We start from the raw sequence: 72,089 nt of genomic DNA, 5'->3' as shown, positions 1-72,089 counted from the left end.
GTAAGGACATGTGTGAGCGGCGAACATATTTACTGCACAAGGCCACGAATCCCAGCACCGCAGTGTGACTTTATGAAAAGCCACTGTGGGTCTGGGATTTATGGCCATCGTTAACCGCAGCGGCCAACATGAAATGAGGTCATGAGACGGCCTGCACTAACAGGGTATTGCCAAGGGATAACACAAGAGCGCAGTTTCCTGTACTGCAAATAACAACGGTAAGGAATCTGCGCACAGCACCTAGGTGTAAATTTGTACACCTGTGCTGCGTCACCTTAAAAAGACTAGTAGTCACGCCTCCACTACTGTTTGACAGTATAATGGGCTAAATAGTGTACGTGTTTAATTCAGCGTGTGCAAGGAGCAAAATTAAATAGAGCAACCTTTGACTTGTGCATCATTAATGCTGTTCAAGGTGTGGCTCTTGTACCTTGCAACACCTGAGGGGGGGGGTTAAAGGTAACCTTTGAAATTGGTTCAACTAGGCTTCGGCCTACACTCTGCTCCTCTACTCCTCCTGCTGACCCTGGGCTCAAACACCGCTAGTTTTTGCCCGGAAATGCTAGCTGCACAGAGAAAAACACCAGCCAATGTGTTAGTGGGGTTCAGCACCGCCAGCTGTTCCCCCGCTGTGTAGCCGGCATCGTGTCCAGCACAAGCCACGCTGGCACAACCGACCAAAAGCTGCCACCAGTGCAGGCTTCGGCCTACACTTTGCTCCTCTCCTCCTCCTCCTGCTGACCCTGGGCTCTAACACCGCTAGTTTTTGCCCGGACATGCAATCTGCACAGAGAAAAACACCAGTCAATGTGTCAGTGGGGTTCAGCAACGCCAGCTGTTCCCCTGCTGTGTAGCTTGCAACGTGACCTGCAAACGCCACGCAGGCACATGAACTGAAATTGAAGGGAGCCTGCCCCCCACCCACAGGTGTTTCTATGTATAACAGCCACCTTGTACAGCAGTACTGCTGCATTTGTACAAGGTGGCTGACTTTTTCTCCTTGCCCACGTGGAACTCAACACGTAGAAAATGTTTCTCATTAGAGACCATTACAATGTCCCTGAGGTGTGACTTTCCTTTGTAATGACACGCAGCACCACCCTTGTTAGCGCTGCCCGTCTTTTGACATCATTGGTTAGCTGGCTGCGCCTGTGCATCTCCCCTGCTCGAAACAACGCCCCTCGGTGTCTTATTTTTTTGGACAGCGAGGGTGTGATTGATGGGCATGTGCAGTGCATATGTTTGCCTGTGTTCACTCATCTCCTTCCGCCTTCTTCAGACTGGGTGTCCTCATGGCCTCGGCAGGCGATAAGGGATCAGATGAGGCCGTCCAGTCTGAAGCAGGTGTAAGGACATGTGTGAGCGGCAAACATATTTACTGCACCAGGGCACGAATCCCAGCACCGCAGTGTGATTTTTTAAAAACACACTGTGGGTCTGGGATTCATGTCCATCGCTAACCGCAACGGCCAACATGAAATGAGGTCATAAGACAGGAAGCGCTCACAGCGCATGGCCAAAGGATCACAAGAGCGCAGACTCCTGTACAGCAACTAACAACGCTCAGGAAGCTGCGCCCATGCAAAAAGGTGTTGTTTTCGACACCTGTGCTGCTTTTCTTTAAAAAGACAAGTCACGCCTCCACTACTGTTAAACAGTATAATGGGCTAAATAGTCTACGTGTTGCATTCAGCTTGTGCAAGTAGACAAATTAATAGAGCAACCTTTTACTTGTGCAGCATTAATGCTGCAGAAGGAGTGGCTCTTGTTCTTTGTAACACCTGAGGGGGGGTTAAAGGTAACCTTTGAAATTGGTTCAACTAGGCTTCGGCCTACACTCTGCTCCTCTCCTCCTCCTGCTGACCCTGGGCTCTAACAACGCTAGTTTTTGCCCGGAAATGCTAGCTGCACAGAGAAAAACACCAGCCAATGTGTTAGTGGGGTTCAGCACCGCCAGCTGTTCCCCTGCTGTGCAGCTTGCAACGTGACCTGCAAACGCCACGCAGGCACATGAACTGAAATTGAAGGGAGCCTGGCCCCCACCCCCAGGTGTTTCTATGTATAACAGCCACCTTGTACAGCAGTACTGCTGCATTTGTACAAGGTGGCTGATGTTTTCTCCTTGCCCACGTGGAACTCAACACGTACAAAATGTGTCTCTTTGAGACCATTCCACTGTCCCTGAGGTGTGACTTTCCTTTCTAATGATACGCAGCACCCCCCTTGGTAGCGCTTCCCGTCTTCTGACATCATTGGTTGGCTACTTGCGCCTGTTCGTCCGCCCTGCCTGAATAAAATGCTCCTCGTTGTCTTAATTATTTTGACTGCGAGGGTGTGATTGATGGGCACGAGCAGTGCATATCTTCGCCTGTCTTAACTCATCTCCTTCAGCCTTCTTCAGACTGTGCAGCCTCATGGCCGCGGCATGCGAGAAGGGATCAGCAGAGGCCGCCCAGTCTGAAGCAGGTGTAAGGACGTGTGTGAGCGGCCAAAATATTTACTGCTCAAGGCCACGAATCCCAGCACCGCAGTGTGGCTTTATGAAAAGACACTGTGGGTCTGGGATTTATGGCCATCGTTAACCGCACCGGCCAACATGAAATGATGTCATAAGATGGGCAGCGCTAACAGGGCATTGCCAAGGGATAACACAAGAGCGCAGACTCCTGTACAGCAAATAACAACGCTCAGGAAGCTGCTCCAAGCACCAAGGCGTTATTTTGGACACCTGTGCTGCGTCTCATCAAAAAACCAAGTCACGCATCCACTACAGTTTGACTGTAGAATGGGGTAAATTGTGTATGTCTTTCATTCAGCGTGTGCAAGTAGACAAATTAATAGAGCAACCTTTCACTTGTGCAGCATTAATACTGCACAAGGTGTGTCTCTTGTACTTTGTAACACCTGAGGGGGGGGTTAAAGGTTTCCTTTGAAATTGGTTCAACTAAGCTTCGGCCTACACTCTGCTCCTCTCCTCCTCCTCCTGCTTCAACACGGGCTCTAACATCGCTAGTTTTTGCCCGCAAGTGCTAGCTGCACAGAGAAAAACACACGCCATTGTGTTAGTGGGGTTCAGCAACGCCAGCTGTTCCCCCAGTGTGTAGCCGGCAAAGTGTCCTGCAAACGCAACGCAGACACAAAGCTGCCTCCAGTGCAGGCTTCGGCCTACACTCATCTCCCCCTGCTTACCCTTTGCTCCAACACCGCTAGTTGGGGCTCTAGGAAGACAATCTTTAATAGGCAAGGCAACGCATCCGTGTTCCAGCACCGCCAGCTGGTTCTCGGCAGTGTTCTTGTCACAGGTACTCCCTCGTGCCAAGCCTGGTTTCAGCACCGTCAGCTGTTTCCGGGTTGTGTCAACTTCACTGAGACGCCTATGCTTGCCCCGTCGTGGTGCGGTCGAGTTAGCCAACTCCAGGGTGCCTCCAGTTTAGGAGCTTCCTATGTGGGCTGCGTGAACTGGTAGTCAAGGCTGGTTCTGTAGTGCCAGTAGGCCCAGCTCCCCCTGTAGGACTGTTGGGGTTCGGTAACTGCGGCTGCCTCGCGGCCTAGCTGTTCTCTCCTCTCCTGTGGGCCTTGGGGTCCACCACCTGGTTCCAGCACCGTCAGCTGGTTCCGGGCCGAGCCTTTGGCTTAGGTGCCTCCTCCTGGGTATCCGAGTTCCGCCAACGCCAGGCGGTCCTTGGTAGTGCTTTTAAGCGCGGGCACCTACAGCTTAGTAACCGGGTTCCAGCACCGTCAGCTGGTCCTCGGTCGTGCCATTGGCTCTTGCACACTGGGGCAACGCATCCGGGTTCCAGCACCGCCAGCTGGTTCTCGGCAGTGTTTTTGTCACAGGTACTCCCTCGTGCCAAGCCTGGTTTCAGCACCGTCAGCTGTTTCCGGGTTGTGTCAAGCTCACTGAGACACCTATGCTTGCCTCGTCGTGGTGCGGTCGGGTTAGCCAACTCCAGGGTGCCTCCAGTTTAGGAGCTTCCTATGTGGGCTGCGTGAACTGGTAGTCAAGGCTGGTTCTGTAGTGCCAGTAGGCCCAGCTCCCCCTGTAGGACTGTTGGGGTTCGGTAACTGCGGCTGCCTCGCGGCCTAGCTGTTCTCTCCTCTCCTGTGGACCTTCGGGTCCACCACCTGGTTCCAGCACCGTCAGCTGGTTCCGGGCCGAGCCTTTGGCTTAGGTGCCTCCTCCTGGGTATCCGAGTTCCGCCAACGCCAGGCGGTCCTTGGTAGTGCTTTTAAGCGCGGGCACCTACAGCTTAGTAACCGGGTTCCAGCACCGTCAGCTGGTCCTCGGTCGTGCCATTGGCTCTTGCACACTGGGGCAACGCATCCGGGTTCCAGCACCGCCAGCTGGTTCTCGGCAGTGTTTTTGTCACAGGTACTCCCTCGTGCCAAGCCTGGTTTCAGCACCGTCAGCTGTTTCCGGGTTGTGTCAAGCTCACTGAGACACCTATGCTTGCCTCGTCGTGGTGCGGTCGGGTTAGCCAACTCCAGGGTGCCTCCAGTTTAGGAGCTTCCTATGTGGGCTGCGTGAACTGGTAGTCAAGGCTGGTTCTGTAGTGCCAGTAGGCCCAGCTCCCCCTGTAGGACTGTTGGGGTTCGGTAACTGCGGCTGCCTCGCGGCCTAGCTGTTCTCTCCTCTCCTGTGGACCTTCGGGTCCACCACCTGGTTCCAGCACCGTCAGCTGGTTCCGGGCCGAGCCTTTGGCTTAGGTGCCTCCTCCTGGGTATCCGAGTTCCGCCAACGCCAGGCGGTCCTTGGTAGTGCTTTTAAGCGCGGGCACCTACAGCTTAGTAACCGGGTTCCAGCACCGTCAGCTGGTCCTCGGTCGTGCCATTGGCTCTTGCACACTGGGGCAACGCATCCGGGTTCCAGCACCGCCAGCTGGTTCTCGGCAGTGTTTTTGTCACAGGTACTCCCTCGTGCCAAGCCTGGTTTCAGCACCGTCAGCTGTTTCCGGGTTGTGTCAAGCTCACTGAGACACCTATGCTTGCCTCGTCGTGGTGCGGTCGGGTTAGCCAACTCCAGGGTGCCTCCAGTTTAGGAGCTTCCTATGTGGGCTGCGTGAACTGGTAGTCAAGGCTGGTTCTGTAGTGCCAGTAGGCCCAGCTCCCCCTGTAGGACTGTTGGGGTTCGGTAACTGCGGCTGCCTCGCGGCCTAGCTGTTCTCTCCTCTCCTGTGGACCTTCGGGTCCACCACCTGGTTCCAGCACCGTCAGCTGGTTCCGGGCCGAGCCTTTGGCTTAGGTGCCTCCTCCTGGGTATCCGAGTTCCGCCAACGCCAGGCGGTCCTTGGTAGTGCTTTTAAGCGCGGGCACCTACAGCTTAGTAACCGGGTTCCAGCACCGTCAGCTGGTCCTCGGTCGTGCCATTGGCTCTTGCACACTGGGGCAACGCATCCGGGTTCCAGCACCGCCAGCTGGTTCTCGGCAGTGTTTTTGTCACAGGTACTCCCTCGTGCCAAGCCTGGTTTCAGCACCGTCAGCTGTTTCCGGGTTGTGTCAAGCTCACTGAGACACCTATGCTTGCCTCGTCGTGGTGCGGTCGGGTTAGCCAACTCCAGGGTGCCTCCAGTTTAGGAGCTTCCTATGTGGGCTGCGTGAACTGGTAGTCAAGGCTGGTTCTGTAGTGCCAGTAGGCCCAGCTCCCCCTGTAGGACTGTTGGGGTTCGGTAACTGCGGCTGCCTCGCGGCCTAGCTGTTCTCTCCTCTCCTGTGGACCTTCGGGTCCACCACCTGGTTCCAGCACCGTCAGCTGGTTCCGGGCCGAGCCTTTGGCTTAGGTGCCTCCTCCTGGGTATCCGAGTTCCGCCAACGCCAGGCGGTCCTTGGTAGTGCTTTTAAGCGCGGGCACCTACAGCTTAGTAACCGGGTTCCAGCACCGTCAGCTGGTCCTCGGTCGTGCCATTGGCTCTTGCACACTGGGGCAACGCATCCGGGTTCCAGCACCGCCAGCTGGTTCTCGGCAGTGTTTTTGTCACAGGTACTCCCTCGTGCCAAGCCTGGTTTCAGCACCGTCAGCTGTTTCCGGGTTGTGTCAAGCTCACTGAGACACCTATGCTTGCCTCGTCGTGGTGCGGTCGGGTTAGCCAACTCCAGGGTGCCTCCAGTTTAGGAGCTTCCTATGTGGGCTGCGTGAACTGGTAGTCAAGGCTGGTTCTGTAGTGCCAGTAGGCCCAGCTCCCCCTGTAGGACTGTTGGGGTTCGGTAACTGCGGCTGCCTCGCGGCCTAGCTGTTCTCTCCTCTCCTGTGGACCTTCGGGTCCACCACCTGGTTCCAGCACCGTCAGCTGGTTCCGGGCCGAGCCTTTGGCTTAGGTGCCTCCTCCTGGGTATCCGAGTTCCGCCAACGCCAGGCGGTCCTTGGTAGTGCTTTTAAGCGCGGGCACCTACAGCTTAGTAACCGGGTTCCAGCACCGTCAGCTGGTCCTCGGTCGTGCCATTGGCTCTTGCACACTGGGGCAACGCATCCGGGTTCCAGCACCGCCAGCTGGTTCTCGGCAGTGTTTTTGTCACAGGTACTCCCTCGTGCCAAGCCTGGTTTCAGCACCGTCAGCTGTTTCCGGGTTGTGTCAAGCTCACTGAGACACCTATGCTTGCCTCGTCGTGGTGCGGTCGGGTTAGCCAACTCCAGGGTGCCTCCAGTTTAGGAGCTTCCTATGTGGGCTGCGTGAACTGGTAGTCAAGGCTGGTTCTGTAGTGCCAGTAGGCCCAGCTCCCCCTGTAGGACTGTTGGGGTTCGGTAACTGCGGCTGCCTCGCGGCCTAGCTGTTCTCTCCTCTCCTGTGGACCTTCGGGTCCACCACCTGGTTCCAGCACCGTCAGCTGGTTCCGGGCCGAGCCTTTGGCTTAGGTGCCTCCTCCTGGGTATCCGAGTTCCGCCAACGCCAGGCGGTCCTTGGTAGTGCTTTTAAGCGCGGGCACCTACAGCTTAGTAACCGGGTTCCAGCACCGTCAGCTGGTCCTCGGTCGTGCCATTGGCTCTTGCACACTGGGGCAACGCATCCGGGTTCCAGCACCGCCAGCTGGTTCTCGGCAGTGTTTTTGTCACAGGTACTCCCTCGTGCCAAGCCTGGTTTCAGCACCGTCAGCTGTTTCCGGGTTGTGTCAAGCTCACTGAGACACCTATGCTTGCCTCGTCGTGGTGCGGTCGGGTTAGCCAACTCCAGGGTGCCTCCAGTTTAGGAGCTTCCTATGTGGGCTGCGTGAACTGGTAGTCAAGGCTGGTTCTGTAGTGCCAGTAGGCCCAGCTCCCCCTGTAGGACTGTTGGGGTTCGGTAACTGCGGCTGCCTCGCGGCCTAGCTGTTCTCTCCTCTCCTGTGGGCCTTGGGGTCCACCACCTGGTTCCAGCACCGTCAGCTGGTTCCGGGCCGAGCCTTTGGCTTAGGTGCCTCCTCCTGGGTATCCGAGTTCCGCCAACGCCGGGCGGTCCTTGGTAGTGCTTTTAAGCGCGGGCACCTACAGCTTAGTAACCGGGTTCCAGCACCGTCAGCTGGTCCTCGGTCGTGCCATTGGCTCTTGCACACTGGGGCAACGCATCCGGGTTCCAGCACCGCCAGCTGGTTCTCGGCAGTGTTTTTGTCACAGGTACTCCCTCGTGCCAAGCCTGGTTTCAGCACCGTCAGCTGTTTCCGGGTTGTGTCAAGCTCACTGAGACACCTATGCTTGCCTCGTCGTGGTGCGGTCGGGTTAGCCAACTCCAGGGTGCCTCCAGTTTAGGAGCTTCCTATGTGGGCTGCGTGAACTGGTAGTCAAGGCTGGTTCTGTAGTGCCAGTAGGCCCAGCTCCCCCTGTAGGACTGTTGGGGTTCGGTAACTGCGGCTGCCTCGCGGCCTAGCTGTTCTCTCCTCTCCTGTGGACCTTCGGGTCCACCACCTGGTTCCAGCACCGTCAGCTGGTTCCGGGCCGAGCCTTTGGCTTAGGTGCCTCCTCCTGGGTATCCGAGTTCCGCCAACGCCAGGCGGTCCTTGGTAGTGCTTTTAAGCGCGGGCACCTACAGCTTAGTAACCGGGTTCCAGCACCGTCAGCTGGTCCTCGGTCGTGCCATTGGCTCTTGCACACTGGGGCAACGCATCCGGGTTCCAGCACCGCCAGCTGGTTCTCGGCAGTGTTTTTGTCACAGGTACTCCCTCGTGCCAAGCCTGGTTTCAGCACCGTCAGCTGTTTCCGGGTTGTGTCAAGCTCACTGAGACACCTATGCTTGCCTCGTCGTGGTGCGGTCGGGTTAGCCAACTCCAGGGTGCCTCCAGTTTAGGAGCTTCCTATGTGGGCTGCGTGAACTGGTAGTCAAGGCTGGTTCTGTAGTGCCAGTAGGCCCAGCTCCCCCTGTAGGACTGTTGGGGTTCGGTAACTGCGGCTGCCTCGCGGCCTAGCTGTTCTCTCCTCTCCTGTGGGCCTTGGGGTCCACCACCTGGTTCCAGCACCGTCAGCTGGTTCCGGGCCGAGCCTTTGGCTTAGGTGCCTCCTCCTGGGTATCCGAGTTCCGCCAACGCCAGGCGGTCCTTGGTAGTGCTTTTAAGCGCGGGCACCTACAGCTTAGTAACCGGGTTCCAGCACCGTCAGCTGGTCCTCGGTCGTGCCATTGGCTCTTGCACACTGGGGCAACGCATCCGGGTTCCAGCACCGCCAGCTGGTTCTCGGCAGTGTTCTTGTCACAGGTACTCCCTCGTGCCAAGCCTGGTTTCAGCACCGTCAGCTGTTTCCGGGTTTTGTCAACTTCACTGAGACGCCTATGCTTGCCCCGTCGTGGTGCGGTCGAGTTAGCCAACTCCAGGGTGCCTCCAGTTTAGGAGCTTCCTATGTGGGCTGCGTGAACTGGTAGTCAAGGCTGGTTATGTAGTGCCAGTAGGCCCAGCTCCCCCTGTAGGACTGTTGGGGTTCGGTAACTGCGGCTGCCTCGCGGCCTAGCTGTTCTCTCCTCTCCTGTGGGCCTTCGGGTCCACCACCTGGTTCCAGCACCGTCAGCTGGTTCTCGGCAGTGTCTTTTGCTCTTGTACCTTCTGCTCCCCATCCTGGTTCCAGTACCGTCAGCTGGTTCCGGGCAGAGCCTTTGGCTTAGGTGCCTCCTTCTGGGTATCCAAGTTCCACCAACGTCAGGTGGTCCTTGGTAGTGCTTTCAGGCACGGGTACCTCCTGCTTAGTAACCGGGTTCCAGTAACGTCAGCTGGTCCTCGGTAGTTCCATTGGCTCTTGGACCTTCGGCTACCCATCCGGGTTCCAGTACCGTCAGCTGGTTCTCGGCAGTGTCTTTTGCTCTTGTACCTTCTGCTCCCCATCCTGGTTCCAGTAACGTCAGCTGGTTCCGGGCAGAGCCTTTGGCTTAGGTGCCTCCTTCTGGGTATCCGAGTTCCGTCAACGTCAGGCGGTCCTTGGTAGTGCTTTTTAGCACGGGTACCTCCTGCTTAGTAACCGGGTTCCAGTAACGTCAGCTGGTCCTCGGTAGTTCCATAGGCTCTTGAACCTTCGGGTAGCCATCCGAGTTCCAGTTCCATCAGCTGGTTCTTGGCATTTTCTCAGCCTTCTTGTACCTTCTGCTACATTTCCAAGTTGAAGACCCTAACGTCGACGACCCGGAAGACCACCACGATGACGACGACACGGAAGACCACCCCGATGACGACGACGACGACGGCGGAGACGACGACGGCGGAGATGACGACACTGGAGACGACGACCCTGGAGACGACAACATGGAAGACCGAGAAGCAGAAGAACAAGAGGCTGCAGAACAAAGAGCAGAAGAACATTAAGCATAAGACTTAATATCAGAGCAAAAGATATTATCTAAATTATATGCAGAAGAAGACTAAGCAGTGTATGGGGGTGAGTCCGTTCCTCCTCGTGGTGCCCCTGGATAAAGCCTGATGCTGCAGGCCAAACTGAACGCGGACAAATGTAACTTTTGTGACTGGCAGAACGGAAGGTGTAATCTTCAAACTTTTATAGATAACAACTACGGGAATGCCTGTCACAAATGAGAATATGATGAAGAAGTAGAATAGGAAGAATAATAACAGTGGAATAAAAAGAATATGTAGAATAAGAAGAATAATAATAGTTGAATAAAATGAATATGAAGAATGTAATAAAAAAAAAAAAATAGGTAGAAGATGAAGAAGAAGATGAATAAGGTGAAGAAGTTGATGTCAAAGATGCTGATGATGATGAAGATGAAAGTGTGGGAAAAGAAAAAAAAAAAGAAAAAAAAGAAGGGGAAGGGCGTGGAATAGTGAAACATCAATATCTGACAAAATAAAAAAAAAATTTACATAGTCAATATCTTTGTCACTCCGAACGTCTTAAAAAAAAACAAAAAACATGCTATTCTATTTGATTGGGATAAACCTCTATGACTTTAATGTCTCCGCCACCTCCCCAAATACATCCGGCATTATTCTTAGTTGTTTTCCTTCATGTAGAATGAACCTACAAGGAAAGAAAGGGTTTATTTTAATTCCGATATTTTGGTCCCATTGACTTGCATTGGGATCGGGTATCGGTATCGGCGATATCCGATATTTTTTGAATATCGGCCGATCCAAACCGATACCGATACTTTCCGATATCGGAAGGTATCGCTCAACACTAGTCTTCAGGTTTCTTGGTGGTGTGTGAACATGATCATACAGACTTGTTCACTGTGCAAGTAGCCCATGTGTTCCTGTTTCCATAATTATGCATGACAGGGGCGACCGAGTTGATGGCTGATGCAAGAGTGGCACTGTAGAAACTAGTGGCAGTGTCTGTGTCATGGAGTGAAGATATGGAGGACAGCGGTAGAATAGAGTCAGAGAGTGTGCGAATGTCTAGATGTATGAGGTGTCTGTGGGGGTGCGCAAGTTGGTGGACATGGGTGACAGGTGAGGAGGAGAGTCATGAGAGCGTGAGTAGATGTTGGTCAGATAGAGGGAGAGGGGAGGTTGTGAAGTTAGGTGGGGAGCAGAGATGGGTGAAGACTAAGTCTAATGTATGTCCATCTGTGTGGGTGGCTGAGGAGGACAACTGAGTAAGTCCAAAAGATGAAGTGAGAGACAGGAGTTTGGAGGCTGCCGACTGGTGGCTTTCAATGGGGATGTTGAAGTCAACCATGATAATGGTGGGAATGTCAGCAGAGAGAAAGTGAAGAAGCCAGGTAGAGAACTGGTCAATAAAGGAAGTGGTCAGGCCTGGAGATCGGTATACGACAGCCACTTGGAGGTTGCAGGTAGATTAGATGTGGACAGAGTGGACTTCAAAAAGGGGAGGAAAAGGGAGGGAAGAGGTGGGATTGGGTTAAAGGTACAGTTGGAAGAAAGGAGAAGGCCCACTCCTCCACCATGTCTGTTGCAAGGTCTAGGAGTGTGGGCAAAGTGGAGGCCACCGTAGCAACGCAGCAGGGGAGGCTGTGTCGGAGGGTGTCAGCCATGTTTCAGTGAGGCCCAGGAAGGAAATATTACAAGAGGTAAAGATGTTGTGATTCACATGGAGTTTATTGCAGACGGAGTGGGCATTCCTGAGTGATCCAGAGAGAGGGAGCAGGGTGGTGGGCGTCAGGGGCACACATTTGAAGTGGGCAAGATTTTGAGTGTTTATATTGGGTTGGGAGCGATAGGAGGGGGAAATAATGGGAGGTATGAGCTGTGGGGGTCCTGGATTGGGTGATATGTCGCCAGCAGTGAGGCGAAGCAGAGAGAGGGAGAGCAGGTGGGAGAAGGATAGTGGGCAGCTTACGGTATTTTATGTTTCAGTAGGAGAGATGTGATGTTGAGGAGGAGGTCTGCGGAGGAGGTCAGGTGGGGAGGCAAGAGGGAAGGAGAGATTATTATTTGATTAGAGGCTGTTGGGGTATTTGGATAGCGAAGGAGAGTGAGGAGTAATGGAACCAAAACTGCTATGGTGTATATCAGCATGGTGAGAGTTAGAGTTGAGCGACCTTGACCTTTTTAGAGTCGAGCCGGGTTTCGCGAAACCCGACTATCTCAAAAGTCGGGTCGAGTGAAATCGGCCGATTATGACGTAAAGTCGGGATCGACCGAAACACGAAACCCAATGCAAAACAATGGGGCAGCATAGTCGGCAGTGAGTGGGGGCCAGGAAAACACCTAGAGTGCCCATTTTAATGTCAAAACCATCCATTCTTCTTAATGAAGCTTGTCAAGCGTAATTTACCTTATAATAATTGGAAGGCATTTGAAATTGGGGGTCATTTGGCTAAAGTTGTGGTGGGTGGGGCTGGTTCAAGTAATTAGTGGGCCCAGGAAATCTGGACCACGTCACGGCAGTGGAGCAGGGAGAGGTAAGTATTTCAACTTTGCAAGTGCTGTGAACCTGAGCAAGCAGGGGGGGCCCACTCGTTGGCATTGGCACTGGCACAGGGCCCCTCAAAGTACAGCGGTGTGTTTGCACGGCGGGGGCGCCTCCCACCGGCAGCAACACTTTTGCGTACTATGAGAGGCCTTGTGCCAGTGACGTCGCCAACTAGTATTCCTCCCCCCACCTGATGAAGGAACCTGCACTTTCATCTGCACCTTCCTCTTTGTCCCCGTGTAAGGTGGTATGGTATGCGGGAAGAGCAACCTGACTTTCAGCAGGGTCACAATGTTGTTGTGTAGCGTGCACGGGGAATGTTGCGTTATGGGTCAATGTACCAGCAGACTCATCTATCACTGGCTGGGCAATGGGCAGGATGAGGAGGAAACACAGATATAGGCCCAAAGAATAAAGTTGGCTAAATGCAGTTCAAAATTGGTAACACAGGAATAACCAGGGGGCATTGTAGTGGAGGACAACTGGAATGAGAGGCTGACACAGAGAGTAGGCCCAAATCAGTAAGTAGTCGAAATGCAGTTCAAAATTGGCAACCGTAGTAAACAGGCGGCACAGCTTTGTTCAGTGGAGGAGAACAGCAAGGAGTGGCAGACACCGATAGTAGGCCCCAACCCAACTAGTAGGCCAAATGCAGTCTAACATTAACAACTACTTAACGAGCGCCTGAAAACGGAATTTCAGGACAGGAAACCAGGAGAACAGCAAGGAGTGGCAGACACCGATAGTAGGCCCCAAACCAACTAGTACGCCAAATGCAGTTGTTCCGTTTAACCACAATTTAATGAGAGCCTGAAGATAGAAGTTCAGGAAAGGCAACCTGGAGAACACCTTGGAGTGGAACACACCATTTCTCTACACCCCATACCCAATTTGTAGGCCTAATGCAGTGTAGTTTCCAAGAACTACTAAACGAGAGCCGGAAGATCGAAGCTCAGGAAAGGCAACCTGGAGAACACCTTGGAGTGGAACACACCATCTCTCTACACCCCATACCCAATATGTAGGCCTAATGCAGTGTAGTTTCCAAGAACTACTAAACGAGAGCCGGAAGATCGAAGCTCAGGAAAGGCAACCTGGAGAACACCTTGGAGTGGAACACACCATCTCTCTACACCCCATACCCAATTTGTAGGCCTAATGCAGCGTAGTTTCCAACAACTACTAAACGAGAGCATGAAGATTGAAGCATTGGCGAGGAAACCTGGGGAACACCTTGGAGTGGAACACACCATCTCTCTACACCCCATACCCAATTTGTAGGCCTAATGCAGCGTAGTTTCCAACAATTACTAAACGAGAGCCGGAAGATCGAAGCTCAGGAAAGGCAACCTGGAGAACACCTTGGAGTGGAACACACCATCTCTCTACACCCCATACCCAATTTGTAGGCCTAATGCAGTGTAGTTTCCAAGAACTACTAAACGAGAGCCGGAAGATCGAAGCTCAGGAAAGGCAACCTGGAGAACACCTTGGAGTGGAACACACCATCTCTCTACACCCCATACCCAATTTGTAGGCCTAATGCAGTGTAGTTTCCAAGAACTACTAAACGAGAGCCGGAAGATCGAAGCTCAGGAAAGGCAACCTGGAGAACACCTTGGAGTGGAACACACCATCTCTCTACACCCCATACCCAATTTGTAGGCCTAATGCAGTGTAGTTTCCAACAACTACTAAACGAGAGCCGGAAGATCGAAGCTCAGGAAAGGCAACCTGGAGAACACCTTGGAGTGGAACACACCATCTCTCTACACCCCATACCCAATTTGTAGGCCTAATGCAGTGTAGTTTCCAAGAGCTACTAAACGAGAGCCGGAAGATCGAAGCTCAGGAAAGGCAACCTGGAGAACACCTTGGAGTGGAACACACCATCTCTCTACACCCCATACCCAATTTGTAGGCCTAATGCAGCATAGTTTCCAACAACTACTAAACGAGAGCATGAAGATCGAAGCATTGGCGAGGAAACCTGGGGAACACCTTGGAGTGGAACACACCATCTCTCTACACCCCATACCCAATTTGTAGGCCTAATGCAGCGTAGTTTCCAACAACTACTAAACGAGAGCCGGAAGATCGAAGCTCAGGAAAGGCAACCTGGAGAACACCTTGGAGTGGAACACACCATCTCTCTACACCCCATACCCAATTTGTAGGCCTAATGCAGCGTAGTTTCCAAGAACTACTAAACGAGAGCCGGAAGATCGAAGCTCAGGAAAGGCAACCTGGAGAACACCTTGGAGTGGAACACACCATCTCTCTACACCCCATACCCAATTTGTAGGCCTAATGCAGTGTAGTTTCCAACAACTACTAAATGAGAGCCGGAAAATCGAAGCTCAGGAAAGGCAACCTGGAGAACACCTTGGAGTGGAACACACCATCTCTCTACACCCCATACCCAATTTGTAGGCCTAATGCAGTGTAGTTTCCAACAACTACTAAACGAGAGCCGGAAGATCGAAGCTCAGGAAAGGCAACCTGGGGAACACCTTGGAGTGGAACACACCATCTCTCTCCACCCGATACCCATTTTGTAGGCCTAATGCAGTGTAGTTTTCTACAACTACTAAACGAGAGTCGGAAGACCGAAGCAATGGCAAGGAAACCTGGGGAACACCTTGGAGTGTAACACACCATCTCTCTCCACCCCATACCCAATTTGTAGGCCTAATGCAGCAAACTTTCCGACAACTACTAAACGAGAGCATGAAGATCGAAGCTCAGGAAAGGCAACCTGGGGAACACCTTGGAGTGTAACAAACCCTCTCTCTACACCACGGAAGGGCTGATTCTTAGGAAGGAAGGCTGTCGGAAAGAAGCAGGGCGCGTCCGAGGGTGATTATATTCTTATTAGGTATATACTCACCCTCGGACGCGCCCTGCTTCTTTATTTGTAATGAATGTTTATTTGCAATGTGGTTTTGACTTACTCTATTTTTTTGGTAAATAATGATTTTATTATTTTCATTGTTTTGCATCTTCTTGGCAATAATATAAAGAAGACGCGACAGGACAACACTCGGTGGATGCCATATCTGTGTTTTAAATTGAAAAAAACTTTCAGTTAACTACTTGCAGGAGAAAGTTATTGTAGCTGGTGGCCATTTTTAGTACTGTACCAGATTTTTGTTGTATGTGTTTGTTTTTAATGTTAAAATGTCTGCATTTGATATCTCTCCAGTATTTTCTTTTTTATAAGCAAAATACTTATTTTTATATTTTCTGATGTTGGTTCCAGGGGTACACGGGCAGCAGTGGTGTGGTCAGTGGAGGCCTAGTGGAAGGAGTGACCGCAGACAGGCATCGAAGGCCTAAAATAATAACACATGGCTGTAGGCAATTTTAAATTGGTTCCAGGGGTACACGGGCAGCAGTGGTGTGGTCAGTGGAGGCCTAGTGGAAGGAGTGACCGCAGACAGGCATCGAAGGCCTAAAGTAAAAAAATTGGGCTGGCTGTAGGCAATTTTAAATTGGTTCCAGGGGTACACGGGCAGCAGTGGTGTGGTCAGTGGAGGCCTAGTGGAAGGAGTGACCGCAGACAGGCATCGAAGGCCTAAATTAATAACACATGGCTGTAGGCAATTTTAAATTGGTTCCAGGGGTACACGGGCAGCAGTGGCCTGGTCAGTGTAGTAGTAGTAGAAAGAATGGACCGCAGACAGGCATCGAAGGCCTAAAATAAAAAAATTGGGCTGGCTGTAGGCAATTTTAAATTGGTTCCAGGGGTACATGGGCAGCAGTGGTGTGGTCAGTGGAGGCATATTGTAAGGAGTGACCGCAGACAGGCATCGAAGGCCTAAAATAATAACACATGGCTGTAGGCAATTTTAAATTGGTTCCAGGGGTACACGGGCAGCAGTGGCCTGGTCAGTGTAGTAGTAGTAGAAAGAATGGACCGCAGACAGGCATCGAAGGCCTAAAATAAAAAAATTGGGCTGGCTGTAGGCAATTTTAAATTGGTTCCAGGGGTACACGGGCAGCAGTGGTGTGGTCAGTGGAGGCATAGTGGAAGGAGTGACCGCAGACAGGCTTCGAAGGCCTAACATAACAAAAATGTCAGTGGCAGGCATTGAAGGATGTCAGCGCATAGACTAAACATTGGTGGAGCTGTGAGATAATTTTGCAAGTGGTAGAGCACTGTTTGAGCTGGGGGGGGGGGGAACTGTCTTGTGGCCGGCGGTACAGGCCCAGGGCCCCTCATATTACAACGGTGTGTCTGACGTTGGGTGCGCACCACCACCGCCAGAGACACTTTATTGTACTAGGAGGGACCCAGTGGCAGTGCCGTCGACCAAAAGCGGGCACACCCACCTCTTCAGACAAACAGCACTCTCACGGGTGCTGTCGCCAAGTGTCGATACCACGGCCCCGTGTGGGGAGTTTGGCCATTTAGTGAGGTGTAAACATGTCGTATGCTGGACAATCAGGTGCAGAAAATTACGAGATTGGAAAAGGCATTCAGAATAGTCCACAGGCAAGACCTTTTCATAGGAAAGCTAGGTGTCGGCCGGGCAAGGTGGGGCAAAAGATTTCGAAATCCAGTTGTGGTTCATTTTAATGAAGGTTAGATCATCTACATTTTGGGTAGCCAGACGAGTCCTTTTTTCTGTTAGTATTGAACCTGCAGCACTGAATACTCTTTCTGATAGGACACTAGCTGCCGGGCAAGCAAGCTCCTGCAATGCATATTCTGCCAATTCTGGCCAGGTGTCTAATTTTGATGCCCAGTAATCAAATGGGAATGACGGTTGAGGGAGAACATCGATAAGGGATGAAAAATAGTTTGTAACCATACTGGACAAATGTTGTCTCCTGTCACTTTGAATTGATGCTGCAGTACCTGTCCTGTCTGCGGTCATAGCAAAATCACTCCACAACCTGGTCAGAAAACCCCTCTGGCCAACGCCACTTCTGATTTCTGCCCCTCTAACTCCTCTGGTCTGCTGGCCCCTGCAGCTCGTGTGAGAACGATCACGGGCGCTGTGTGCAGGGATTGCCAGAAGCAAACGGTCAACAAGAGTTGATTGTTTGGTTGCTAATATTAGTTCCAAGTTCTCATGTGGCATTATATTTTGCAATTTGCCTGTATAGCGAGGATCAAGGAGGCAGGCCAACCAGTAATCGTCATCGTTCATCATTTTAGTTATGCGTGTGTCCCTTTTGAGGATACGTAAGGCATAATCCGCCATGTGGGCCAACGTTCCAGTTCTCAAATCTGCGGTTGTGCTTGGTTGAGGGGCTGTTTCAGGCAAATCCACGTCACTTGTGTCCCTCCAAAAACCAGAACTCGGCCTTGCCGCACCACCAATTTCCAGTGGCCCCGGAAAAGCTTCCTCATTAAAAATATAATCATCCCCATCATCCTCCTCGTCCTCCTCCTCCTCTTCGCCCGCTACCTCGTCCTGTACACTGCCCTGGCCAGACAATGGCTGACTGTCATCAAGGCTTTCCTCTTCCTCAGCTGCAGACGCCTGATCCTTTATGTGCGTCAAACTTTGCATCAGCAGACGCATTAGGGGGATGCTCATGCTTATTATGGCGTTGTCTGCACTAACCAACCGTGTGCATTCCTCAAAACACTGAAGGACTTGACACATGTCTTGAATCTTCGACCACTGCACACCTGACAACTCCATGTCTGCCATCCTACTGCCTGCCCGTGTATGTGTATCCTCCCACAAAAACATAACAGCCCGCCCGCCTCTGTTCGCACAGTCTCTGAAGCATGTGCAGTGTTGAGTTCCACCTTGTTGCAACGTCTATGATTAGGCGATGCTGGGGAAGGTTCAAAGAACGCAGATAGGTCTGCATACGGCTGGAGTGTACGGGCGAACGGCGGATATGTGAGCAAAGTCCACGCACTTTGAGGAGCAGGTCGGATAACCCCGGATAACTTTTCAGGAAGCACTGCACCACCAAGTTTAAGGTGTGAGCCAGGCAAGGAATGTGTTTCAGTTGGGAAAGGGAGATGGCAGCCATGAAATTCCTTCCGTTATCACTCACTACCTTGCCTGCCTCAAGATCTACAGTGCCCAGCCACGACTGCGTTTCTTTCTGCAAGAACTCGGACAGAACTTCCGCGGTGTGTCTGTTGTCGCCCAAACACTTCATAGCCAATACAGCCTGCTGACGTTTGCCAGTAGCTGCCCCATAATGGGAGACCTGGTGTGCAACAGTGGCAGCTGCGGATGGAGTGGTTGTGCGACTGCGGTCTGTGGACGAGCTCTCGCTTCTGCAGGAGGACGAAGAGGAGGAGGAGGGGGTGCGAACGGCTACAGCCAACTGTTTCCTAGACCGTGGGCTAGGCAGAACTGTCCCAAACTTGCTGTCCCCTGTGGACCCTGCATCCACAACATTCACCCAGTGTGCCGTGATGGACACGTAACGTCCCTGGCCATGCCTACTGGTCCATGCATCTGTTGTCAGGTGCACCTTTGTGCTCACAGATTGCCTGAGTGCATGGACGATGTGCTCTTTAACATGCTGGTGGAGGGCTGGGATGGCTTTTCTGGAAAAAAAGTGTCGACTGGGTAGCTCGTAGCGTGGTACAGCGTAGTCCATCAGGGCTTTGAAAGCTTCGCTTTCAACTAACCGGTAGGGCATCCTCTCTAACGAGATTAGTCTAGCTATGTGGGCGTTCAAACCCTGTGTACGCGGATGCGAGGCTAAGTACTTCCTTTTTCTAACCATAGTCTCATGTAGGGTGAGCTGGACTGGAGAGCTGGAGATCGTGGAACTAGCGGGGGTGCCGATGGACATGGCAGACTGAGAGACGGTGGGAGATGGTATTGTTGCCGCCGGTGCCCTAGATGCAGTGTTTCCTACTACGAAACTGGTGATACCCTGACTGCTTTGGCCTGGCAAAGAAACCTGCACAGATACTGCAGGTGGTGCGGAAAATGGTGGCCCTACACTGCCGGAAGGGATGTTGCGTTGCTGACTAGCTTCATTGGCCGAGGGTGCTACAACCTTAAGGGACGTTTGGTAGTTAGTCCAGGCTTGCAAATGCATGGTGGTTAAATGTCTATGCATGCAACTTGTATTGAGACTTTTCAGATTCTGTCCTCTGCTTAAGGTAGTTGAACATTTTTGACAGATGACTTTGCGCTGATCAATTGGATGTTGTTTAAAAAAATGCCAGACTGCACTCTTTCTAGCATCGGATACCTTTTCAGGCATTGCAGACTGAGCTTTAACCGGATGGCCACGCTGTCCTCCAACAGGTTTTGGCTTTGCCACGCGTTTTGGGCAAGATACGGGCCCGGCAGATGGAACCTGTTGCGATGTTGATGCCTGCTGCGGCCCCTCCTCCTCCGCTTCAGAACTGCTGCCGCCTGCACCCTGTTCCCCCAATGGCTGCCAATCGGGGTCAAGAACTGGGTCATCTATTACCTCTTCTTGTAGCTCGTGTGCAACTTCGTCTGTGTCACCGTGTCGGTCGGTGGTATAGCGTTCGTGATGGGGCAACATAGTCTCATCAGGGTCTGATTCTTGATCATTTTCCTGCGAGGGCAATGTTGTGGTCTGAGTCAAAGGACCAGCATAGTAGTCTGGCTGTGGCTGTGCATCAGTGCACTCCATGTCAGATTCAACTTGTAATGGGCATGGACTGTTAACTGCTTCACTTTCTAAGCCAGGGACGGTTTGTGTAAAGAGCTCCATGGAGTAACCCGTTGTGTCGCCTGCTGCATTCTTCTCTGTTGTTGTTTTTGCTGAAGAGGACAAGGAAGCGACTTGTCCCTGACCGTGAACATCCACTAACGACGCGCTGCTTTGACATTTACCAGTTTCACGAGAGGAGGCAAAAGAGCTAGAGGCTGAGTCAGCAAGATAAGCCAAAACTTGCTCTTGCTGCTCCGGCTTTAAAAGCGGTTTTCCTACTCCCAGAAAAGGGAGCGTTCGAGGCCTTGTGTAGCCAGACGACGAACCTGGCTCCACAGCTCCAGACTTAGGTGCAATATTTTTTTTCCCACGACCAGCTGATGCTCCACCACTACCACTACCCTCATTACCAGCTGACAATGAACGCCCCCGGCCACGACCTCTTCCACCAGACTTCCTCATTGTTTTAAAAACGTAAACAAACTAACGGTATTTGTTGCTGTCACACAAATTACACGGTGAGCTATAACTTCAGTATGATTTAGCTACCCCTTTACAGGTGAGTGAGACCACAACGAAAATCAGGCACAATGTTACACACTCTGTTGTTGGTGGCAACAAATGAGAGAGATGCCACACACGCAGGACTGTCACTGAAGCACAAATGTAAATATTAATCTCCCACTGATTTGATTTTTTTTTTTTTTCAGGGAGACTTTAGGAAAAAAAAATAATAGAATAAAATGATTTTTTCAGAAAGAATTTAGAAACCAAATAAAATAAAATGATTTCTTCAGGGAGAATTTAGAAAACAAATAAAACAAAAAAAGGCTTTCTATGGCCCACTGAGTGAGAGATGATGCACACAGGAGTCAGGAGTGGCACACAAGCCCAGAGGCCAATATTTATCTCCCACTGATTGATGTAGTGATTTTTTCAGGTAGATTTTGGAACCCAAATCAAGCTAAAAAAATAATAGGCTTTCTATGGCCCACAATTGGAGAGAGAGAGAGAGATGGCACACCCAGGAGTCAAGACTGGCACACAAGCAGAAAGGGCAATATTAACCCCTTCCCGACCTTTGACGCATACGCTGCGTCATGAAAGTCGGTGCCATTCCGACCCATGACGCAGCATATGCGTCATGGAAAGATCGCGTCCCTGCAGGCCGGGTGAAAGGGTTAACTCCCATTTCACCCGATCTGCAGGGACAGGGGGAGTGGTAGTTTAGCCCAGGGGGGGTGGCTTCACCCCCTCGTGGCTACGATCGCTCTGATTGGCTGTTGAAAGTGAAACTGCCAATCAGAGCGATTTGTAATATTTCACCTAAAAAACTGGTGAAATATTACAATCCAGCCATGGCCGATGCTGCAATATCATCGGCCATGGCTGGAAACACTTATGTGCACCCACCCCACTCCTCCGATCGCCCCCACAGCCCCCCGATCTGTGGTCCGCTCCCCTCCGTCCTGTGCTCCGCTCCCCCGTCCTCCTGTCCGCTTCCCCGTGCACCAATCACACCCCCCGCGCTCCAATCAAACCCCCCCGCACTCCGATCCCCCCCCCGCACACAGCGACCCCCCCGTGCTCCGATCCACCCCCCCCGCACAGCGATCCCTCACCCCGTGCTCCAATCCTTCCCCGTGCTCCAATCCTCCCTCCCGTGTTCCGATCCACCCCCCCCATGATCCGATCCACCCCCCGTGCTCCGACGCCCCCCCCCGTGCCCTGATCTCCCCCCCCTTATACTTACCTGGCCGCTCGAGGTCCGTCCGTCTTCTTTCCTGGGCGCCGCCATCTTCCAAAATGGCGGGCGCATGTGCAGTGCGCCCGCCGAATCTGCCGGCCGGCAGATTCGTTCCAGAGTGAATTTTGATCACTGAGATATAACCTATCTCAGTGATCAAAATAAAAAAAATAGTAAATGACCCCCCCCCCCCTTTGTCACCCCCATAGATAGGATCAATAAAAAAAATAAAGAATTTTTTTTTTTCACTAAGGTTGGGGTAAGAACTAGGGTTAGGGTTAGGGGTAGGGTTAGGGGTAGGGTTAGGGGTAGGGTTAGGGGTAGGGTTAGGGTTAGGGCTAGGGTTAGGGTTAGGGTTAGGGCTAGGGTTAGGGTTAGGGGTAGGGTTAGGGGTAGGGTTAGGGCTAGGGTTAGGGTTTCGGTATGTGCACACGTATTCTGGTCCTATGCGGATTTTTCCGCAGCGGATTTGAAAAATCCACAGTGCTAAACCGCTGCCGATTTATCGTGGATTTACCGCGGTTTTTCTGCGCATTTCACTGCGGTTTTACAACTGCGATTTTCTATTGGAGCAGTTGTAAAACCGCTGCGGAATCCGCAGAAAGAAGTGACATGCTGCGGAATGTAAACCGCTGCGTTTCCGTGCAGTTTTTCCGCAGCATGTGTACAGCGATTTTTGGTTCCCATAGGTTCACATTGAACTGTAAACTCATGGGAAACTGCTGCGGATCCGCAGCGTTTTCCGCAGCGTGTGCACATACCTTTAGAATTAGGCTATGTGCACACGGTGCGGATTGGCCGCTGCGGATCCGCAGCAGTGTTCCATCAGGTTTACAGTACCATGTAAACATATGGAAAACCAAATCCGCTGTGCCCATGGTGCAGAAAATACCGCGCGGGAACGCTGCGTTGTATTTTCCGCAGCATGCCAATTCTTTGTGCGGATTCCACAGCGTTTTACACCTGTTCCTCAATAGGAATCCACAGGTGAAATCCGCACAAAAAACACTGGAAATCCACAGTAAATCCACAGGTAAAACGCAGTGCCTTTTACCCGCGGATTTTTCAAAAATGATGCTGAAAAATCTCATACGAATCCGCAACGTTGGCACATAGCCTTAGAGTTGGGTTGGAATTAGGGTTGTGGTTAGGGTTAGGGGTGTGTTGGGGTTAGGGTTGTGGTTAGGGGTGTGTTGGGGTTAGGGTTGTGATTAGGGTTACGGCTACAGTTGGGATAAGGGTTAGGGGTGTGTTGGAGGTAGAATTGAGGGGTTTCCACTGTTTAGGCACTTCAGGGGGTCTCCAAACGCAACATGGCGCCACCATTGATTCCAGCCAATCTTGTATTCAAAAATTCAAATGGTGCTCCCTCACTTCCGAACCCCGACGTGTGCCCAAACAGTGGTTTACCCCCACATATGGGGTACCAGCATACTCAGGACAAACTGCGCAACAATTACTGGGGTCCAATTTCTCCTGTTACCCTTGAGAAAATAAAAAATTGCTTGCTAAAACATCATTTTTGAGGAAAGAAAAATGATTTTTTATTTTCACGGCTCTGCGTTGTAAACGTCTGTGAAGCACTTGGGGGTTCAAAGTGCTCACCACATATCTAGATAAGTTCCTTGGGGGGTCTAGTTTCCAAAATGGGGTCACTTGTGGGGGGTTTCTACTGTTTAGGCACACCAGGGGCTCTGCAAACGCAACGTGACGCCCGCAGACCATTCCATCAAAGTCTGCATTTCAAAAGTCACTACTTCCCTTCTGAGCCCCCACGTGTGCCCAAACAGTGGTTTACCCCCACACATGGGGCATCAGCGTACTCAGGAGAAACTGGACAACAACTTTTGTGGTCCAATTTCTCCTGTAACCCTTGGGAAAATAAAAAATTCTGGGCTAAAAAATTATTTTTGAGGAAAGAAAACGTATTTATTATTTTCACGGCTCTGCGTTATAAACTTCTGTAAAGCACTTGGGGGTTGAAAGTGCTCACCACACATCTATATAAGTTCCTTTGGGGGTCTAGTTTCCAAAATGGGGTCACTTGTGGGGGGTTTCTACTGTTTAGGCACACCAGGGGCTCTGCAAACGCAATGTGACGCCCGCAGACCATTCCATCAAAGTCTGCATTTCAAAAGTCACTACTTCCCTTCTGAGCCCCCACGTGTGCCCAAACAGTGGTTTACCCCCACACATGGGGTATCAGCGTACTCAGGAGAAACTGGACAACAACTTTTGTGGTCCAATTTCTCCTGTAACCCTTGGGAAAATAAAAAATTCTGGGCTAAAAAATTATTTTTGAGGAAAGAAAACGTATTTATTATTTTCACTGCTCTGTGTTATGAACTTCTGTGAAGCACTTGGGGGTTCAAAGTGCTCACCTCACATCTAGATAAGTTCCTTTCGGGGTCTAGTTTCCAAAATGGGGTCACTTGTGGGGGGTTTCTACTGTTTAGCCACATCAGGGGCTCTGCAAACGCAACGTGACGCCCACAGAGCATTCCATCAAAGTCTGCATTTCAAAACGTCACTACTTCACTTCCGAGCCCCAGCATGTGCCTAAACAGTGGTTTACCCCCACATATTGGGTATCAGCGTACTCAGGAGAAACTGGACAACAACTTTTGGGGTCAAATTTCTCCTGTTACCCTTGGGAAAATAAAAAATTGCGGGCTAAAATTCATTTTTGAGAAAATAATTTTTTTTTTTTATTTTCATGGCTCTGCGTTATAAACTTCTGTGAAGCACTTGAGGGTTCAAAGTGCTCACTACACATCTAGATTAGTTCCTTTGGGGGTCTAGTTTCCAAAATGGGGTAATTTGTGGGGGATCTCCAATGTTTAGGCACACAGGGGCTCTCCAAACGCGACATGGTGTCCGCTAATGATTGGAGATAATTTTCCATTTAAAAAGCCAAATGGCGTGCCTTCCCTTCTGAGCCCTGCCGTGCGCCCAAACAGTGGTTTGCCCCCACATATGGGGTATCTGCATACTCAGGACAAACTGGACAACAACATTTGTGGTCCAATTTCTCCTATTACCATTGGCAAAATAGGAAATTCCAGGCTAAAAAATCATTTTTGAGAAAATAAAAATTATTTTTTATTTTCATGGCTCTGCATTATAAACTTCTGTGAAGCACCTGGGGGTTTAAAGTGCTCAGTATGCATCTAGATAAGTTCCTTGGGGGGTCTAGTTTCCAAAATGGGGTCACTTGTGGGGGAGCTCCATTGCATAGGCACACAGGGGCTCTCCAAATGCGACATGGTGTCCGCTAACAATTGGAGCTAATTTTCCATTCAAAAAGTTAAAAGGCGCGCCTTCCCTTCCGAGCCCTGCCGTGTGCCCAAACAGTGGTTTACCCCCACATATGAGGTATCGGCGTACTCGGGAGAAATTGCTCAACAAATTTTAGGATCCATTTTATCCTATTGCCCATGTGAAAATGAAAAAATTGAGGCGAAAATAAATTTTTTGTGAAAAAAAAGTACTTTTTCATTTTTACGGATCAATTTGTGAAGCACCTGAGGGTTTAAAGTGCTCACTAGGCATCTAGATAAGTTCCTTGGGGGGTCCAGTTTCCAAAATGGGGTCACTTGTGGGGGAGCTCCAATGTTTAAGCACACAGGGTCTCTCCAAACGCGACATGGTGTCCGCTAACGATGGAGATAATTTTTCATTCAAAAAGTCAAATGGCGCTCCTTCCCTTCCGAGCCTTACCATGTGCCCAAACAGTGGTTTACCCCCACATGTGAAGTATCGGTGTACTCAGGAGAAATTGCCAAACAAATTATAGGATCCATTTTATCCTGTTGTCCATGTGAAAATGAAAAAATTGAGGCTAAAAGAATTTTTTTGTGAAAAAAAAGTACTTTTTCATTTTTACGGATCAATTTGTGAAGCACTTGGGGGTTTAAAGGGCTCACTATGCATCTAGATAAGTTCCTTGGGGCGTCCAGTTTCCAAAATGGGGTCACTTGTGGGGGAGCTCCAATTTTTAGGCACACGGGGGCTCTCCAAATGTGACATGGTGTCCGCTAAAGAGTGCAGCCAATTTTTAATTCAAAAAGTCAAATGGCGCTCCTTCCCTTCCAAGCCCTGCCGTGCGCCCAAACAGTGGTTTACCCCCACATATGAGGTATCAGCGTACTCAGGACAAATTGGACAACAACTTTCGTGGTTCAGTTTCTCCTTTTACCATTGGGAAAATAAAAAAATTGTTGCTGAAAAATCATTTTTGTGACTAAAAAGTTAAATGTTCATTTTTTCCTTCCATGTTGCTTCTGCTGCTGTGAAGCACCTGAAGGGTTAATAAACTTCTTGAATGTGGTTTTGTGCACCTTGAGGGGTGCAGTTTTTAGAATGGTGTCACTTTTGGGTATTTTCAGCCATATAGACCCCTCAAACTGACTTCAAATGTGAGGTGGTCCCTAAAAAAAATGGTTTTGTAAATTTCGTTGTAAAAATGAGAAATCGCTGGTCAAATTTTAACCCTTATAACTTCCTAGCAAAAAAAAATTTTGTTTCCAAGATTGTGCTGATGTAAAGTAGACGTGTGGGAAATGTTATTTATTAACTATTTTGTGTCACATAACTCTCTGGTTTAACAGAATAAAAATTCAAAATGTGAAAATTGCGAAATTTTCAAAATTTTTGCCAAATTTCCGTTTTTATCACAAATAAACACAGAATGTATTGACCTAAATTTACCACTAACATGAAGCCCAATATGTCACGAAAAAACAATCTCAGAACCGCTAGGATCCATTGAAGCGTTCCTGAGTTATTACCTCATGAAGGGACACTGGTCAGAATTGCAAAAAACGGCAAGGTCTTTAAGGTCAAAATAGGCTGGGTCATGAAGGGGTTAATCTCCCACTGATTTGTTTTTTGTTTTTGTTTCAGGGAGACTTTAGGAAAAAAAATAATAGAATAAAATGATTTTTTCAGGAAGAATTTAGAAACCAAATAAAATAAAATGATTTTTTCAGGGAGAATTTAGAAAACAAATAAAACAAAAAAAGGCTTTCTATGGCCCACTGAGTGAGAGATGACGCACACAGGAGTCAGGAGTGGCACACAAGTCCAGAGGCCAATATTTATCTCCCACTGATTGATGTAGTGATTTTTTCAGGTAGATTTTGGAACCCAAATCAAGCTAAAAAAATAATAGGCTTTCTATGGCCCACAATTGGAGAGAGAGAGAGAGATGGCACACCCAGGAGTCAAGACTGGCACACAAGCAGAAAGGGCAATATTAATCTCCCACTGTTTTTTTTTTTTTCAGGGAGACTTTAGGAAAAAAAAATAATAGAATAAAATGATTTTTTCAGGAAGAATTTAGAAACCAAATAAAATAAAATGATTTTTTCAGGGAGAATTTAGAAAACAAATAAAACAAAAAAAGGCTTTCTATGGCCCACTGAGTGAGAGATGACGCACACAGGAGTCAGGAGTGGCACACAAGCCCAGAGGCCAATATTTATCTCCCACTTTTTTTTTTTTGTTCCAGGGAAAATTTATAAACCCAATAAAAAAAATAATAAATAGGCTTTCTATGGCCCACTATCTGAGAGAGAGAGAGAGAGATGGCACGCTTAGGACTGGCACACAAGCCCAAAGGCCAATATTAATCTCCCTTTTTTTTTTCAGGGAGAATTTATAAAACCAAAAAAAAAAAAAAAAAATAGGCTTTCTATTGCCCACTATTTGTGAGAGAGATGGCACGCTCAGGACTGGCACACAAGCCCAGAGGCCAATATTAATCTCCCACTTTTTTTTTTTTTTCCAGGGAAAATTTATAAACCCAATAAAAAAAATAATAAATAGGCTTTCTATGGCCCACTATCTGAGAGAGAGAGATGGCACGCTTAGGACTGGCACACAAGCCCAAAGGCCAATATTAATCTCCCACTGATTGATTTATTGATTTTTTCAGGTAGAATTTAGAACCCAAATAAAGCAAAAAAAAAAAAAAATGGGCTTTCTATGGCCCACTGAGTGAGTGATGATGCACACAGGAGTCAGGAGTGGCACACAAGCCCTGAGGCCAATATTTTTCTCCCACTGATTGATGTAGTGAGTTTTTCAGGTACATTTTAGAACCCAAGTCAAGCAAAAAAATAAATAGGCTTTCTATGGCCCACTATTTGTGAGAGAGATGGCACGCTCAGGACTGGCACACAAGCCCAGAGACCAATATTAATCTCCCACTTTTTTTTTTTTGTTCCAGGGAAAATTTATAAACCCAATAAAAAAAATAATAAATAGGCTTTCTATGGCCCACTATCTGAGAGAGAGAGATGGCACGCTTAGGACTGGCACACAAGCCCAATGGCCAATATTAATCTCCCACTGATTGATTTATTGATTTTTTCAGGTAGAATTTAGAACCCAAATAAAGCAAAAAAAAAAAAAAAAAGGGCTTTCTATGGCCCACTGAGTGAGTGATGATGCACACAGGAGTCAGGAGTGGCACACAAGCCCTGAGGCCAATATTTTTCTCCCACTGATTGATGTAGTGATTTTTTCAGGTAGATTTTAGAACCAAAATCAAGCAAAAAAATAAATAGGCTTTCTATGGCCCACTGACTGAGAGATGGCACACACAGGAGTCAAGAGTGGCACACAAGCCCTGAGGCCAATATTTTTCTCCCACTGATTGATGTAGTGATTTTTTCAGGTAGATTTTATAACCCAAAGCAAGCAAAAAAATAAATAGGCTTTCTATGGCCCACTGAGTGAGAGATGGCACACACAGGGATGACACTCTAGCAGAAATGTCAATCTTAATCTCCCACAAAAAAAAAAAAAAAAAAAAAAAAACAGGGAGTGTCCTTCAATTACTATCTCCCTGCAGTAATCTCAGCCAGGTATGGCAGGCAGCAATAAGGAGTGGACTGATGCACAAATTAAATAGAAAGTGTGTACAAACCAAAAAGATAGCTGTGCAGAAAGGAAGGAACAAGAGGATTTGTGCTTTGAAAAAAGCAGTTGGTTTGCACAGCGGCGTACACACAGCAATGCAGCTATCAGGGAGCCTTCTAGGGCAGCCCAATGAGCTACAGCGCTGAGGGGAAAAAAAAAAAAATGTAGCTTCCACTGTCCCTGCACACCAAAGGTGGTGTTGGGCAGTGGAAATCGCTACAGCACAAGCGGTTTGGTGGTTAATAGCCCCTGCCTAACGCTATCCCTGCTTCTGACGAAGCGGCAGCAACCTCTCCCTAAGCTCAGATCAGCAGCAGTAACATGGCGGTCGGCGGGAACGCCCCTTTATAGCCCCTGTGACGCCGCAGACAGCAAGCCAATCACTGCCTGCCCTTCTCTAAGATGGTGGGGACCAGGACCTATGTCATCACGCTGCCCACACTCTGCGTTTACCTTCATTGGCTGAGAAATGGCGCTTTTCGCGTCATTGAAACGCGACTTTGGCGCGAAAGTCGCGTACCGCATGGCCGACCCCGCACAGGGGTCGGATCGGGTTTCATGAAACCCGACTTTGCCAAAAGTCGGCGACTTTTGAAAATGAACGACCCGTTTCGCTCAACCCTAGTGAGAGTAAGTGTGGAGGAAGAGAAATAAATTTAGTACATTTTAAAAAAAGTGGTTAGTCTTAACTTCTGTTCACTTCTGGTTCATTTCTGGGATATTTATGCATACTTAAAGAATGTAATGTAGTGTATATGAATTTATATACTCATCTACTACCACCTTCTCTTGGATCTAGCACCGTTCTGCCACTCTTCTAAGTGAAGCCACCGGTCTTCAGACTCTGAGTGGCAATGTGCTCTGCATGACCTGGAAATGGCTTTTACTATGTAAGCCTATGTAGTGTCAGAATGAAGCTTCATAGGCTTTCATTATAAAAGAGATTTCCAGATCATTCATAGAGTGAGCTGAATAGTATGAAGAGCGGTACCTTCAGAAGAAGAGGAGAATGATGCTAAATCCAGGAGAAGGTAACGGTAGGTGATTATATTATCATGTAGACAGATTTATTAAAAAAAAATCTTCATGGGAGTGCTTCTTTGAGTCAATATTCTGGCACACAGCTATAGGGCTTCAGTACACACCCAAACCTCAATAATTTGCCACATTAGCAAAAATCAAAATAATTAGGCGATGTATAAACAATTTTCAGTTTTCAAGGATAATTTTATGTTGGATAGATCAATATTCTGTTCTCATACTGAAGACCATTTCAGCATTATCCTGGAGTTACAAACAAGAAGTCTACATCCTAGGTCATTTTTATCAAAACATGTTTTCAGTTGAACACAGAAATGTACAAAGCACTGTGCATACAGTTGTAGCTAAAAGTATTGACACCCCTGCAATTCTGTCAGATAATATTCAGTTTCTTCCTGAAAATGATTGCAATTACAAATTCTTTGGTATTATTATCTTCATTTAATGAAGTAAAAAGCAAAACATTGATCATTTCACACAAAACTTCAAAAACGGGCCAGTCAAAAGTATTGGCACCCACAGCCTAATACTTGGTTGCACAACCTTTAGCCAAAATAACTGTGACCAACCGCTTCCGGTAACCTTCAATGAGTTTCTTACAATGCTCTGCTGGAATTTTAGACCATTGTTCTTTGGCAAACTGCTCCAGGTCCCTGATATTTGAAGGGTGCCTTCTCCAAACTGCCATTTTTAGATCTCTCCACAGGTGTTCTATGGGATTCAGGTCTGGACTCCTTGCTGGCCACCTTAGAAGTCTCCAGTGCTTTCTCTCAAACCATTTTCTAGTGCTTTTTAAAGTGTGTTTTTGGTCATTGTCCTGCTGGAAGACCCATGACCTCTGAGGGAGACCCAGCTTTCTCACACTGGGCCCTACATTATGCTGAAAAATTTGTTGGTAGTCTTCAGACTTCATAATGCCATGCACACGGTCAAGCAGTCCAGTGCCAGAGGCAGCAAAGCAACCCCAAAACATCAGGGATCCTCCGCCATGTTTGACTGTAGGGACTGTGTTCTTTTCTTTGAATGCCTCTTTTTTTCTCCTGTAAACTCTATGTTGATGCCTTTGCCCAAAAAGCTCTACTTTTGTCTCATCTGACCAGAGAACATTCTTCCAAAATGTATTAAGCTTTTTCAGGTAAGTTTTGGCAAACTCCAGCCTGGCTTTTTTATGTCTCGGGGTAAGAAGTGGGGACTTCCTGGGTCTCCCTCCATACAGTCCCTTTTCATTCAGATGCCGATGGATAGTACTTGTTGACACTGTTGTAACCTTGGAGTGCAGGGCAGCTTGAACTTGTTTGGATGTTAGTCGAGGTTCTTTATCCAAGATCTGCACATCTTGCGTTGAAATCTCATGTCAATTTTTCTTTTCCGTCCACATCTAGGGAGGTTAGCCACAGTGCCATGGGCTGTAAACTTCTTGATGACACTGCACACGGTAGACACAGGAACATTCAGGTCTTTGGAGATGGACTAGTAGCCTTGAGATTGCTCATGCTTCCTCACAATTTGGTTTCTCAAGTCCTCAGACAGTTCTTTGGTCTTCTTTCTTTCCTCCATGATCAATGTGGTACACACAAGGACACAGGACAGAGGTTGAGTCAACTTTAATCCATGTCAACTGGCTGCAAGTGTGATTTAGTTATTGCCAACACCTGTTAGGTGCCACAGGCAAGTTACAGGTGCTGTTAATTACACAAATTAGAGAAGCATCGCATGATTTTTCGAACAGTGCCAATACTGTCCACCCCCTTTTTTGTTTGGTGTGGAATTATATCCAATTTGGCTTTAGGACAATTCTTTTTGTGTTTTTTTTTATTTAAGACAAATTAAATGAAGATAATAATAACAAAGAATTTGTGTTTACAATAATTTTCAGGAAGAAACTGAGTATTATCTGACAGAATTGCAGGGGTGTCAATACTTTTGGCCACGACTGTATATACAGTAGCAACTAGGGTTGAGCGAAACGGGTCGTTCATTTTCAAAAGTCGCCGACTTTTGGCAAAGTCGGGTTTCATGAAACCCGATCCGACCCCTGTGCGGGGTCGGCCATGCGGTACGCGACTTTCGCGCCAAAGGCCCGTTTCAATGACGCGAAAAGCGCCATTTCTCAGCCAATGAAGGTAAACGCAGAGTGTGGGCAGCGTGATGACATAGGTCCTGGTCCCCACCATCTTAGAGAAGGGCATTGCAGTGATTGGCTTGCTGTCTGCGGCGTCACAGGGGCTATAAAGGGGAGTTCCCGCCGACCGCCATGTTACTGCTGCTGATCTGAGCTTAGGGAGAGGTTGCTGCCGCTTCGTCAGAAGCAGGGATAGCGTTAAGCAGGGTCCATTAACCACCAAACTGCTTGTGCTGTAGCGATTTCCACTGCCCAACACCACCTTCGGTGTGCAGGGACAGTGGAAGCTACATTTTTTTTTTTTCCCCCTCAGCGCTGTAGCTCATTGGGCTGCCCTAGAAGGCTCCCTGATAGCTGCATTGCTGTGTGTACGCCGCTGTGCAAACCAACTGCTTTTTTCAAAGCACAAATCCTCTTGTTCCTTCCTTTCTGCACAGCTATCTTTTTGGTTTGTACACTCTTTTTATTTAATTTGTGCATCAGTCCACTCCTTATTGCTGCCTGCCATACCTGGCTGAGATTACTGCAGGGAGATAGTAATTGAAGGACACTCCCTGTTTTTTTTTTTTTTTTTGTGGGAGATTAAGATTGACATTTCTGCTAGAGTGCCATCCCTGTCTGTGTCATCTCTCACTCAGTGGGCCATAGAAAGCCTATTTATTTTTTTGCTTGATTTGGGTTATAAAATCTACCTGAAAAAATCACTACATCAATCAGTGGGAGAAAAATATTGGCCTCAGGGCTTGTGTGCCACTCTTGACTCCTGTGTGCATCATCACTCACTCAGTGGGCCATAGAAAGCCTATTTATTTTTTTGCTTGATTTTGGTTCTAAAATCTACCTGAAAAAATCACTACATCAATCAGTGGGAGAAAAATATTGGCCTCAGGGCTTGTGTGCCACTCCTGACTCCTGTGTGCATCATCACTCACTCAGTGGGCCATAGAAAGGCCATTTTTTTTTTTTTTTGCTTTATTTGGGTTCTAAATTCTACCTGAAAAAATCAATAAATCAATCAGTGGGAGATTAATATTGGCCTTTGGGCTTGTGTGCCAGTCCTAAGCGTGCCATCTCTCTCTCTCAGATAGTGGGCCATAGAAAGCCTATTTATTTATTTTTTTTTTATTGGGTTTATAAATTTTCCCTGGAAAAAAAAAAAAAAGTGGGAGATTAATATTGGCCTCTGGGCTTGTGTGCCAGTCCTGAGCGTGCCATCTCTCTCACAAATAGTGGGCCATAGAAAGCCCACTATTTATTTTTTTTTGGTTTTATAAATTCTCCCTTAAAAAAAAAAGGCAGATTAATATTGGCCTTTGGGCTTGTGTGCCAGTCCTAAGCGTGCCATCTCTCTCTGTCTCTCAGATAGTGGGCCATAGAAAGCCTATTTATTATTTTTTTTATTGGGTTTATAAATTTTCCCTGGAACAAAAAAAAAAAAAGTGGGAGATAAATATTGGCCTCTGGGCTTGTGTGCGTCATCTCTCACTCAGTGGGCCATAGAAAGCCTTTTTTTTGTTTTATTTGTTTTCTAAATTCTCCCTGAAAAAATCATTTTATTTTATTTGGTTTCTAAATTCTTCCTGAAAAAATCATTTTATTCTATTTTTTTTTTCCTAAAGTCTCCCTGAAAAAAAAAAAAAACAAATCAGTTGGAGATTAATATTGCCCTTTCTGCTTGTGTGCCAGTCTTGACTCCTGGGTGTGCCATCTCTCTCTCTCTCTCCAATTGTGGGCCATAGAAAGCCTATTATTTTTTTAGCTTGATTTGGGTTCCAAAATCTACCTGAAAAAATCACTACATCAATCAGTGGGAGATAAATATTGGCCTCTGGGCTTGTGTGCCACTCCTGACTCCTGTGTGCGTCATCTCTCACTCAGTGGGCCATAGAAAGCCTTTTTTTGTTTTATTTGTTTTCTAAATTCTCCCTGAAAAAATCATTTTATTTTATTTGGTTTCTAAATTCTTCCTGAAAAAATCATTTTATTCTATTTTTTTTTTCCTAAAGTCTCCCTGAAAAAAACAAAAAAAACAAATCAGTGGGAGATTAATATTGCCCTTTCTGCTTGTGTGCCAGTCTTGACTCCTGGGTGTGCCATCTCTCTCTCTCTCTCCAATTGTGGGCCATAGAAAGCCTATTATTTTTTTTAGCTTGATTTGGGTTCCAAAATCTACCTGAAAAAATCACTACATCAATCAGTGGGAGATAAATATTGGCCTCTGGGCTTGTGTGCCACTCCTGACTCCTGTGTGCGTCATCTCTCACTCAGTGGGCCATAGAAAGCCTTTTTTTGTTTTATTTGTTTTCTAAATTCTCCCTGAAAAAATCATTTTATTTTATTTGGTTTCTAAATTCTTCCTGAAAAAATCATTTTATTCTATTTTTTTTTTTCCTAAAGTCTCCCTGAAAAAAAAAAAAAAAAACCAAATCAGTGGGAGATTAATATTGCCCTTTCTGCTTGTGTGCCAGTCTTGACTCCTGGGTGTGCCATCTCTCTCTCTCTCTCCAATTGTGGGCCATAGAAAGCCTATTATTTTTTTTAGCTTGATTTGGGTTCCAAAATCTACCTGAAAAAATCACTACATCAATCAGTGGGAGATAAATATTGGCCTCTGGGCTTGTGTGCCACTCCTGACTCCTGTGTGCGTCATCTCTCACTCAGTGGGCCATAGAAAGCCTTTTTTTGTTTTATTTGTTTTCTAAATTCTCCCTGAAAAAATCATTTTATTTTATTTGGTTTCTAAATTCTTCCTGAAAAAATCATTTTATTCTATTTTTTTTTTCCTAAAGTCTCCCTGAAAAAAAAAAAAAAAAACAAATCAGTGGGAGATTAATATTGCCCTTTCTGCTTGTGTGCCAGTCTTGACTCCTGGGTGTGCCATCTCTCTCTCGCTCTCTCTCCAATTGTGGGCCATAGAAAGCCTATTATTTTTTTTAGCTTGATTTGGGTTCCAAAATCTACCTGAAAAAATCACTACATCAATCAGTGGGAGATAAATATTGGCCTCTGGGCTTGTGTGCCACTCCTGACTCCTGTGTGCGTCATCTCTCACTCAGTGGGCCATAGAAAGCCTTTTTTTGTTTTATTTGTTTTCTAAATTCTCCCTGAAAAAATCATTTTATTTTATTTGGTTTCTAAATTCTTCCTGAAAAAATCATTTTATTCTATTTTTTTTTTTCCTAAAGTCTCCCTGAAAAAAAAAAAAAAAAAACAAATCAGTGGGAGATTAATATTGCCCTTTCTGCTTGTGTGCCAGTCTTGACTCCTGGGTGTGCCATCTCTCTCTCTCTCTCCAATTGTGGGCCATAGAAAGCCTATTATTTTTTTAGCTTCATTTGGGTTCCAAAATCTACCTGAAAAAATCACTACATCAATCAGTGGGAGATAAATATTGGCCTCTGGGCTTGTGTGCCACTCCTGACTCCTGTGTGCGTCATCTCTCACTCAGTGGGCCATAGAAAGCCTTTTTTTGTTTTATTTGTTTTCTAAATTCTCCCTGAAAAAATCATTTTATTTTATTTGGTTTCTAAATTCTTCCTGAAAAAATCATTTTATTCTATTTTTTTTTTCCTAAAGTCTCCCTGAAAAAAAAAAAAAAAAAACAAATCAGTGGGAGATTAATATTGCCCTTTCTGCTTGTGTGCCAGTCTTGACTCCTGGGTGTGCCATCTCTCTCTCTCTCTCCAATTGTGGGCCATAGAAAGCCTATTATTTTTTTTAGCTTGATTTGGGTTCCAAAATCTACCTGAAAAAATCACTACATCAATCAGTGGGAGATAAATATTGGCCTCTGGGCTTGTGTGCCACTCCTGACTCCTGTGTGCGTCATCTCTCACTCAGTGGGCCATAGAAAGCCTTTTTTTGTTTTATTTGTTTTCTAAATTCTCCCTGAAAAAATCATTTTATTTTATTTGGTTTCTAAATTCTTCCTGAAAAAATCATTTTATTCTATTTTTTTTTTCCTAAAGTCTCCCTGAAAAAAAAAAAAAAAAACCAAATCAGTGGGAGATTAATATTGCCCTTTCTGCTTGTGTGCCAGTCTTGACTCCTGGGTGTGCCATCTCTCTCTCTCTCTCCAATTGTGGGCCATAGAAAGCCTATTATTTTTTTAGCTTGATTTGGGTTCCAAAATCTACCTGAAAAAATCACTACATCAATCAGTGGGAGATAAATATTGGCCTCTGGGCTTGTGTGCCACTCCTGACTCCTGTGTGCGTCATCTCTCACTCAGTGGGCCATAGAAAGCCTTTTTTTTGTTTTATTTGTTTTCTAAATTCTCCCTGAAAAAATCATTTTATTTTATTTGGTTTCTAAATTCTTCCTGAAAAAATCATTTTATTCTATTTTTTTTTTCCTAAAGTCTCCCTGAAAAAAAACAAAAAAAAAACAAATCAGTGGGAGATTAATATTGCCCTTTCTGCTTGTGTGCCAGTCTTGACTCCTGGGTGTGCCATCTCTCTCTCTCTCTCTCTCCAATTGTGGGCCATAGAAAGCCTATTATTTTTTTTAGCTTGATTTGGGTTCCAAAATCTACCTGAAAAAATCACTACATCAATCAGTGGGAGATAAATATTGGCCTCTGGGCTTGTGTGCCACTCCTGACTCCTGTGTGCGTCATCTCTCACTCAGTGGGCCATAGAAAGCCTTTTTTTGTTTTATTTGTTTTCTAAATTCTCCCTGAAAAAATCATTTTATTTTCTTTGGTTTCTAAATTCTTCCTGAAAAAATCATTTTATTCTATTTTTTTTTTTCCTAAAGTCTCCCTGAAAAAAAAAAAAAAAATCAAATCAGTGGGAGATTAATATTTACATTTGTGCTTCAGTGACAGTCCTGCGTGTGTGGCATCTCTCTCATTTGTTGCCACCAACAACAGAGTGTGTAACATTGTGCCTGATTTTCGTTGTGGTCTCACTCACCTGTAAAGGGGTAGCTAAATCATACTGAAGTTATAGCTCACCGCGTAATTTGTGTGACAGCAACAAATACCGTTAGTTTGTTTACGTTTTTAAAACAATGAGGAAGTATGGTGGAAGAGGTCGTGGCCGGGGGCGTTCATTGTCAGCTGGTAATGAGGGTAGTGGTAGTGGTGGAGCATCAGCTGGTCGTGGGAAAAAAATACTGCACCTAAGTCTGGAGCTGTGGAGCCAGGTTCGTCGTCAGGCTACACAAGGCCTCGAACGCTCCCTTTTCTGGGAGTAGGAAAACCGCTTTTAAAGCCGGAGCAGCAAGAGCAAGTTTTGGCTTATCTTGCTGACTCAGCCTCTAGCTCTTTTGCCTCCTCTCGTGAAACTGGTAAATGTCAAAGCAGCGCGTCGTTAGTGGATGTTCACGGTCAGGGACAAGTCGCTTCCTTGTCCTCTTCAGCAAAAACAACAACAGAGAAGAATGCAGCAGGCGACACAACGGGTTACTCCATGGAGCTCTTTACACATACCGTCCCTGGCTTAGAAAGTGAAGCAGTTAACAGTCCATGCCCATTACAAGTTGAATCTGACATGGAGTGCACTGATGCACAGCCACAGCCAGACTACTATGCTGGTCCTTTGACTCAGACCACAACATTGCCCTCGCAGGGTGCTGATCAAGAATCAGACCCTGATGAGACTATGTTGCCCCATCACGAACGCTATACCACCGACCGACACGGTGACACAGACGAAGTTGCACACGAGCTACAAGAAGAGGTAATAGATGACCCAGTTCTTGACCCCGATTGGCAGCCATTGGGGGAACAGGGTGCAGGCGGCAGCAGTTCTGAAGTGGAGGAGGAGGGGCCGCAGCAGGCATCAACATCGCAACAGGTTCCATCTGCCGGGCCCGTATCTTGCCCAAAATGCGTGGCAAAGCTAAAACCTGTTGGAGGACAGCGTGGCCATCCGGTTAAAGCTCAGTCTGCAATGCCTGAAAAGGTATCCGATGCTAGAAAGAGTGCAGTCTGGCATTTTTTTAAACAACATCCAATTGATCAGCGCAAAGTCATCTGTCAAAAATGTTCAACTACCTTAAGCAGAGGACAGAATCTGAAAAGTCTCAATACAAGTTGCATGCATAGACATTTAACCACCATGCATTTGCAAGCCTGGACTAACTACCAAACGTCCCTTAAGGTTGTAGCACCCTCGGCCAATGAAGCTAGTCAGCAACGCAACATCCCTTCCGGCAGTGTAGGGCCACCATTTTCCGCACCACCTGCAGTATCTGTGCAGGTTTCTTTGCCAGGCCAAAGCCGTCAGGGTCAGGGAATCACCAGTTTCGTAGTAGGAAACACTGCATCTAGGGCACCGGTGGCAACAATACCATCTCCCACCGTCTCTCAGTCTGCCATGTCCACTGGCACCCCCGCTAGTTCCACGATCTCCAGCTCTCCAGTCCAGCTCACCCTACATGAGACTATGGTTAGAAAAAGGAAGTACTTAGCCTCGCATCCGCGTACACAGGGTTTGAACGCACACATAGCTAGACTAATCTCGTTAGAGATGATGCCCTACCGGTTAGTTGAAAGCGAAGCTTTCAAAGCCCTGATGGACTACGCTGTACCACGCTACGAGCTACCCAGTCGACACTTTTTTTCCAGAAAAGCCATCCCAGCCCTCCACCAGCATGTTAAAGAGCGCATCGTCCATGCACTCAGGCAATCTGTGAGCACAAAGGTGCACCTGACAACAGATGCATGGACCAGTAGGTATGGCCAGGGACGTTACGTGTCCATCCCGGCACACTGTGTAAATGTGGTGGATGCAGGGTCCACAGGGGACAGCAAGTTTGGGACAGTTCTGCCTAGCCCACGGTCTAGGAAACAATTGGCTGTAGCCGTTCGCACCCCCTCCTCCTCCTCTTCGTCCTCCTGCAGAAGCGAGAGCTCGTCCACAGACCGCAGTCGCACAACCACTCCATCCGCAGCTGCCACTGTTGCACACCAGGTCTCCCATTATGGGGCAGCTACTGGCAAACGTCAGCAGGCTGTATTGGCTATGAAGTGTTTGGGCGACAACAGACACACCGCGGAAGTTCTGTCCGAGTTCTTGCAGAAAGAAACGCAGTCGTGGCTGGGCACTGTAGATCTTGAGGCAGGCAAGGTAGTGAGTGATAACGGAAGGAATTTCATGGCTGCCATCTCCCTTTCCCAACTGAAACACATTCCTTGCCTGGCTCACACCTTAAACCTGGTGGTGCAGTGCTTCCTGAAAAGTTATCCGGGGTTATCCGACCTGCTCCTCAAAGTGCGTGGACTTTGCTCACATATCCGCCGTTCGTCCGTACACTCCAGCCGTATGCAGACCTATCAGCGTTCTTTGAACCTTCCCCAGCATCGCCTAATCATAGACGTTGCAACAAGGTGGAACTCAACACTGCACATGCTTCAGAGACTGTGTGAACAGAGGCGGGCTGTTATGTTTTTGTGGGAGGACACACATACACGGGCAGGCAGTAGGATGGCAGACATGGAGTTGTCAGGTGTGCAGTGGTCGAAGATTCAAGACATGTGTCAAGTCCTTCAGTATTTTGAGGAATGCACACGGCTGGTTAGAGCAGACAACGCCATAATAAGCATGAGCATCCCCCTAATGCGTCTGCTGATGCAAAGTTTGACGCACATAAAGGATCAGGCGTCTGCAGCTGAGGAAGAGGAAAGCCTTGATGACAGTCAGCCATTGTCTGGCCAGGGCAGTGTACAGGACGAGGTAGCGGGCGAAGAGGAGGAGGAGGACGAGGAGGATGATGGGGATGATTATATTTTTAATGAGGAAGCTTTTCCGGGGCCACTGGAAATTGGTGGCGCGGCAAGGCCGGGTTCTGGTTTTTTGAGGGACACAAGTGACGTGGATTTGCCTGAAACTGCCCCTCAACCAAGCACAACCGCAGATTTGAGAACTGGAACTTTGGCCCACATGGCGGATTATGCCTTACGTATCCTCAAAAGGGACACACGCATAACTAAAATGATGAATGATGACGATTACTGGTTGGCCTGCCTCCTTGATCCTCGCTATAAAGGCAAATTGCAAAATATAATGCCACATGAGAACTTGGAACTAATATTAGCAACCAAACAATCAACTCTTGTTGACCGTTTGCTTCTGGCATTCCCTGCACACAGCGCCCGTGATCGTTCTCACACGAGCTGCAGGGGCCAGCAGACCAGAGGAGTTAGAGGGGCAGAAATCAGAAGTGGCGTTGGCCAGAGGGGTTTTCTGACCAGGTTGTGGAGTGATTTTGCTATGACCGCAGACAGGACAGGTACTGCAGCATCAATTCAAAGTGACAGGAGACAACATTTGTCCAGTATGGTTACAAACTATTTTTCATCCCTTATCGATGTTCTCCCTCAACCGTCATTCCCATTTGATTACTGGGCATCAAAATTAGACACCTGGCCAGAATTGGCAGAATATGCATTGCAGGAGCTTGCTTGCCCGGCAGCTAGTGTCCTATCAGAAAGAGTATTCAGTGCTGCAGGTTCAATACTAACAGAAAAAAGGACTCGTCTGGCTACCCAAAATGTAGATGATCTAACCTTCATTAAAATGAACCACAACTGGATTTCGAAATCTTTTGCCCCACCTTGCCCGGCCGACACCTAGCTTTCCTATGAAAAGGTCTTGCCTGTGGACTATTCTGAATGCCTTTTCCAATCTCGTAATTTTCTGCACCTGATTGTCCAGCATACGACATGTTTACACCTCACTAAATGGCCAAACTCCCCACACGGGGCCGTGGTATCGACACTTGGCGACAGCACCCGTGAGAGTGCAGTTTGTCTGAAGAGGTGGGTGAGCCCGCTTTTGGTCGACGGCACTGCCACTGGGTCCCTCCTAGTACAATAAAGTGTCTCTGGCGGTGGTGGTGCGCACCCAACGTCAGACACACCGTTGTAATATGAGGGGCCCTGGGCCTGTAACGCCGGCCACAAGACAGTTTCCCCCCACCCCAGCTCAAACAGTGCTCTACCACTTGCAAAATTATCTCACAGCTCCACCAATGTTTAGTCTATGCGCTGACATCCTTCAATGCCTGCCACTGACAATACCATTGTATTGACATTTTTGTTATGTTAGGCCTTCGATGCCTGTCTGTGGTCACTCCTTCCACTAGGCCTCCACTGACCACACCACTGCTGCCCGTGTACCCCTGTAACCAATTTAAAATTGCCTACAGCCATGTGTTATTATTTTAGGCCTTCGATGCCTGTCTGCGGTGACTCCTTCCACTAGGCCTCCACTGACCACACCACTGCTGTCCGTGTACCCCTGGAACCAATTTAAAATTGCCTACAGCCATGTGTTATTATTTTAGGCCTTTGATGCCTGTCTGCGGTCACTCCTTCCACTAGGCCTCCACTGACCACACCACTGCTGCCCGTGTACCCCTGTAACCAATTTAAAATTGCCTACAGCCATGTGTTATTATTTTAGGCCTTCGATGCCTGTCTGCGGTGACTCCTTCCACTAGGCCTCCACTGACCACACCACTGCTGCCCGTGTACCCCTGGAACCAATTTAAAATTGCCTACAGCCATGTGTTATTATTTTAGGCCTTCGATGCCTGTCTGCGGTCACTCCTTCCACTAGGCCTCCACTGACCACACCACTGCTGCCCGTGTACCCCTGGAACCAATTTAAAATTGCCTACAGCCATGTGTTATTATTTTAGGCCTTCGATGCCTGTCTGCGGTTACTCCTTCCACTAGGCCTCCACTGACCACACCACTGCTGCCCGTGTACCCCTGGAACCAATTTAAAATTGCCTACAGCCATGTGTTATTATTTTAGGCCTTCGATGCCTGTCTGCGGTCACTCCTTCCACTAGGCCTCCATTGACCACACCACTGCTGCCCGTGTACCCCTGGAACCAATTTAAAATTGCCTACAGCCATGTGTTATTATTTTAGGCCTTCGATGTCTGTCTGCGGTTACTCCTTCCACTAGGCCTCCACTGACCACACCACTGCTGCCCGTGTACCCCTGTAACCAATTTAAAATTGCCTACAGCCATGTGTTATTATTTTAGGCCTTCGATGCCTGTCTGCGGTGACTCATTCCACTAGGCCTCCACTGACCACACCACTGCTGCCCGTGTACCCCTGGAACCAATTTAAAATTGCCTACAGCCATGTGTTATTATTTTAGGCCTTCGATGCCTGTCAGCGGTCACTCCTTCCACTAGGCCTCCACTGACCACACCACTGCTGCCCGTGTACCCCTGGAACCAATTTAAAATTGCCTACAGCCATGTGTTATTATTTTAGGCCTTCGATGCCTGTCTGCGGTCACTCCTTCCACTAGGCCTCCACTGACCACACCACTGCTGCCCGTGTACCCCTGGAACCAATTTAAAATTGCCTACAGCCATGTGTTATTATTTTAGGCCTTCGATGCCTGTCTGTGGTCACTCCTTCCACTAGGCCTCCACTGACCACACCACTGCTGCCCGTGTACCCCTGGAACCAATTTAAAATTGCCTACAGCCATGTGTTATTATTTTAGGCCTTCGATGCCTGTCTGCGGTCACTCCTTCCACTAGGCCTCCACTGACCACACCACTGCTGCCCGTGTACCCCTGTAACCAATTTAAAATTGCCTACAGCCATGTGTTATTATTTTAGGCCTTCGATGCCTGTCTGCGGTCACTCCTTCCACTAGACCTCCACTGACCACACCACTGCTGCCCGTGTACCCCTGGAACCAACATCAGAAAATATAAAAATAAGTATTTTGCTTATAAAAAAGAAAATACTGGAGAGATATCAAATGCAGACATTTTAACATTAAAAACAAACACATACAACAAAAATCTGGTACAGTACTAAAAATGGCCACCAGCTACAATAACTTTCTCCTGCAAGTAGTTAACTGAAAGGTTTTTTCAATTTTAAACACAGATATGGCATCCACCGAGTGTTGTCCTGTCGCGTCTTCTTTATATTATTGCCAAGAAGATGCAAAACAATGAAAATAATAAAATCATTATTTACCAAAAAAATAGAGTAAGTCAAAACCACATTGCAAATAAACATTCATTACAAATAAAGAAGCAGGGCGCGTCCGAAGGTGAGTATATACCTAATAAGAATATAATCACCCTCGGACGCGCCCTGCTTCTTTCCGACAGCCTTCCTTCCTAAGAATCAGCCCTTCCGTGGTGTAGAGAGAGGGTTTGTTACACTCCAAGGTGTTCCCCAGGTTGCCTTTCCTGAGCTTCGATCTTCCCGCTCTCGTTTAGTAGTTGTTGGAAACTACGCTGCATTGGGCCTACAAATTGGGTATGGGGTGTAGAGAGATGGTGTGTTCCACTCCAAGGTGTTCCCCAGGTTGCCTTTCCTGAGCTTCGATCTTCCGGCTCTCGTTTAGTAGTTGTTGGAAACTACGCTGCATTAGGCCTACAAATTGGGTATGGGGTGTAGAGAGATGGTGTGTTCCACTGTAGAAAGATGGTGTGTTCCACTCCAAGGTGTTCCCCAGGTTTCCTCTCCATTGCTTCGATCTTCCGGCTCTCGTTTAGTAGTTGTTGGAAACTACGCTGCATTAGGCCTACAAATTGGGTATGGGGTGTAAAGAGATGGTGTGTTACACTCCAAGGTGTTCCCCAGGTTTCCTCTCCATTGCTTCGATCTTCCGGCTCTCGTTTAGTAGTTGTTGGAAACTACGCTGCATTGGGCCTACAAATTGGGTATGCGGTGTAGAGAGATGGTGTGTTCCACTCCAAGGTGTTCTCCAGGTTGCCTTTCCTGAGCTTCGATCTTCCGGCTCTCGTTTAGTAGTTGTTGGAAACTACGCTGCATTAGGCCTACAAATTGGGTATGGGGTGTAGAGAGATGGTGTATTACACTCCAAGGTGTTCCCCAGGTTTCCTCTCCATTGCTTCGATCTTCCGGCTCTCGTTTAGTAGTTGTTGGAAACTACGCTGCATTAGGCCTACAAATTGGGTATGGGGTGTAGAGAGATGGTGTGTTCCACTGTAGAGAGATGGTGTGTTCCACTCCAAGGTGTTCCCCAGGTTTCCTCGCCAATGCTTCGATCATCATGCTCTCGTTTAGTAGTTGTTGGAAACTACGCTGCATTAGGCCTACAAATTGGGTATGGGGTGTAGAGAGATGGTGTGTTCCACTCCAAGGTGTTCTCCAGGTTGCCTTTCCTGAACTTCTATCTTCAGGCTCTCATTAAATTGTGGTTAAACGGAACAACTGCATTTGGCGTACTAGTTGGTTTGGGGCCTACTATCGGTGTCTGCCGCTCCTTGCTGTTCTCCTGGTTTCCTGTCCTGAAATTCCGTTTTCAGGCGCTCGTTAAGTAGTTGTTAATGTTAGACTGCATTTGGCCTACTAGTTGGGTTGGGGCCTACTATCGGTGTCTGCCACTCCTTGCTGTTCTCCTCCACTGAACAAAGCTGTGCCGCCTGTTTACTACTGTTGCCAATTTTGAACTGCATTTCGACTACTTACTGATTTGGGCCTACTCTCTGTGTCAGCCTCTCATTCCAGTTGTCCTCCACTGCAATGCCCCCTGATTAGTCCTGTGTTACCAATTTTGAACTGCATTTAGCCCACTTTATTCTTTGGGCCTATATCTGTGTTTCCTCCTCATCCTGCCCATTGCCCAGCCAGTGATAGATGAGTCTGCTGGTACATTGACCCATAACGCAACATTTCCCGTGCATGCTACACTGCAAGATTGTGACCCTGCTGAAAGTCAGGTCCCCCTTCCCGCATACCATACCACCTTACACGGGGACAAACAGGAAGGTGCAGATGAAAGTGCAGGTTCCTTCATCAGGTGGGGGGAGGAATACTAGTTGGCGACGTCACTGGCACAGGGCCTCTCATGGTATGCAAAAGTGTTGCTGCCGGTGGGAGGCGCCCCCGCCGTGCAAACACACCGCTGTACTTTGAGGGGCCCTGTGCCAGTGCCAATGCCAACGAGTGGGCCCCCCCTGCTTGCTCAGGTTCACAGCACTTGCAAAGTTGAAATACTTACCTCTCCCTGCTCCACTGCCGTGACGTGGTCCAGATTTCCTGGGCCCACTAATTACTTGAACCAGCCCTACCCACCACAACTTTAGCCAAATGACCCCCAATTTCAAATGCCTTCCAATTATTATAAGGTAAATTACGCTTGACAAGCTTCATTAAGAAGAATGGATGGTTTTGACATTAAAATGGGCACTCTAGGTGTTTTCCTGGCCCCCACTCACTGCCGACTATGCTGCCCCATTGACTTGCATTGGGTTTCGTGTTTCGGTCGATCCCGACTTTACGTCATAATCGGGCGATTTCACTCGACCCGACTTTTGAGATAGTCGGGTTTCGCGAAACCCGGCTTGACTCTAAAAAGGTCAAGGTCGCTCAACTCTAGTAGCAACAAGAACATAATAACATAATAGATTGAGCTAAATTATTGGAAATTTTTCAAATATAATAGCTACAGTGATTTTTTTGTTTTTATCGCCATGCATAAACTTTCTGGAATAAATGTTCTTCATACCTTCACATAAATCAATTGAGACCTGAATGGATAACAGCGTGTGTCTCTGTATAAGTTACACATATTTAATGACTTTTATATAACTTTTCTCCAAGGCTGTATACTCCATTGAAATTAATAGAAAAAGAAGAAACATTTGAATTTTCTCGGGGTAGATATGTGACCTTTCATGTGAGCATTGCTATAAGGGGACATGTGACTAAGTACTATGATTGAAAAATATACAATATTGACAGAGAAGCTTGAAAAGTTCTATTATTGCAGCTCTGCTACATTCACTTCCGTGAAATAATACAGGAATCTGACAAAATTCCAATTCACTAAATCGCATGGATTTTACTGGGAAGATTGATTACCAGTAAAGTTATTCTCTGCTAATTTAATGTCCCTTATTCTGCTCTGAGATCTCATCAGGCCCCAATACAAAAAGAAAATATTTTCCCTATTGCTCAGTGACATCTGAGACCTTGTTAAAACTGGAAGTCCTGGCCTGCAGTGAATAGGCCAAGCTACGATGGCAGAAAAAAGAGTTTCTGAGGACAAAATGGCGACCAGCAAGATATGCAATCTTCTCTTCGCTGTCGAATCTTCAACCTGTTCACACTAAACCTGGATTTTTGGCAGTGAGCTGGCCTCAGGGGTCACTGTATATTGCACATCTGTGATATCACAATATGCAACGCAAAGTGAGTTCCGAGGTCAGGTAGCGGACGGGAGTCCAGGCATAGAGTTATCAGACCACAAGATGAGGATTGCGATGTGAAAGGAGGTGGCTTCTGAGGACCATACGGCAGTGAGTGGTGAACATGTTGCTTTTTATTATTTGTTTTATTTTTAAACTTTTGCAAATTTACTATTCTTCTTCAACAAAATTGTAACAAAATTGTAACCAGTCGGTTACCATATTGCTCAATCCATGAGAATAAAAATCATATTCTCAAAAATGTAATTATCAAACAAAAATCAATTCCATTCAAATACATACATGTCATATTCCCACACCTGTTTCTTGCACAGGTGAGTTTGAAAGAGCATCACATGCTTGAAACAAAATTGTTTACCCACATTTTTGGAAAGGTGCCAACAATTTTGTCTTGCCCATTTTGCGGGTTTTGTGTAAAATTTTGTCCAGTTTGCCTTTTGTTCTCCATTTTTTTAGTGTTGCTCAAATACACACAAAAGAAATAAAGAGGTGTATAACAAAACTTGTACTTGCAATAATTTTCTGAGGGAAATATTTCATTTTCTGAAACTTTCAAGAATGCCAAAAATTTCAGCCATGACTGTATACTTAGGTAGATACAGCACCCAGATATCTCTATAGAAACTAAATGCATGCAGCCATTACTCCACTTTAACAGCAATTTCAGAATTCAATTATCAGGATTGTTGGGGAAATTTGTAGGCAATGGCTACGTTCACATTAGCGTTGCGCCGCTGTTGCGTCGGCGATGCAGCGGCGACGCAGCGGCGACGCGCCCCTATGTTTAACATAGGGGACGCGTGCGTTTTTTGGGTGGTGTTTTTCGCCACGTGCGTCGTTTCCGACGCTAGCGTCGGACGCAAGAAAATGCAACAAGTTGCATTTTCTGTGCGTCCGATTTTCGTCAAAAACGACGCACGCGTCGCAAAACGCGCGCGTTTTTGCGCGCGTTTGCGCGCGTTTTAACATGCGTCGCGCGTTGCGTCGCCGACGCAGGGCGGCGCAACGCTAATGTGAACGTAGCCTAAGTCAGCACTTTATACTCTTAGTCATGATCTTCAAACCATTCCTTAAAATTTTGCAGTGTGATAGTAGAAAACATTTTACTGCTGGAAGAGGCCACTGCCATCAGGTCATACCATTGCCATGAAAAGTTTTACAACATTGCTTGAATAGGTGGTATTTCAAAGCATACCAGTGTGAATTCCAGGACCAAAGCTTCATTCAACCATCTTTCCATAGTATATCTTAGTGCTTTTTATTCTTTTGCAATGCTACACCAACTCATCCTTCAATCCATATGACATAAATCAAAAGTTATTCATTAGACTAGTTCACCTTCCATTACTGTATGGTCAAGTTCTGATACACTGCCTATTTTAGATGTTTTTGGTGGTGGACAACATTCAGCATGGGCACTAAGATCAAACCATGAAAAAGGAAAACATCTGGAGAGGAGCAAACCAAGAAGGGGGAGCAAAGACAATTGGAACCATCAGCATTTGGGGAAGAAAAAGCTATAACTCAGCAGATAGGGTAACTGACCACGGAGCAACAAATCAGAGGATTGAATCCCCAAACTGAGCCATGACAGTACCCCTCCCTTCTATGAGGGGACACTGTACAAAAGCTCTCAAAAGCCCCTACTGTTCTGATGTTGCTAATTTGGTAAGTCGTATGAAGATCCCCCTAATCAACCCAGGAGTTATCTTCAGAAGTATTTTAAATTTTAATAATTTTATAGGAACCTACACATTTAGGTGCAAACATCCTAGGTGGGACCTTTAAGCTTAGATTTTGGTAGCTCACCAGCTACCAAAAGACCCCTTTTGACCTCCTTTAGACCTTAATTAAATCGGGAACAAAATATCTCCTCTGGCACAAAGAAGTGAAACCCTAAAAAGTTCCAAAACACAGTGAAAGATCCAGCAGCAAGAAAGAGATGAGCTTCGGTTATTTAGAGCAAACTCAGCAAGGAATTTTTACTCAACCTAGTCTTCCTGATTAAAGGAAACGAAACATCTCAAATGCTGCTCTAGCTCTTGGATCATCCTTTCTTTTTGCCCACTAGTCTTGGAATGATAACCTGGGGAAAAAGGCAGCTCGATACCCAATCTGGCACAAAAACTACTACAAAAGCTGACCAGAAATTGAGCCCCTCTATCAGAAATAATGTTTTTGGCAACGCTATGCTATTTAACAATATGTGAAATTCATGAAGTTGCTAAGCTCTTAGCAGTTTGCAACTTATAAAGTTGGACCAAATGAATCATTGTGCTAAAACGGTCCAACGCACACACACACGCACACACACACACACACACACACACACACACACATTAACACACACACAACTGTGCCACTGCCAGAGTTAGGCAAATCGGTGACGGTCCATGGACAAGTGAGTCGAGGGTGTGGAACAGAATATCGTTAGGAAAGAGATATTCTGCTGGAGCGTCAGAAGAGGTTTTAGCCCTGGCACGGTCTCTGCAGCCACGGACACACTCTTTAACCCCTTTCCGCTGCGGCCCTTTTTCGTTTTTGCATTTTAATTTTTCGCTCCCCTCCTTCCCAGAGCAATAACTTTTTTACTATTCCGTCAATATGGTCATGTGAGGGCTTAGTTTTTGCGGGACGAGTTGTACTTTTGAACGACACTATTGGTTTTACCATGTCTTGTACTAGAAAATGGGAAAAAAATTTCAAGTGTGGTGAAATTGCAAAAAAAAGTGCAATTTCACACTTGTTTTTTGGTTGGCTTTTTTGCTAGGTTCACTAAATGCTAAAACTGACCTGATATTATGATTCTCTAGGTCATTGTGAGTTCACAGACACCTAACATGTCTAGGTTATTTTTTATCTAAGTAGTGAAAAAAATTCAAAACTTAGGTAAAAAAAGAAAAAAAAAGCACCATTTTCCGATACCCATAGCGTCTCCATTTTTTGTTATCTAGGGTGGGGTGAGGGCTTATTTTTTGCGTGCTGAGCTGACGTTGCGGCAACCAAAAAAACATAATTCTGGTGTTTCAAATTTTTTCTCGCTACGCTGTTTAGCGATCAGGATAATGCTTTTTTTTTTCTTAATATATCTGGCGATTCTGAGTGCGGCGATACCAAATATGTGTAGGTTTGATTTTTTTTTTATTGTTTTATTTTGGATGGGGCGAAAGGGGGGTGATTTAAACTTTTATATTTTTTTATTTTTTTTATATTTTTAAAAACTTTTTTTTTTAAACTTTTGCCATGCTTTAATAGCCTCCACGGGAGGCTAGAAGCTGGCATAGCCTGATCGGCACTGCTACTTAGCAGCGATCATCAGATCGCTGCTATGTAGCTGAATTGCAGGCTTGCTATGAACGCCGACCACGGGGTGGCGCTAACAGCAGCCCAGCATCAGTAACCATAGAGGTCTCAATTACCTCTATGGTTACCATTCTGACACATCGCCGACCCCCATCATGTGACGGGTGCGCTAATTTCCGGTCACGTGGCCGGAAGCGGTAGTTAAATGCCGCTGTCAGTGTTTGACAGCGGCATTTAGCAGGTTAATAGGTGCGGGTGAATCGCGATTTCACCTGCCGCTATTGCGCGCACGTGTCAGCTGTACAAAACAGCTGACATGTCGCAACTTTTATGTGGGCTCACCGCCGGAGCTCACATCAAAGGGGGAGACACGACATGCGCAGTATTTGTGCGGCGCCTGTCGTGAAGCAGTTAATATCCCTACAAGCATTCTGCCAACAACATGACCTAGAAAGTGATATCCTTAGTGGCAGAAGAACTCGGATGCCCAGCTAAAACAGAATCATGCCTTTCATTAAGAAGATCTATGTGTAAAGAGGACGGTACATAAAGTTTGCTTATAAGTAAACCCTATAGGATGGTTCTGCTCCCCACAGGTGGAGTGGGGCCCCAGGGCTACTGGTACAGTTGATAAGGGATCCCAACGATGGGGTGCAGGACTGAGGTGTGGGAAATGACTGGAGGACACAAAGATTGCAGTTTCCTTTACCTTTACTTGTTAGTTGGAGGTGCAGTCTGGGGCACAGGTAACAGGTGATGATGGGGTCTGGGCAGCCTGGAAGCAACTTAGGATCCACCTAGCCAGGTGGGTTTGGAGGTCTTCCTTCTGCGCTATTCTCTTAGTTCCTTGCTGCTTTAAGCTCTGCTCAAGTTCCTTAACTGCATGTTGCTTCTAACCTGTATGACAGACAGTGTGAGCCTATTATGGGCACTGCCTTTTCACTGGCAGCCCGGTCTCTTGGTCTGCTATGGTGCCTCCAGGTGTTTGGTGTGGCGAGGGAGCCTGCAGTCCCCTGTCCAGACTCGGCTGTTGGGGCGTACAGCACCCACACAGCCAAGGACTCTGGCGTCCTCTTTGTCAGTGCTCTGTTTTGGGGTGAGCTTGGTCACAGCTCCACTCCCCAGGTTCTCCTTGACTTGCCTCCTCTCACTCTCACAGACTAGACTCTCTAACTCCGCCTCCAGGCCAGAACTTATAGGGAAGCTCCCCTGAAACTGGGTGTTAGAGCTCCCCCTTCTGGTCTGGAGTCAGGAAGGTGTTGGATGCTGGTATTACCTGGTAAGGGGACCCCTTCTTTGCTTCCAGGCATGACATCACCCCATGTGATGAAGGCAATTCCACTGTGGCAACCGGACTCCTGGGGTGCCACACATCAACTACCAAGAATTCTGTCTAGATTTGCGTCCGTATAAGAAACAACCCTTAAAAATATATTTATTTCATAATTTAAAATTGATTAATAACTAAAAATTTGTTAACGAACACCAAAGAAAGAGAAGGCTGGGAATTGGTGGGCAAAGGGGTTGTTAAGGCCAAATTCCTAGTTTGACCCTAGTCGGACCTTAACCCCTTCATGACCCAGCCTATTTTGACCTTAAAGACCTTGCCGTTTTTTCAATTCTGACCAGTGTCCCTTTATGAGGTAATAACTCAGGAACGCTTCAACGGATCCTAGCGGTTCTGAGATTGTTTTTTCGTGACATATTGGGCTTCATGGTAGTGGTATATTTAGGTCAATAAATTCTGCGTTTATTTGTGATAAAAATGGAAATTTGGCGAAAATTTTTAAAATTTTGCAATTTTCACATTTTGAATTTTTATTCTGTTAAACCAGAGAGTTATGTGACACAAAATAGTTAATAAATAACATTTCCCACATGTATACTTTACATCAGCACAATTTTTGAAACAAAATTTTTTTTTGCTAGGAAGTTATAAGGGTTTAACTTTGACCAGCGATTTCTCATTTTTACAACGAAATTTACAAAACCATTTTTTTAGGGACCACCTCACATTTGAAGTCAGTTTGAGGGGTCTATATGGCTGAAAATACCCAAAAGTGACACTAAAAAATGCACCCCTCAAGGTACTCAAAACCACATTCAAGAAGTTTATTAACCCTTCAGGTACTTCACAGCAGCAGAAGCAACATGGAAGGAAAAAATGAACATTTAACTTTTTAGTCACAAAAATTATTTTTAGCAACAATTTTTTTATTTTCCCAATGGTAAAAGGAGAAACTGAACCACGAAAGTTGTTGTCCAATTAGTCCTGAGTATGCTGATACCTCATATGTGGGGGTAAACCACTGTTTGGGCGCACGGCAGGGCTTGGAAGGGAAGGAGCGCCATTTGACTTTTTGAATGAAAAATTGTCTCCACTCTTTAGCGGACACCATGTCACGTTTGGAGAGCCCCCATGTGCCTAAAAATTGGAGCTCCCCCACAAGTGATTTTGGAAACTAGACGCCCCAAGGAACTTATCTAGATGCCTAATGAGCACTTTAAACACTCAGGTGCTTCACAAATTGATCCGTAAAAATGAAAAAGTACTTTTTTTTCACAAAAAAATTATTTTCGCCTCAATTTTTTCATTATCAAATGGACAATAGGATAAAATGGATCATAAAACTTGTTGGCCAATTTCTCCCGAGTACGCCGATACCTCATATGTGGAGGTAAACCACTGTTTGGGCACTCGGCAGGGCTCGGAAGGGAAGGCGCGCCATTTGACTTTTTGAATGGAAAATTAGCTCCAATTGTTAGCGGACACCATGTCGCGTTTGGAGAGCCCCTGTGTGCCTAAACATTGAAGCTCCCCCACAAGTGACCCCATTTTGGAAACTAGACCCCCCAAGGAACTTATCTAGATGCATAATGAGCACTTGAAACCCTCAGGTGCTTCACAGAAGTTTATAACGCAGAGCCATGAAAATAAAAAATAATTTTTCTTTCCTCAAAAATGATTTTTTAGCCTGGAATTTCCTATTTTGCCAAGGGTAATAGAAGAAATTGGACCCCAAATGTTGTTGTTCAGTTTCTCCTGAGTACGCTGATACCCCATGTGTGGAGGTAAACCACTGTTTGGGCACACGTCGGGGCTCAGAATGGAAGTAGTGACTTTTGAAATGCAGACTTTGATGGAATGGTCTGCGGGTGTCACGTTGCGTTTGCAGAGCCCCTGGTGTGCCTAAACAGTAGAAACTCCCCACAAGTGACCCCATTTTAGAAACTAGACCCCCCAAGGAACTTATCTAGATATGTGGTGAGCACTTTGAACCCCCAAGTGCTTCATAGACGTTTACAACGTAGAGCCGTGAAAATAATAAATCATTTTTCTTTCCTCAAAAATGATGTTTTAGCAAGCATTTTTTTATTTTCACAAGGGTAACAGGAGAAATTGGACCCCAGTAATTGTTGCGCAGTTTATCCTGAGTATGCTGGTACCCCATATGTGGGGGTAAACCACTGTTTGGGCACACGTCAGGGCTCGGAATTGAGGGATCACCATTTGACTATTTGAATACGAGATTGGCTGGAATCAATGGTGGCGCCATGTTGCGTTTGGAGACCCCTGATGTGCCTAAACAGTGGTAACCCCTCAATTCTACCTCAAACACTAACCCCCCCACACCCCTATCCCTAATCCCAACTGTAGCCATAACCCTTATCACAACCCTAACCCCAACACACCCCTAACCTTAACCACAACCCTAATTCCAACCCTAACCCTAAGGCTATGTGCCCACGTTGCGGATTCGTGTGAGATTTTTCAGCATCATTTTTGAAAAATCCGCGGGTAAAAGGCACTGCGTTTTTCCTGCGGATTTACCGCGGATTTCCATCGTTTTTTGTGCGGATTTCACCTGTGGATTCCTATTGAGGAACAGGTGTAAAACACTGCGGAATCCGCACAAAGAATTGACATGCTGCAGAAAATACAACGCAGCGTTTCCGCGCGGTATTTTCCGCACCATGGGCACAGGGAATTAATTTAGTTTTCCATAGGTTTACATGGAGCTGTAAACCTGATGGAACACTGCTGCGAATCCGCAGCGGCCAATCCGCTGCGGATCCGCAGCCAAATCTGCACCGTGTGCACATAGCCTAATTCTAAAGGTATGTGCACACACTGCGGAAAACGCTGCGGATCCGCAGCAGTTTCCCATGAGTTTACAGTTCAATGTAAACCTATGGGAAACAAAAATCGCTGTAGACATGCTGCGGAAAAACTGCACGGAAACGCAGCGGTTTACATTCTGCAGCATGTCACTTCTTTCTGCGGATTCCCCAGCGGTTTTATAACTGCACCAATAGAAAATCGCAGTTGTAAAACCGCAGTGAAATGCGCAGAAAAACCACGGTAAATCCGCCATAAATCCGCAGCGGTTTAGCACTGCGGATTTATCAAATCCGCAGCGGAAAAATCCGCAGAGGAACAGAATACGTGTGCACATACCGAAACCCTAACCCTAACCCTAACCCTAACCCTAACCCTAGCCCTAACCCTAGCCCTAGTCCTAACCCTAACCCTAGCCCTAGCCCTAACCCTAGCCCTAACCCTAACCCTATTCTAACCTTAGTGGAAAAAAAAATTCTTTATTGTTTATTGTCCCTACCTATGGGGGTAACAAAGGGAAGGGGGGTTATTTATTATTTTTTTTATTTTGATCACTGTGATAGATTATATCTCAGTGATCAAAATGCACTTTGGAACGAATCTGCCGACTGGCAGATTCGGTGGGCGCACTGCGCATGCGCCCGCCATTTTGGAAGATGTCGGCGCCTAGGGAGAAGACGGACGGACCCCGGCAGGATCGGTAAGTATGATGGGGGGGATCGGAGCATGGGGTGGGGGATCGGAGCGCGGGGGGGGTGGAACGGAGCACGGGGGGTGGAACGGAGCACGGGGGGGTGGATCGGAGCACGGGGGTGGATGATGCACGGGGAGGTTGGATCGGAGCACTGGGGGGTGATTGGAGCACGGGGGGAGCAGACAAGAGCACGGGGGGAGCGGAGCACAGGACAGAGGGGAGCCGGAGCAGTGTACCGGACAGATCGGAGGGCTGGGGGGGCGATCGGTGGGGTGGGGGCACATTAGTGTTTCCAGCTATGGCCGATGATATTGCAGCATCGGCCATGGCTGGATTGTAATATTTCACCAGTTTTAATAGGTGAAATATTACAAATCGCTCTGATTGGCAGTTTCACTTTCAACAGCCAATCAGAGCAATCGTAGCCACGGGGGGGGGGAAGCCACCCCCCCTGGGCTAAACTACCACTCCCCCTGTCCCTGCAGATCGGGTGAAATGGGAGTTAACCCTTTCACCAGATCTGCAGGGACGCGATCTTTCCATGATGCCACATAGGCGTCATGGGTCGGATTGGCACCGACTTTCATGACGCCTACGTGGCGTCAAAGGTCGGGAAGGGGTTAATGAACTGTACTCTTCCTAGCAGTGGAGGTTGGCACCCTAGTGTTCAATATGGCACCACCACTCGGCGTCAACTATCCCTTATGAGCCTGAATTGCACTATCCACTGCACAAGCCCAAAAAAACGCACACCATGCACACACATATAAAAAAGATTGATCTAGCTGAGTAATATAACCCTAGGTAGTGTTTTGGGAAAATAATTCAGCCAAAGAGCTTAATATTCAAATGGAGATAAAAATACTTGACAGAATTCCTTTGAAAAATAATAAGTATTGGCTATACCTAAGATACAACAATCTAGGTTAAGGTATATATATTTTCTCAAAATAATCACCCATTTTGCACAGCACCTGTTAGCTCCACCCTAGAATAAAACTGATCTTGGTTATGATATAGAAACAACCACATTGATCACAAATGACAGTATTAGAAAAAATGCATACTATAGATTTTGTAACTTAGCTATAGCCAATAGTTATTATTTTTCAAAGGAATTCTGTCAAGTATTTTTAGCTCCATTTGAATGTTAAGCTCTTTGGCTGAATTATTTCCCCAAAACACTACCTAAGGTTATATTACTCAGCTAGATCAATCTTTTTTATATGTGTGTGCATGGTGTGTTTTTTTTGGGCTTGGGAAGTAGATAGGGCAATTTAGGGTCATAAGGGATAGTTGATGCAGAGTGGGGGCGCCACATCGAACACTAGGGTTCCATCCTCCACTGCTAGAAAGGGTACAGTTCATTAGGATCCGACTAGGGTCAAACTAGGAATTTGGCACCTTAACAACTCCCTTCCTGCATAGTTAATACCTTTGCCCACCATTACCCAGCCTTCTCTTTCTTTGGTGTTGGTTAACAAATTTTTAGTTACTAATCCATTTTAAATTATGAAATAAAGATATTTTTAAGGGTTGTTTCTCTTATGGTTAACAATTAAGTATACCCTATATATATTTTTTTTCTTGTTTTTTGGGGGGGCCTCGCACTGTCCGTTGAACTGGGACCCTAACTATCCCTATCTCAGGGGTAATCTTGATGGTAGAGAGGCCCGAGTTTATGACCTCACTTTGCTCCTGTTAATCCCTGGTTTGCCCCCTACCACACCCCTTGGAGGCTGGGAGAGAAATTTAATATGAAGAAGACACATAAGACAAAACATGGATAACAGAAACCCTCTATCATACAAAAGCACCAACCAGTAATAGGAAAGAGGATGGGGACAGGGAGTAATACACTAAACAGGAAACAGGGACTAGCAGATAAACACGCACGTACAGCAGAACACCTCTCCAACGACTTGTCTCCAAAACACTTAGCTTTTGCACACTGCACAGGAAGATGAATCTCCAATAGAAACAACAAACTCCTATTCAGCACAGCATCTCATACGAGCAAGGAAGAAGAGCTTTCACTGGCAAGACAGAGAGCGTCTGGACAGGTTTTATAGGAATAGTTTATGACCAAATCACAATCAGCTAAAAGGGAGCTGCATGTTTCTGACCAGCATTGAAAACCTATCTGGGAGGGCCACCTTAGGATTCGGTTCAGCCTGACTGCCTACCAGACCAACAGACAACTGCTGAGAGAGCCTAGATTTCAGGTCTGACACTTCAAGTGACAGGCCCTGCAATTGTTTGACAAGGTATATTATACTAGCGGAAAAGGGAGTCTAGACACTGCAGATTTTTATAAAAAGTATAGAAATTTTATTAACATATAAATACAGACAATACCAAACAAAGATAACCAAAAAAATACAACAAATAATGGTATAAATGTGACCTCCGCAGCACCCCTCCCTTTGAGAAAGCGATAGTGCGAAACGCGCGTCAGGGGTGCTGCGGAGGTCACACAGATACTCTGATTCACCATGGGTAAGTTATGCGTGATTTGCAGTGAAATGTAGAGTTTAAGAGGATATGGCATGACATGTGTTCTGATACGCTGGCCTCTCCTTAATATACTCCCCCATTGTGGGAACATGATGCACTAATCATACGCATGAGACCTTTCACCCAGATCACACTATAGGTGTGTGCCCTTCTTGTCAGTGTACTGGTTGATTCCCTCTCTTCCCCACATGTTGGGATTATTTTATACTATTATTTATTGTATGTTTTTGGTTATCTTTGTTTGCTATTGTCTGTATTTATATGTTAATAAAATTTCTATACTTTTTATAAAAATCTGCAGTGTCTAGACTCCCTTTTCCGCTAGTATAATATGCATCCTTCTGGGAGTGATGCCTTTATATGAATAGATTCACATTGGGAGAGCTTTTCTCTAACACGAATTATGCTCTCGGCCACTTATAATGCATGCTTAATGATTTGTGTATACAATTGTTTGACAAGGAATGCAATGGGATTCATACCAAGATACAAAATGTTTGGGACAGTGAAAATGCCGCGCTGTGATGGTCTTAGGTCGGGAAGGGGGACCTCACACTGTCCCTGGAACAGAGCCCCTAACTATCACTGTCCCGGGGGTACTCGTGATGGCCCAAGTCTCCAACCTCACTATGCTCCTGTTGCTCCTTGACCAGTCCCCTTCTCCACCCCATGGAGCCTAAGACATAAATGTAATGAGAATAAGACACAAGACAAAACAGGGATAACAAAAACCCTCTATCATACAAAAGCACCAACCAACAATACAGGGGAGGAGGGGGCAGGGAGGAATAAACTAAATGGGAAATAGGGACTAGGAGATAAACACACCTGTACAACAGAACACCTCTACAAAAACTTTTCTCCAAAACACTTAGCTTAAGTACACCGCACAGGAAGACAAATCTCCAAAACAAACAACAAACTCCTAGTTAGCACAGAGTCTACTAGGATCAAGGAAGCAGAGCTTTCACTGGCAAGACAGAGAGGGTCTGGCCAGGTTTTATAGAAAAAGTTAACAACCAGATCAGAAGCAGCTGAAATGAAGCTACATGTTTCTGACCAGCGAAAGGGTCAGAAAGGGTCGTTAACCCCTTCAGCACCAAAGGACATCAAATTCATTTAATATGGCATCCAAACACACAGGCTAAATGGAAGATCTGTGATTCACATTCACAGCGATCTTCTACCCCCAGATTTCCCAGGTTGGTGTGACACTCTTGATATTGGATTTTAGAGAAATTAAAAACATCACGGTTCACAATCTTTACCCTTTCCCCCTTATACCTGACCTTTTTAACCAATAATCTGGAGCTAAATGGTTTTTTTAAACTTGACTTGAGAGGGGCATTTAACTTTATACGCGTTTGTCAGGGTATTGAATGGAAGACCGAATTCAATATGCCTGAAGATTACATTGAAAATTTCATGCTGCCACTCGGGTTAACCAATGCTGCTGCAGTCTTTCAAAATTTCATAAATGACATTTTTTTGCTCTCTGGTGGGTAGATTTTTGGTAATTTACCTGGAAGACATATTGATTTACTCGAATACTCAGGAGGAGCATCGTGAGCATGTCAGACAGGTTCTCCAGTTTCCATTTTTTTGCTAAACTGGAGAAATGTCAATTTGAAGTACAGCAGGCCCAGTTCTTAGGACATTTGGTTTCTGCATCAGGGTTTCGGCTGGACCCAGGTAAGGTACAAGCAGTTTTTGATTGGGTTCAACCAATAACCTGAAAGCGTTGCAGAGATTTCTTGGCTTTACATATTTTTTGCAGAAGTTCATTAAGAACTTTTCTATCATACCCAAGCCTTTAACTGACATGACTAATAAGGGAACAGATTTGTTTCTGTGGTCAGCCAGCGCGGTAAATGCTTTTTCAGCTCTCAAGAGACAGCTAAGGCACCTGTTCCCAGTTTACCCAAGGTCAATCTGCCTTTCTTTGTCAAGGTAGATTCTTCCTCTATTGAGATGGGAGAGGTTCACAAAAAGTCAATATCTACATCCTTGTGCTTTTTACTTCCAGATGTTCTCTCAAGCGGAATCTAATTATGATATAGGTGACCGAGAACTTCTGGTAGTTAAAAGAGCCTTTGAGGAATAATCTAATTATGATATAGGTGACAGAGAACTTCTGGTGGATAAAAGAGCCTTTGAGGTATGGAAACATTGGTTGGAGGGGACAAGATATAAGGTGAGTGCCTTTACTGATCATATAAAACTGTTATATATTGACGCTGCTAAGTGCTTAAACACAAAACAGGCTTTTTCTGTCCATTTTGACTTTGTCTTTATTTATCTCCCCGGACCTAAGAATATCAAGGCTGATGCTTTGTACCATAGCTTTGTCCCAAAGTTGAGGGACTGAAATCTAGGCAAAAAACAAGAAAAAAAAAATATATAGGGTATACTTAATTGTTAACCATTCATATACACTTTCAAGGCCTCTCTCTCTGGAAGAGAAATGTTAAATAAACAAGTTTTAGGCATTTTATCTCCTGGTATGAAATCTGTAGCACAATCATGTGACCTATGCAGCAGAAGAACATCACATTCAGTCTCAGAAAAAAACATCACAGAAGTCCTGAATGAATTCTGGAAGGTGAGTCCTCATGGAAGCCAAATATCTTGACAGACACACGAAAAAGTAAGAGTCACCCTATGACCTAATCTATTAAGTCTCCTAATTGATTACCAGATTGTGCTTAATTAACTATTGCAGGCCTAACACTTACTTGGCAGGTAGTGGTGGAAAAATCATGAATGAATTAGATTCAGTATGTTACACTCGTACCTTCATATATACATTCTCGACCTTCAAAATAACTTTACTATTATGCGTAATGGTGGAGCATGTGGATTTGTGGGCCCACTGTGTCACAGGACCGAGCCTACCCAGGAAGGGCATAACTAAGTGGCTACCTGGTGTTCACTGGAGCTCCTGATGGTGGAGACATCCTCGGCTGCAGGTGGCCACCAGGTACCACGCCTAGGCAGATACTGGTACTGTTGCTGCTGCAGGTTCGTTGACACTGACTAGGGCTATGTTCAGACACAATGGTCTAGAACAGTGTTCCCCAACTCCGGTCCTCGAGAGCCACCAACAGGTCATGGTTTCAGGATCTCTTTTGTATTGCACAGGTGATAATTGCATCACCTGGCCAGGCAAGCATTCAATCACCTGTGCAATACTAAGGAAATCCTGAAAACATGACCTGTTGGTGGCTCTCGGGGACCGGAGTTGGGGAACACTGGTCTAGAATAATGCATCAGGGACTGGCAGCACATAGGTCAGGAAACAATGTCCAGTCACTGGCAGCACTGGGATGAGGTGACAAGGTTCATGCACTGGCCATTTACGGGGACGAGGTTCAGGTTCAGAAAGGGCTACTCTGGGACCAGGGGACTTCAGGAACAGGATTGGCCGCATCGGGACCAGGGTACAATGTTCAGGCTCTGGCTGCACTGGGACCAGGGATTCGGGTTCAGGACACTGGCCGCACCGGAACCAGAGGACCTCACAACTGCCTTGATAGAAAACCAACTACCTAATGTCTGAAAGAGAACACAAAAAGAAAAAATGACCAAGCTTCAAAGGTACTTCCAACAATCATTAAACCTACAACATATGGAAGCATATACCAAGTAGTAAAAAAAATCTAACTTTATTAACAAAAAAATAAACATAAAAGTTTCATAAAAACTTTTGAAACAAGTATTGTCTTAGCGGGTAGATACAAAAATGGACCTGAAAACACAGGATTATCATAAGAAAATGAGCCAAATTTCAGAATAAGGATGGTAATAACATGTAGCGATATTTACAGTATGTATACCAGAATTACATTGCACTTTATATGATATATTTAAATATAGTATATACTTTCTTTGCAGGGAAAATGTACCACCTAGGTATACTTCAACAAATTGCTGAATGTTGTATATTCTTTCAATGAATGCATAGTGCCAATATAACACTGATTAAAAGGTCATATCCACATAATTCCAAAAAAGCCAGTGAAATAGTCTGTGCAATAAAATAAGACTGGGCTCAAGTTATTATACTAATTCGCTGACTCATATTATAAAGATCATATACAGTATATATATATATATATATATATATATACAGTATATATATATATATATATATATATATATATATATAACTTTTATTTATTTTTTTAATAGGTGCTGCTCAGTGCTCAAGAAAATATTCCATACCGTCATAGGAGAGTATATAAAATAAAGTGCATTAGTGCTACTCAGGTTTGTGGTGATTAAACCTATGGAAAAAGGTAAGCATTGGTTTATATGAGAATGGTATACATGACCTGGTTTTCAGGATGGCGCCCTGACGCGCGTTTCGTGTATTGCTTCTTCTAATAGGGGAGTCGTGATTGCATCACAATGCAAAATAAAAGGAAGTGTGGATTGGGTCCAAGTAGTTGACCCAGTCAGATTTTTAAGAAAACTCGTCAAGTTCTTTTATTTTTAGAGGGACTTGCAGGCTTGGTAGTGGGGCGAATCCCTCTTTCCATTCCGCATTTTGGAAGTGGCTCTATGGCCACAATTCCATTTAAATCTCTCAGTTTTGCCTTGGGTATGTCAGTTTGCAAGCTGCAGAGCAAGAATCTCTGTGCAACCCATGTCTGTGTGGAGCTAACACAGAGCCAGGGACTTCAAGGCAGCTGACACACCCAAGAGACATGTCGGTGCCGTTGTCCACAGCAACGGGTTTTGAAAACGGACTGTATTTATGAAAACCCGGCTGCGATCCAGAGGATATCACTCCTGTTATGTGAATCTGAGAATAAAGATATTGTTTATGTTGAACTTTCTGTTAAAGATGATGGCTTTAGTTAAATAGGTGACAGGCAGGGCCGATTTTAGACAAAGTGGGACTCTGGGCAAAAGTTGAAAGTGGGGCCCCAAATGTTCACATATTACACCATCACACAGAAACATTTCTGTTATATTTACAAAAGATAAGTTCAGGCCAGTAAACAAGCGTGATCGAAATTTGAAGTCGTTCGATGCTTGTTTGCTGGCCTCTTTAGGATATGTGCACATGTCCACTGCATCCAAAGCACTGCCCTTTATTGAACGCAGGTGAATCCACATGTGACCACTGAACCGTGCGGAATCACTGCGTCCAGCACATTGTACGGGTGATATTTATCTTGTGGATGCTCGCATCTCCGCAAGATAAATAGACATTCTGCATTGTGTGGAGACACCCCACATGTTCTTCTCCGCGGGTGATCCAGGGGCATCTGTGCAGGCATAGTGGGCATGGGATTTCTTGAAATCTCATTCACTATGCTGTAACATCTGGGCTCTGCCCAAGTATGCAGCATCCAACCCGCATCGTTTCCTGACTGTGGGCACCTACCTTTACTCCGGATGAAGAAGAATGAATGATTGGTACAGATAGTCCTCGATACATTATAATGAAGGTCCCATATAGTAAAATGCACTCCCCATGGTCCTTGATAGAGTATAATGCAGCCCCCTCAGAGTATACTGCAGCCCCCTCAGAGTATACTGCAGCCCCCTTATAGAGTATAATGTAGTCACCTCATAGAGCATAATGCAGCCCCTCTCAGAGTATAAGGCAGCCCCCTCAGAATATAATGCAGCCCCCTCAGAGTATAAGGCAGCCCCCTCAGAATATAATGCAGCCCCATGCATACAGTATAATACAGCCCCCCACACAGTATAATGCAGCCCCCAGAGTAAAAGCAGCCCCCTCACAATATAATGCAGTCCCCTCAAAGTATAATGCAGCCCCCCACAAACACACACACAGTATAGTGCAGCCCCCCACACATACACAGTATGATGCAGCCCCTTAAGAGTATAATGCAATTCCACACACACATAGTATAATGCATCCTCCAGAGTATAAAGCAGTCCACTCAGAGTATAATGCAGCCCCCACACACAGTATAATTCAACCCCCCCACAAACACACAGTATAGTGCAGCACCCCACACACAGTATAATGCAGCACCCTACACAGTATAATGCAGCCCCCTACCCAGTGTAATGCAACCCCCTACACAGTATGATGCAGCCCCCCACACATACAGTATTGTGCAGTCCCCACACACAGTATAATGCAGTCCCCCACACACAAACAGTATAGAGCAGCCCCCACATTGCATAATGCAGCCCCCCACATACACTGCATAGTGCAGCCCCCCACACACAGTGTAATGCAGCTCCCCACATACAGTATAGTGCATGTACACACACTCACACACACTATAATGCATACACACACTCACACACAGACTATAATACATACACACAAACTCACACACTATAATGCATACACACAGACTATAATGTACATACAGAGACTATAATACACACACACGCTATAATGCATACACACAATACTTACTTCTCCTCCTCGTTCCCCCATTGCCCGATCTTCTGCAGAGCATCTTAGCAGCTCCACTGCTGGCACATGCTGCTGAGTCACAGGCAGAGGGGGAGTGATGGGAGAGGGAGTCTCACATGGCGCTCTCTCCTCCATCACCGTTTTCAACTGTATCTGCATCTATGATGCCGATAAGTTAATGGAGGGAGGGGGCGTTTTGCCGGGCCCTTCTTACACAGGGGGCCCATATCAGCTGTGTAGTGTGCTGCTCTTAGCGGTAAGCCACTGGCTGGAGGTCCCTGGAAGAGCAGATGCCCTAGGCGGCTGCCTGGTCTGCCTGCCCATAACGCCAACCCTGGTGACAGGTTCCCTTTTAAACATGTACTTCAACTTCTCCAATGCAAAAAAGTATATTTGACTACTAATCCTCTATTAATTTGTACAAATGACTTTTGCCATCAGTTTGCAGTATATTTTTCCTCCACCTGGTAATTAATATCATACCGACTTACAATATAAATGTTGTGATGATGAGGCTTTGTGCTTAACTGAGGAATATTACCTTTTAAGTGTGCAAATAGCTGAAATATATATATTTTTGTGATGCAGCTATGTCTCTGGGTTTACCTCAAAACCTCACCACGGCACGACAATGTAGGAGAACAGAAGGCTGCTAATCGCAGAAAAGACTTTAATGTAAAGAGAAATATACAATGAGTGAATTCAGAAATTTGTATGCGCTCTGTATTTTTCACTCCTCACTCCACTGTTTAATGGTGAGGGGGGGGGGGCAATTCACTGACAAAATGTACTTCTTACATGTAGAATCACATACAGAAGTGATAATTATAGTTTCACAACTGTCATTTCCCTCAGATATCTTGATAATTTTCCTCTGTGAATATAACTTATTTTTCTCTTTTATGTACAATAACATGGGAATCAAAGCAGCTCTTGTCACACAGTCAAAAGAAAGCCTCTTGGGCTGCAACAAAGCCCAGTGCAAGGTAAATTGGCAAAACTGACAAAATCAGAGATGTTCCCCTGAGGAGCTGCTTATTAAGAAGTCATAGTCGAAAAGAAGGTGATGGAGAATTTAAGGCCTGGCTGTTCGCTATGGAGTGCTTACTAAATAATGTCATTAGAGATTGTGCTATTCGAGTCACAGGATTCCCTTTAAAATTTAGAATTGTAAAATAGAAACACTTAGGGCAAATGTTGGAACTTGTGGTGACAAAAATATCAATCACTAAAATGAGGACCAAAAAATTAGACAGTTTATAAAGTAATGTGTGTTAGGGCTAGCGGAACGCACCAAACAATAAGAAAGATAGAGTATGGTGCGTTCGCAGCACGGGGTCCACCATGCAGAGATGGAACCTGCTGCCAAGTAATGACGGACTATATGGCGGTACAATGTGTGAAGGAAGCGAACCCTGTTGCGTCACAGGGCCGTGGTACCGCACCAAGAGCACAAGCAAGGAGTCTCAGAACTCAATCCCAAGACACAGGATTTAAGTTCATATAGACCTCAACTGGGGTGTCAGAGTGACAGAAATAATATTAATAAAGATGCACGAGAGTGCGTGCAGTGTCGCACTGGCAGACGCCACTAACCACCCAGGCTTGGGTCAGGAAAGCACTGTGAAAGCGCACGGCGCCGCACTGGCGGTCACAGCAATAGACACTGTTTTGTGTGTTATGTGCTGATGGCTAAGTCGGGCGCTAGATAGCAATCATCCACCTTACGCAAGCAGTCATACACAAGAGAGGGGATATTTAATGAACGACTTTCACACATCAACACACACACGTTTACAAGTTTACACTAGCGCTTGGCCGTGCGGTCATGCAGACCTTTTATAGCTGCAGCATGTACAGGACCTTCCCAGAAGGACCAATGGAAGGCTGTCACAGAAGTTGAGCACCTTCAGGACCTTCTTGGAGGACCAATGGGATCTGCTGCAGTATCTGAACATGTGACCCTCAATGTTGTGAATTCTGTTGTCAGGCTCCCTCCTGTGGTCATGAATGGTACTTCGGCTGGTTCTGTCCATGGACTTCCTCTGGTGGGTGTTTCTGAGTTTCCTTTCACAGGTGACGAGGTTAATTCGTTAGCTGGCTGCTCTATTTAACTCCACTTAGATCTTTGCTCCATGCCACCTGTCAATGTTCCAGTATTGGTCTAGTTCACTCCTGGATTGTTCTTGTGACCTGTCTTCCCAGCAGAAGCTAAGTTCCAGATTGTATTTCTTTGGTTTGCTATTTTTCTGTCCAGCTTGCTATTTTTATTTTTGTCTTGCTTGCTGGAAGCTCTGGGACGCAGAGGGAGCGCCTCCGCACCGTGAGTCAGTGCGGAGGGTCTTTTTGCGCCCTCTGCGTGGTCTTTTTGTAGGTTTTAATGCTGACCGCAAAGTAACCTTTCCTATCCTCGGTCTGTTCAGTAAGTCAGGCCTCACTTTGCTTAATCTATTTCATCTCTGTGTTTGTATTTTCATCTTTACTCACAGTGATTATATGTGGGGGGGCTGCCTTTTCCTTTGGGGAATTTCTCTGAGGCAAGGTAGGCTTTATTTTTCTATCTTCAGGGCTAGCTAGTTCCTTAGGCTGTGCCGAGTTGCATAGGGAGCGTTAGGCGCAATCCACGGCTATTTCTAGTGTGTTTGATAGGATTAGGGATTGCGGTCAGCAGAGTTCCCACGTCCCAGAGCTCGTCCTTTATTATCAGTAACTATCAGGTCATTCTGTGTGCTCTTAACCACCAGGTTTATTATTGTCCTGACCACCAGGTCATAACACCTCGATCTCCAATGGGAGATCTTGCCCTGGGCATGTTCAGAAGGGGAAAAGCAGGACTTAGTCCCAAAAGCGTCTGCTCGCCGCTGCCCAGCACTGGCTTCAATGGCAAAAGCTGGAAAAGCAGCAGTAACCCTATGCAAACTGTGAGACTGACCAAGACGCTGGGACCGACGTCTCCGCTGAGCAGACTCCACTGCGGCTGGAGAAGAATGGGAGACCGCAGCAGAAATGGTTCGAGTTTCCCCCTGTGCAGAGGCGGGAACTCGACACCTAACAATGTGATATCAATAAATGAAAAGGCTAAATGATAGTAAAACAAAAGCTGGGACATGTGGTCCCATTACAGGAAACATTTAGCCAATTACCAATACTTACTAGAATTCTGTTTCCACCACCCCATTACGCTCATTAGGGTGCAAGCAGGAGAGCTTGAAACCCAGAAAGCCTCTCGTTGTTTAAGCATACGTACCTCAATGATAAATAGCACTCCCCATAGGCCTCCGTATAGTATAATGCACTCCCAATAGGCCTCTACAGAGTATAGTGCACTCCGCATAGGCCTCTATATAGTATAATGCACTCCGCATATGCCTCTATATAATATAAAGCACTCCCCATAGGCCTCTATAGTATAATGCACTCCCCATAAGCCTCTATATAGTATAATGCACTCCACATAAGCTTCTATATAGTTTAATGCTCTCCTCATAGGCCTCTATATAGTTTAATGTTTTCCCCATAGGCCTCCATATAGTATAATACACTCCCAATAGGTATCCATATAGTATAATGCACTACCTATAGGCACACTCTATATAGTATAATGCATTCCCCATAGCCCTCTATATAGTTTAATGCTTTCCCCATAGGCCTCTATATAGTTTAATGATCTCCCCATAGGCCTCTATATAACATAATGCACTTCCCATAGGCCTCTATATGCTATAATGCACTCCCCATGGGCTTCTACAGTATAATGCACTCTCCATAGGCCTCTATATAATATAATGTACTCCTCATATGCCTCTATGTAGTATAATGTACACTCTGTAGAACTCCATATAGTAGAAGGCACTCCCCATAGGCACATTCTATATAGTATAATGCACTCCCCATATGACTCTATATAGTATAAAGCATTCCCCATAAGGCTCTATATAGTACAATGCACTTTCCATAGGCCTCTATATAATATAATGCACTCCCCACAGGCCTCCATATAGCAGAAGGCATGCCCCATAGGCACATTCTATATAGTATAATGCACACCCCATATGCCTCTATATAGTATAATGCATTCCCCATAAGGCTCTATATAGTATAATGCACTCCCCATAGGTCTCTCTATAGTACAATGCACTCCCCATAGACCTTCATATAGTATAATGCGCTCCTCATAGGCAGACTCTATATAGTATAATGCATGCCCCATAAGCAGACTCTAAATAGTATAATGTATTGCCCATAGACACACTCAATACAGTGTAATGCACTTCTCATAGGTCTCTATATAGTATAATGCACTCCCCATAGGCAGACTCCATATCGTATAATGCACGCTCATAAGCCTCTATAGTATAATGCACTCCCCATTAAAAAAATATAATACTCACATCTCCTCCTTATACCCCCGCTGCTCCACACTGCCAAATAATGACATCATCACGCCCACTGTCAGTGTCTTCGTCAGTGACATCAGGCGCAGAGGGAGAATGATGGGAGAGGGAGCTTGACGCTCCCTCTCTCATCATTGCTTTCAATTCAACCGCTGAACTTGCTGTGGTGGGCAGGGGGGCCTGATTCTGGGCTCATGAACCCCATAGCTGACAAGTGGTTTTGGCAGTGAGATCGAGTTTCCTTGCTCTAACACAGAGTTTAAGTATATGTTTGTGCTGCACATGCCCATACAGCTAACAGTATTGTGGCTCCGGGTGGGCCCCTCAGAGCGCCAGGGCAACTGCCACCTCTGCCCCCCGGTAGCTACGCTACTGCTCTATACACATTAGCCTGTAAGTGTTAACCAAAATGTTCTTTAGGCTACTGCATTTTATATTAGTCATGCTGACACCCAATTAATGTGATAATATACGGACCATATACAAAATTCATACAATTGGAGTCAAAACTACTGTCTTAGAATAACAAAGATACTATTTATTAAATAACAAAATGCATAGTATGGTCACAATATACAACAGTACAATTGTTGCTGTGGCTGTGTGCTGGTGGGGCGGCGCGGTCTGGGGTCATGGGGACTCAGTCTTGCAGCATGGGTGCTGTGGGGCAACAGGCCGTCCGCCCTGCTGGTGCATGGCCGCTGTGGCAGTGGGCGCCGCACGGCTCCGCTCCGTTAGGGCGATAAGACCCACTACGAGGTTTGCCGTGAAGTGGCAGTGGGCTTCATACAGTCTGATCAGAATGTTAAACTGAAAACCTCATATTCAGTTATATTAATTTTTGCCTAGCGGCTTTAGATCAACGTATGATTTTGGGATGTGCGGTTCATGCTCTTTTTTTTTTTTTTCTTTTTTGCAAAGCATGTATAATTATAATAATATATGGATCATACATTGAGGTACAGTGTTATCATTTGATTAAAGAAATGTCCCCAGCAAAAAAGTTTTTACCTTTGTAGACATTGCTTGTATATATTGAGTTGTTTGAAGACAGACACATTTTGTGATCCATGTCCAGATAAAAAACTCTTCACTTTCTAAAATCATACTTTTACAAAACTGCAACATGGTTACGTCTGTATCTTTCCCCCGATGCTTAAATCAAACATAGATTGTCCGCCTTGGTGCTTAAGCCTTTGACCTTATCTTAAATAATATTTTTCAATACAGACTTTCCAATCAAGAAAGGGACATTGGTACACAGTTCTTAAAAGCATTTTGCTTTGTTAGATTTGTACTTGAAACTTTTCTGAAATGTAAGTGGCTCCCTCAAAGGAAGTGACATTTTCTTGTAAATGTGTCACTTTGGAACAAGTTTGATTGTTCGCTTTGTACAGATAACAGTCTGATCTCTGCTTTTTTTTATATAACTAAACTAGTGATATATTTTTGTATTTCATAATAAGGACTTAATAATCATTTTGCTTAATTGATTTTTGATTTGTAGTGGCCTGGAGAAAAGCCAGAAGAGAATTTGTGTTCCATTAGCACAATGTTAAAAGCAAATGTAATTATTGATATCCATTTCAATGGAACTCACATCTCCATCTGAATTAGTGCATAATTGCCGTATTTTTCAGACTATAAAATGCACCGGACCATAAGACGCACCCCAAACTTTTAGAAGGAAAATAGGGGAAAAAAATAATGCGTCAAATGGGGGTCCGTCTCACAGTCCGAATTCAGCTTACCAGGGAAGGGATCAGCACAGGTGGAGTGGTCACGACCCGTTCGGTGGTCCAGGCTGGTGCAGTGGCCTCCTGGAAATCCCATCCCAGGTTGGTGCGGTGGCAGTGCTCTGTGTTGCGGCAGTGCTCTCTGAGGAGGTGGTGCTCTGAGGGGTGGCTAGGCTCTGTGGGGTGGCAGTGCTCTAAGGGGTAGCTGGTCTTTGTGGGGTGGCTGGGCTCTGTGGGGTGATGGGGTGGCAGCGCTCTGTGGTGTGGTGATGGTGGCGGGGCTCTGTGGTGGTGGTGGGGCTCCGCCGGCATTTCTTCAAAATCCGGAAGCCCCACAGTTCTGTTGCTGTGATGCAGTGTGGTGGTCTCCAGCAAAATGGCCACCGGTAGTGGCACATGCTTAGATTCAGATATCGGCAATGAGATCTTGTTCCGAGATCTCGAGAGAAGAGATCTCAGGACGAGATCTGAATCTGAGCCTGCGCCGCTCCCGGCGGCCATTTTGCCAGAGACTTCTGCACCGCATCGCAGCAAAGGAGGTGCGGGGGATTCCAGGCTTGAAGAAATGCCGGCAGAACCCCACCACCACCACAGAGCCATGCTACCACCACACCACAGAGCACCGCCACCACTGCACCACAGCCGCACCAGCCTGGGATGGGAGGCTGCATTGGGACCACCGCCACCAGGACCTCTGCCACAGGATTTGTAAGTATATTCCTACCATAAGATGCACTCCCATTTTCCCGAAAAAGTTTTTGGAGAAAAATGTACGTCTTATGGTCTGGAAAATACGGTATGTTGAAACACCAAAAATCCTAATTAATTTTTTTTAGCATTATATCTGGTATTGCTCATCTTTATTTAGAAAACTAAAGTCATTTTTGAAACATTTTTTGTTAGTAAGTTAAAAGGGTTAAAAGTTGGTCAGCAATTTCTCATTTTTCCAACAACATTTACAAAAGCATTTTTTTAGGGACCACATAACATTGGAAGTTACTTTGGGAGGCCTATATGACACAAAGTACCAAATGCAAGTAAAGTAAGCTGCGGAGACACCATCACGTGTTTCTCAACACAAGCAATGAATAGCCAGGCTTTTTTCCGGGAAGGAACAACCACGGGAAGGGCAGCATCCAATAAAGGAAAACATCCAATAAAGGAAAACCACCTATGCCAAGCATTGTATCCATCCACAGACAGCTGTTTTGGGGGTTTTGCCCCTCATCAGTGTGGAGTAGGAAACTGGCTATTAGGAGCAGTGCCTAGTAAAAGGCTGTGAATAGTGTTGAGCGATACCGTCCGATACTTGAAAGTATCGGTATCGGATAGTATCGGCCGATACCCGAAAAATATCGGATATCGCCGATACCGATATCCGATACCAATACAAGTCAATGGGACATCAAGTATCGGAATGTATCCTCATGGATCCCAGGGTCTGAAGGAGAGGAAACTCTCCTTCAGGCCCTGGGATCCATATTAAAGTGTAAAATAAAGAATTAAAATAAAAAATATTGTTATATTCACCTCTCCGGCGGCCCCTGGACATCAGCGGGAGGATCCGGCGTCCGGCACGGCTTCTTTCTTCAAAATGCGCGCCTTTAGGACCTGTGGAATGACGTCCCGGCTTCTGATTGGTCGCGTGCCGCCCATGTGACCGCCACGCGACCAATCAGAAGCCGCGACGTCATTCCTCAGGTCCTAAAAGGCGCTCATTCTAGGACTTTAGCTGAGGAATGACGTCGCGGCTTCTGATTGGTCGCGTGGCGGTCACATGGGCGGCACGCGACCAATCAGAAGCCGGGACGTCATACCACAGGTCCTAAAGGCGCGCATTTTGAAGAAAGAAGCCGTGCCGGACGCCGGTTCCTCGCGCAGATGTCCAGGGGCCGCCGGAGAGGTGAATATAACAATATTTTTTATTTTAATTCTTTATTTTACACTTCCGATACCGATACCCGATATCACAAAAATATCGGATCTCGGTATCGGAATTCCGATACCGCAAGTATCGGCCGATACCCGATACTTGCGGTATCGGAATGCTCAACACTAGCTGTGAAGGTACAGATGAATGACCTCGGGGAGACCAAAACATCCAACACCGCGGAGACACCATCACGTGTTTCTCAACGCACCTTTTACACATGTAATACCTCCAATACTAGCTGTTATAAATCAGCTTCATTTCTGCATTTCCAGAAAAGAAAAAAAAAAAAAAAAATCAACGTCTCGAGGTGAAATTTGATGTCTACAGCCCTTATGGGATGGGGGCAGTGTTCTGGATCACTGCGTTGAGAAACGCGTGATGGTGTTTCCGCGGTGTTGGATGTTTTGGTCTCCCCGAGGTCATTCATCTGTACCTTCACAAAGTACCAAAGTGACACCATTCTAAAAATTGTACCCCTGAAAGTGCTCATAAGTTCCACATTCAAAAAGTTTATTAACCCTTCAGGGGCTTCAAAGCAATTAATGGAATATGGAAGGAAAAAATGAAATTTTTTAATTTTACAATGGTAACTTGAGAAAATGGAGACATAAATAAGTTATGCAATTTCTACTGAGTAAGCCTATACCTCATATGTGGGGAAAAACTACTGTTTGGGTGCACAGCAGTGCTCAGAAGAGAAGTAGCACCGTTTGACTTTTTGGACGCAAGAATGGCTGGAATCAAGAGCAGACGCCATATCACGTTTGGTGAGCCCCTGAAGTGCAAAAATAGAGGAAACCCCCCAAGTGATGGCATTTTGTAAAATAGATCCCTCAAGATATTTATCTACGGTAGATCTGTGGTGAGCACCTTGAACACCCAGGTGCTTCACAGAAGTTTTATAACGTTGAGTCTAGAAAATAAAAGATCACTTTTTAGCCACACAAATGTTTTTTAGCTCCAAACTTTTTACTTTCAAAAGGGTAAAAGGAGAAAATGGAACAAAGAATATGTTGTGCAACTTCTCCTAAGTATGACAATACCCCATATGTGAGG

This window comes from Ranitomeya imitator, chromosome 4, assembly GCF_032444005.1.
Source record: "Ranitomeya imitator isolate aRanImi1 chromosome 4, aRanImi1.pri, whole genome shotgun sequence".
Classification (NCBI taxonomy): domain Eukaryota; kingdom Metazoa; phylum Chordata; class Amphibia; order Anura; family Dendrobatidae; genus Ranitomeya; species Ranitomeya imitator.
The sequence above is the reverse complement of the archived record's forward strand: the minus strand, read 5'-3'. Positions refer to the sequence as shown.